The sequence below is a fragment of the Silene latifolia genome, chromosome 6 (genome assembly GCF_048544455.1).
Source record: "Silene latifolia isolate original U9 population chromosome 6, ASM4854445v1, whole genome shotgun sequence".
NCBI lineage: Eukaryota > Viridiplantae > Streptophyta > Magnoliopsida > Caryophyllales > Caryophyllaceae > Silene > Silene latifolia.
In genome coordinates this window covers 68,464,164-68,536,252 of record NC_133531.1, presented here as the reverse complement: position 1 = coordinate 68,536,252, position 72,089 = coordinate 68,464,164, and the positions used below count along the sequence as shown (strand labels likewise).

At 37.6% G+C, this 72,089-nt stretch overlaps 2 protein-coding genes and 3 non-coding genes across 5 annotated transcripts; all 5 read left to right on the top strand.

The window, feature by feature from the left end:
- Positions 1-57,971: 57,971 nt before the first annotated feature.
- LOC141589035 (small nucleolar RNA snoR14) lies at positions 57,972-58,051 on the top strand. The gene has a single exon (XR_012519993.1). It is a non-coding gene; the product is annotated as a small nucleolar RNA snoR14 (small nucleolar RNA).
- Positions 58,052-58,126: 75 nt separating this feature from the next.
- Positions 58,127-58,218, top strand: LOC141589024 (small nucleolar RNA Z101). Its single transcript, XR_012519983.1, has one exon. It is a non-coding gene; the product is annotated as a small nucleolar RNA Z101 (small nucleolar RNA).
- An 80-nt stretch (positions 58,219-58,298) lies between these two features.
- LOC141589223 (small nucleolar RNA R30/Z108) lies at positions 58,299-58,397 on the top strand. The gene has a single exon (XR_012520173.1). It is a non-coding gene; the product is annotated as a small nucleolar RNA R30/Z108 (small nucleolar RNA).
- A 4,139-nt stretch (positions 58,398-62,536) lies between these two features.
- Positions 62,537-64,188, top strand: LOC141588186 (uncharacterized). Its single transcript, XM_074409641.1, has 2 exons — positions 62,537-62,837; positions 63,020-64,188. Exons 1-2 carry the CDS (start codon positions 62,537-62,539, stop codon positions 64,186-64,188), a joined length of 1,470 nt encoding a protein of 489 aa, XP_074265742.1.
- A 76-nt stretch (positions 64,189-64,264) lies between these two features.
- Positions 64,265-65,287, top strand: LOC141588185 (uncharacterized). The gene has a single exon (XM_074409640.1). The coding sequence runs from the start codon at positions 64,265-64,267 to the stop codon at positions 65,285-65,287; it is 1,023 nt and encodes a 340-aa protein (XP_074265741.1).
- Positions 65,288-72,089: the final 6,802 nt, after the last annotated feature.

The following is a 72,089-nucleotide window of genomic DNA, read 5'->3' as shown; positions in this document are numbered from 1 at the left end:
GTCTGACTGTGTTGCTTTCCAGGTAGGGTTTTCCCTACTCAGTATTAGTCCCATAATGTGTTGTTGGTGTTTTGTGGTTGTTGAATATTATCATACTCGTATTGTGACGATTGCTGGATTTGGTTGTTGATAGTAGTTGTGATTGTTTGTATCTGTCTGTATTCTTCGGGACACATCCCTGGCTGAGTGGAGTCACTTGCGGGAGTGGCTTCACGCCCATTATTCGCCTTCTGTGGAACCCGCCACAGAAGGGATTTGCACATTAAGGAATTTGGGTTTATCGCTCGACGGAGATGAGCGGGGATTTGGTGGGTACGGTTGCGGTCCCCCACTGGCAGCGTGGAGTGACCTGTTGCGATGGGCATTCTGGCAGGGCTACACACTTTAGTGTGTAGTCAGGATTGTGGAGTTGGGATTGGAGTTCGGAGTATACATGTGATGATTTAGCTGTTTGTTTACTGTGTTGTTGGTTTATATAAATTGTGTGATTAGTACTGACCCCGTTTATTGTTTTAAAAAAACTGTGGTGATCCATTCGGGGATGATGAGCAGTTGTTGAGCAGGTATGAGTCGAGTTACATGGGATAACTGGGATGTGCCACCGTCTGATGATAGAGTCTTCCGCTGTAGCATGATAGTTTCTTAAACATTTCTTTTAGTTGTTGGTTTTGAGAACATGTAACCGTATTTTGATATTTGGTTTTGGATTGTAACCTTTCACTAAAGTTATACTATTTAAATGTTGTTTCGTTATTGTCTTATGATTATCATTGCCTTGGGCAACCAAGATGGTAGCATCTTTATACCTGAGTGGTCCTGGTAAGGCACTTGGAGTATGAGGGTGTTACAAAATGGTATCAGAGAGACGATCCTGAAACCTGTAACCAATGAATCTAATGAATATAGGGAGTCGATTAAAATGAACCCGGGGTAAAGGTTGTAGGAGCTAATGCAAAGATTGGGAGACGTCCTAAAGTCGCGAACTCGCCCTACAATTTTGAACCGGTCACATGGGGAGTATATGTCAAGGTCGCATGTGATGTTTGCTAGTTTGTATGTGGATGTGACGATATATGTTGTGAATTGTTGGATGTTGGGAGTAGAAGATTGAAATTGTGAATGAAAGGTTGGTGAAGTATATGAAAATGTTGTTTGAATAAGAAGCATGTTAGATGTTTATTTTGTGACATTTGATAACATGAAATAGTTGTTTTGTTAATCATGTGAAGAGTTGTGTAGAATTGCATGCTTAACTATATTATAATGCTGAGTTTATAAAGTTGTATAGTATGTTGGGATATGTGAGATAATATACGGGTAGTACATACGAGTCAGCATGACTCGATCGAGTAGTGGGTACTCGATCGAGTAGGTGAGGTACTCGGTCGAGTGGGTCTGACTCGATCGAGTGGGTATTTGACGTTTTTTATAACCAGAATCGTGTTTTTGGGCACTCGATCGAGTACATAGGGCACTCGATCGAGTAGGGGGTCACTCGATCGAGTAGGGGGTCACTCGATCGAGTAGTTGTGCTACTCGGTCGAGTATGTTAGAGATCAGAAGGTCTGTTTTGGGTCTGATGTCGGGGCACTCGATCGAGTATAGTGGGCACTCGATCGAGTAGCCTCTACTCGATCGAGTAGGTTTAGGCACTCGATCGAGTGTGTTCTGGGCATTCTGCTTTCGTGTTTTGAGGTTTTAGTGCGTATGTTTATATCTACCCTTTCTTATATAGTTTTAAGATGCCGCCCAAGAGAAACGCCTTGTATGCGAGAGCTGAGAGCATGAACATCGACGATGTAGTTAAGATGTTGGAGCACCAAGATGCTCTTACTGAGGCCCTAAAGAGAGTGGGAAAGGATAAGGAATTTGACCACTCCAAGATCAGCCTTTATATAGCGAGGTTTAACCCAAAAGAGTATAAGGGGACCGGGGAGCCTAATCTTCTTGACAACTGGCATCGTGAGATGGAGAACATACTAGACCTGGTACACTGTCCTGATGAGATGAGAGTGGAACAAGCTGCGTTCTACTTGAGGGAAGTAGCTGGTGAGTGGTGGGACAAGGTGAAGGTGAGTGCTAGGGAGATGTAGACAAAGCAGGGCTTACCTGCTTCACCTTGGGAAGAGTTTTGGAGGGCTATGAGGAAGGAGTTTGTACCTGAGCATGTGAGTAGTAAGATGAGGGAGGAGTTTGATGGGTTTAGGATGACATCTGACATGTCAGTGGCTGAGTACTACAAGCAGTTTAATGAGAAGTCTAGGTATGCTGAGGATATGGGTTTGAGTGAGGAGAACTTAGCGCTGAGGTTTGAGAGGGGGTTGACCCCTAAGATCATGGATAAGTTACCCGTGGGAGTCCTTACTGATGTTAAGGAAGCTTATGAGAGGGCTGGGAGAGCTGAGAGGTTGGTGGAGATGGCTCAGGAGAGAGCAGTTGATAAAAGAAAGGCTGAGAGTGATGGTGGTGGCCAATATAGTCACAAGAAAGGCAACCACAATCAGGCTAGAGCGTTTTCTTCTGGGTCAGGGTTCAGTGCTGGGGCTTCCTTTGGGAGTGGCCGTGTGAGTGGTAGTGGTAGTTGGGGGATAACCTACTATGGCTGTGGTGATGTAGGCCACAAGAGGCATGAGTGTACGAGTTTACCTGGAGCTTTTCAGGGATCGGCTCAGGGGAGCTATTCTCAGGGGCCGGCACAGAGTTATGCGAGTAATAGACCGTCTGGGTCATGGTCTAACCGGGGAAGTCAGAGCTATCAAGGTGGAGGTAACCGCAATGGCGGTAATTCCTATCAGAAACCTGCTACGAACAACAACAACAATCAGGGGTCGGGTGCTAAACCGACCACATCAGCCACTACTGTCCAGGGAGGTGGACAGAAGACCGATGGAAAGTCAAGTTTCATGATGGACAAGAAAGCAGCTGAGGATGATGCACATGTTATCACTGGTACTTTTCTTGTTAACGGTATTCATACCTTTGTTTTGTTTGATTTGGGGGCGTCTTAGTCGTTTGTATCTTCGAGTCATGTTAAACGGTTGGGTTTGAGGGTATATGAGTCTGTAAGTGAGAGTTTTTATACCTTCGGGTGAGTCTGTATCATGTGGGAGGTTGTATAGAGATGTGTCTATGATAGTTGGGCAAGTTGATATACCTGTAGACTTGCTAGAGTTTCCTTTTGACGGTTTTGAGATGATAGTCGGGATGGATTGGTTGGGAAAGTATAAAGCTAAGATAGACTGTCATCAAAAGAAAGTGTCTTTGAGAGGTCCTAAGGGTGTTAGTGTGTCTTATCGTGGGTTTGTGGTCAAACCCAAAGTTAAGTTGATTGCAGTTGTTACCTTGAAGTCCTATCTGAGGAAGGGATGCCCTTTGATCTTGTGCCATGTGAGATATGACCGGATAGAGAGTCCGACGATTGATCGGATACCGTGGTGGGAGAGTTTGCATATATTTTTCCGAGGAGAGATTCCGGGTTGCCACCGAAGAGGGAGATAGATTTCACGGTTGAGTTGAAACTTAGGGACGGGGCTAATCTCTAAGGCACCGTACCGGATGGGTCCTAAAGAGATGGAGGAGCTCAGGAAACAGTTAGATGATCTGATAGAGAAGGGATACATTAGACCTAGTGTATCGCCGTTGGGAGCACCAGTTCTTTTTGTGAAGAAGAAAGATGGGATTTTGAGGTTGTGCATAGACCACAGGGAGCTGAACCGAGTGACAGTGAAGAACAAGTATCCTTTGCCAAGGATAGATGACCTGTTTGATCAGTTGAGTGGTGCATCAGTCTTTTCCAAGATTGATTTGAGGTCGGGGTACCACCAGGTGAAGATTAGAGAGGTGGACATACCAAAGACAGCTTTCACGTCAAGGTATGGCCATTATGAGTATGTGGTCATGCCGTTTGGGTTATCTAATGCACCGGCCGTGTTTATGGATTTGATGAACAGAATCTTCAGACAGTTTTTGGACAAGTTTGTAGTGGTGTTTATCGATGACATCTTAGTCTACTCCAAGACTAAGGAGGAGCATGAGGAGAATCTGAGGATTGTGTTGCAGACTTTGAGGGAGCATGAGTTACATGCTAAGCTGTCCAAGTGTGAGTTCTGGTTGGAGAAAGTTGCTTTTCTGGGACATGTGATCTCTAAGGATGGGGTAGCTGTGGATCCGGCAAAGATTGAGGCAGTGACAAAGTGGGAAGCACCAAAGAACGCTGCTGAGATCAGGAGTTTCTTGGGTTTAGCTGGATACTACAGACGGTTCGTGAAAGATTTCTCCAAGATTGCTAGACCTATGACAGCGTTGATGAGGAAAGAGAACAGGTTTCGTTGGGATGAGAGTTGTGAGACGGCGTTCCAAACACTAAAGGAGCGTTTGAGCACAGGTCCTATCTTAGCATTGCCTGAAGGGATCGAGAACTTTGAGGTTTATACAGATGCCTCAAAGAACGGGTTGGGATGTGTGTTGATGCAGAACGGTAAGGTGATTGCCTATGCTTCTAGGCAATTGAAGCCGTATGAGGAGAACTACCCTACACATGATCTGGAGTTGGGTGCAGTGTGTTTGCTCTCAAGATATGGAGACATTACCTTTATGGGGCGACCTTTAAGGTATTTTCGGATCACAAGAGTCTCAAGTACATCTTCACTCAAAAGGAGTTGAACATGAGACAGAGGAGGTGGATGGAGCTGATTGGCGATTATGACATGGATATTATCTACCATGAAGGGAAAGCCAATGTTGTTGCAGATGCTTTGAGTAGGAAGAGTGTACATTCTTTGTGTACAACTCTATCTTTGATGAGGTTGAGATATGAGGTGGGGAGGTTTGGGATACATATGATGCAGAGCGGGTATGTCATGGGAGATTTGACAGTACAACCTGATATTTATGATGATATTCGAGGTAAACAGGCGTTGGATCCTAAGATGGTTGAGTGGAGAGCTGGAGTAGAGAAAGGGACAGTGTCTCGATTCTCTATTCATACAGATGGTAGTTTGAGGTTTGACGGTAGGTGGTGTGTCCAATCGCCACATGCTGGTGTCCTCTATGTCTTGCTTCTTCCAATCCGTCCATCACCGCCACAGCTTCAGCTACATGAACTTCCCAAGCTACCCCATAGAACACGACCTCCCTCACCCCGACAAACCACTCCCGTTCTCACCTCCTCTCCCTCCTTGACCCCTGCGTCCACATTGATTTTCACAAAGCCCCTCCTAGCCGGCTTCCACCCCCCTATCCACCTCCTTAATTGACGTACCCCCTCCTTCCACGCCCTTTACACTTCCCGTGGTCATCTCCCCTCCCACACCCTCAGCCAGCACATCAACCGACCTCTGCACAATTACTCTCGGGTCAACCGCTAGACCATCCAAGACCACCTTATTCCGATGTTCCCAAATTGCCCAACACCCAACCATCACCTTCCCATACTCCAACGCCCCTAACTCACTCCATACCGCCTTAATCCACTCCTTAATATCGAAGGATTACCTCCCCACCTCAGACGCTAACCCCATACCCTCCCACACACAATCCGCCACATTGCAATCCCGAAACATGTGAATACTTGACTCAACACAAGAGAGGCAAAAAGAACAGAAAGAAGACTCACCTCCTACTCGAGCGGAAATGTTTGCTTTCGTAGCTAGAGCTTCTCGACATAGTTGCCAGAAGAAGAGTTTTACGCGTGGCCACACCGGAGCTTTCCGGAGCTTGTTCCATAACGATTTCTCCCGCTCCCAACTCGACCCCTCCGCCAGATCATACGATACACCCAACATCATTTTATAAGCTGACCGGACCGTGTATATCCCTTCGCGCTCAAATCCCCAGTACCATGCATCCCTTGGTCGATTTGGACTAAGGTGAATGCTAAGAATTCGATCAATCTCAAAAGGTAGAAACAACTCATTAAGACGCACCTTATTCCACCCACCCTCATTAAGACGCACCTTATTCCACTCCCCCAACCATTTTAGTTACCTTGATGTATCCTTTGCATGAGCCGATAGCTGCTCAAGGGCCATTAGGGCTAACCGATTGACAGTGGCATGTGTACTTCGTGGATCCGTTCCGAGTATGTAGGCACATACAAGTGTTATTGCGGTTTGTATTCTTTCATCAACTGAACTTACTCTAGAGGAATGAATTCATCAAATTAACAGAGATCCTAAGATTTTTATCCTATAAATTCGAAAAGAAGAAATCGTCAAGATTGCAGCAACTCAAGAGTACAGGTACATCAGCTTCCATTGTCAAGTACATAACTTATTTAAACAAAAAATGTTGCTCTGCTCATAGCGGTGCTATTTAATCCTCTCCTCTGCTCATAGTGGTTCTTGAACTTGGCATTCTAGCCTAAGCTTTGAGCCATCTGCCTTTTCGCTCTCAAGTGATAAAATTTACTAGTTCAATGATCAAACGTTGCAAAGAATTGCAAAATTATACGAAACTCTATTGCAGGAAGATGGGGTATCTCAGAATTCATTGTGTTGGACCAAGGAGGTATAACTTCAAAAAGAAGCAAGCTTGAAGTTTGGACCAAGGAGGTACAACTTCAAAGACATTTGATCATAATATTCAAGATCAAGATCAAATAACAACCACAAGACTCAAGATGAGAGACTTGTGAAGAGACGATTCGTTTACTGAAGATCTTCCGAAGATTAGATAGTATAGGTCGTCATCCGGTAATGGTTTTACTTTGTTTGATTTAAAGGTTAGTAAAGTTATGACCTCATAGCCATAACTTTACTGCTAGACAAAAATGATGCGTTAATTTTTGGAAAATATATTTTTAATGTTTTATAAGAATAAGAGAGTGATTATATAATTGGAATTATTTAATTAGAATTTAAGTTGGATGTACTATTGGTTTGTAACACGATATTTATGTCATCATGCAACCTTGGGTTTCAACTAAATTCTATCTCGATTTGTTGTGAACAAGTGGAGGCCAAATTGGACTCCTGAGAGCCCAATTATGGGCAGGCCGAAATCCTAGAGGCCGAACCACCAAACCCTAGCCTCTTACTTGTTTGTCAAGTTATTTAGGGTTTCACACCTTCTAGAATATTCTAAACCCTAATCTAAAAACTATAAATACCTCTCTTCATTCAACAAGACAATCATGACAGAGGCACATTGTACACTGTATTCAGTACATCCAGGTGGTGACAAGCTGTATAAGGATTTAAAGAACACGTTTTGGTGGCCTGGGATGAAGAAAGAAACAGCTGAGTTTATGGCCCGTTGTTTGACATGCCAGAGAGTTAAAGAGGAACAGCGACGACCACAAGGTAAGATTCAGTCTTTAGAGGTACTGAGTGGAAGTGGGAATCCATTTCTATGGATTTTATCGTAAGTTTGCCAAAGAGTCAACAGGGTAACAACATGATATGGGTAATAGTGGATCGACTGACCAAGTCAGCTCACTTTGTGCCAATGAAAGATACATGGACTAAAGCACAATTGGCTATGGCTTATCGGAAGAATGTGCTAAAGTTACATGGAGTTCCTAAGGACATAGTATCTGACAGAGATGCGAGATTTATCTCAAGGTTTTGGAAAGAGTTGCAAGAATCTTTGGGAATAACTTTGAAGATGAGTACAACATTTCATCCTGCGACAGACGGTCAGACTGAGAGAACGATCAAGACTCTTGAGGATATGTTGCGAGCTTGTGTGATGGACTTTGGTGGTAGCTGGGAACAGAGGTTGGATTTGATAGAGTTTTCTTACAACAACAACTATCACACTAGTATTGGTATGGCACCGTTTGAGGCTTTATATGGGAGGAGATGTAGGAGTACGATTTGTTGGGACGACAGTGCTGAGGCAGTGGTTCTAGGACCAGAGATGGTGCATGAGATGGTTGAACAAATTAAGATGATCAGGGAACGGATGAGAGCAGCTCAGGATAGGCAAAAGAGTTATGCAGATCTACATCGCCGGGATATAGAGTTTCAGGTTGGGGACAAGGTTCTTCTGAAAGTGTCTCCTATGCGTGGGGTTATGAGATTTGGGAAGAAAGGCAAGCTGAGTCAGAAGTTCATCGGGCCTTATGAGATCTTAGAGCGGGTTGGAGAGGTTGCCTATCGTCTGGCTTTACCAGCTGCGTTAGAGAGACTGCATAATGTGTTTCATGTATCTCAGTTGCGGAAGTATATGAGTGACCCGTCACATGTGTTAGAGGCAGAGAGCTTAGAGCTAGATGAGTCTTTGTCATATCTTGAGGTGCCTAAGCAGATTCTTGACCGGAAGGTTAGGAAGACTAGGAGTGGTGAGACAGTTTTGCTTAAGATCCTTTGGTCTAACCACGAGTCTGAGGAAGCTACATGGGAGGCAGAGGAGGCCATGAGAGAGCGTTACCCTTTCCTTTTGATCAGGTATGTGTGGTTACGGGGACGTAACCTTGTTTCTTTTAGGGGGGTAGGAGAGGATCGCGAAGAGTTTTTAAGAGCTTTTTATATCTTTTTATGTTGTGTCGGTATGTTTGTTGTGGTTGAGTCGGGTTGAGTTTGGGTTAGTAACATGTGTTATGTTGAGTTTTGTTTTGGTTGTTGAGTCGGGAGTGTTGTAGTGTGTGTCTTTGTTTTGTTTTGGTTTGAACTTCGGGGACGAAGTTCTTTTAAGGAGGGAAGACTGTAATACTACGGTTTTATGAGTCTCAGGGTACTCTATCGAGTGGGCCTTACTCTGTCGAGTAAGGGTGTGTTGCGTTTTAAAAATAGTTTCTGACCTGTTGGGTACTCGATCGAGTAACCTTGATACTCGATCGAGTAGGGGGCACTCGATCGAGTATCTCAGCTACTCGATCGAGTAGCCGGTTTACGGGGGGATGATTTGTCGGGTTTTGTTAATAATGCGATTTGGTATATAATTACTTCCGTCACTTTCTTTAAACACTTTTATAAACCTAATCACTTTCAAAGAGAAAACAAACTACGTTCTTCGCATCAATCGCATTGTTGGCAAATCCCGGAGCTTGGAAGGTCGGAATTTGTGTTTCTTTATACCTTTGTAATCCTTGCGTCAAGAGTAAGATCTACGTACCGTTTTATAGTGTTTCGTTAAAGTTAGTTAAACCCTAATTTGGGGATTTGGGAGTTTTGTTGTATTTCGTGATTGGTAGTGATTATATGTTTGTATGTTAGGAGGAGGATTCGTAGAAGAAGCCTTTTGATATCAGTTGTGATATCGTCTAACTGTGTTGCTTTCCAGGTAGGGTTTTCCCTACTCAGTATTAGTCCCATAATGTGTTGTTGGTGTTTTGTGGTTGTTGAATATTATCATACTCGTATTGTGACGATTGTTGGATTTGGTTGTTGATAGTAGTTGTGATTGTTTGTATCTGTCTGTGTTCTTCGGGACGCATCCCTGGCTGAGTGGAGTCACTTGCGGGAGTGGCTTCACGCCCATTATTCGCCTTTTGTGGAACCCGCCACAGAAGGGATGTGCACATTAAGGAATTTGGGTTTATCGCTCGACGGAGATGAGCGGGGATTTGGTGGGTACGGCGGCGGTCCCCTACTGGCAGCGTGGATTGACCTGTTGCGATGGGCATTCTGGCAGGGCTACACACTTTAGTGTGTAGTCAGGATTGTGGAGTTGGGATTAAAGTTCGGAGTATACATGTGATGATTGAGCTGTTTGTTTACTGTGTTGTTGGTTTATATAAATCGTGTGATTAGTACTGACCCCGTTTATTGTTTTAAAAAAACTGTGGTGATCCATTCGGGGATGGTGAGCAGTTGTTGAGCAGGTATGAGTCGAGTTACATGGGATAACTGGGATGTGCCACCATCTGAAGATAGAGTCTTCCGTTGTAGCATGATAGTTTCTTAAACATTTCTTTTAGTTGTTGGTTTTGAGAACATGTAACCGTATTTTGATATTTGGTTTTGGATTGTAACCTTTCACTAAAGTTATACTATTTAAATGTTGTTTCGTTATTGTCTTATGATTATCATTGCCTCGGGCAACCGAGATGGTAACATCTTTATACCTGAGTGGTCCTGGTAAGGCACTTGGAGTATGGGGCTGTTACAAGAGAGGGGACGACCCTTCTTCTTGCCTAGGCAAGAAGGGGAATTCCGCGATCCTCCAGTGTTTCTAACACCATAGGGAGTCTACTCTTGCGAAAGCATTTAACGATTGAGGATAAAGGTACCCTAGCTTGACACAACTTGGAGGTGATTTATTGGTATCCTTCTAGGCTTAGTAGTTTGAAGAAACCGTATCTATGATGGAATGTGTACCCTTAGATCGCATCCCCTTTAGATAATTTCCGCCACTTAGATGAGGAAAGTGGCTATTCATTTTTGTAGATGCATCCATTACTTGTTTTGTGTGCTTAAATGCTTGGATGTATCGCCATTTTGGCAAGCTCCACCTTGCCTTCCAAGAAGGCATCCTACCTCATGGTTGTCTTGTTGTGAGTTGAAGGGGCGGAGTGAGATCCGCTAATTATCTCACATCGGCTATATTATTAAAATAGTTTGAATAAAGGTCCTAGTTTCGTCATCTCTTTACTCGGGATGAGCAAAGGTTCGGTTTGGGGATATTTGATGTGACTCATATTTGAGAATATTTAGTCCCCGAATTAGCCTCATTCCTATGCTTTTTAGTGCATAATTGGGTCATTTACTATCTTTAGTCTGTCGTTTTGCATATTCTTTGAGGTTTTGATCCCTTGGTAGGAAAGGAGTAAGAACCTTGCATTTTCATGGCAAAATGGAGCTAAATTGATTGAATCTAATGACCAAGCATCAAAGGGAAGACAATGTTAGAAGGCCTATGTAGATAATGAAGTAAATTGGGCAATGACGAAAAGATCCTTGCATCTCCAACAAGATCCTTGAGGATTGTTGAAGAAAGAAAAGAAGAAGAAGTGACTGCCCAGCAATCCGAGTGTCGCAGTGCTCGGGACGAGCGTCCTGCCTTCCCACAATCCGAGCGTCCCATGGCCAAGACGCTCGTCTTGGTGCCTGATGATCTGAGTGTCGCCTTCCCCAATCCGCTCGGATTCCTCTCTAGTGCAAGTCGTCCCTCAGCCAAGCCGTTCGGGACGAGCATATTTCTTGAAGACTACGAAAACGGATATGCGCATCTCCTTTGAGAGGAGCACTTCCTCAAATTTTCTTAAGGGTCTTAATCGTCATTTAAGCCCTTAGTAACCCTAATTTATGTACCTAATCCTTAGTATAAATACCCCATTGTACTAATTGGATTATGTTGTTCTTCTTATGCAATCTTAATCTCATTTTAATCTTGTAATCAACTTTTAATTTAACATTAATACAAATCTCATTTCTTAATCTTTCTTTAATTTCTCTATTGTTCATCATTTATTTTGGGTAATTGAAGATTATTTGGGGTTTATTTGGAGGATTGACAACCTTCCATCAATCATCAAGTACTTCTATTATTCTTTGCTTTATTATTTGGAATCATCTTTAGGTATAATTCTCTTAATCCCTTTTTAATTATTGTTAATCATCTTTATTTATTCATCATGCTTTGTCTTGCTAGTATGATTGACAACCTTGTTAGCATCTTAAACTTGATAAGGAGTGAGTAGTCATCTTAACTAGGGTTAATGAGGAATTAGGGGAAACCAACATGGGGATTGATTCATGCTTAATCTAATTGTAGATATCTCATTTCTGCACCTCCCGCAAGCCACCCGGTGATGATTGGGCCGCATGTTTGGTACACGGAACAATTTATGACAATTCGTAAGTTTATCGTCAAGTGATAGCTCAAATACTTGTGTCTACCCCTTGATCGTCATCTACGCGCCATTACGGTCGTTTTGACATTAATTAGAGTACATTTGGAGTCCGGGTCAAAAATCGTCTTCATTTTCTAATAACTTTTTAAAATGCCGAGTTAGAATATTCTTGAATGTTCTGGATATTTCTATTACATATTTTCAATCTTTTGGTAATTTATATCCCGAAATTATATTTTATATAATAAGGAAATTAAGATCGACCGCAATTCCATAATAGAAACGCGGAAAATCTTTCTTCTGCGGGAGAAAACCCTTGGGGAAAAGACGCAGCAGGTGTTGCGCCTCTTCCAATAGACGCAGTGGTTGCTGCGCCCCTTCCCCAGCTCCTTTCTGCATATTTTAAGATCTTTTCGAGATTTACTTCCAATTTTTACCGAAACCCTAATTCCTTCGTGTGATTAGTATAAATAGAGACCTTCGGTCCTCATATTTCTCACGCGAGTGTCCGCCCTTCTCTTCTCCCTTTGCATTCTAAGACCACGCTCTTACTTCTTGGCGTCTACGTGCTTGAACTTTCGACCACGTAAGCTCGGATCCTTCTGAGTACCAGCCTCGTTTTGCATGACCGACCAATTTGACCAACTCCACATCAATCAACTTAATCAACTTTGTTTAATATCTTCCTAGAGGGCACTTTCCTCGTACATTCGAGTTGAGCATCACTAAACGTTAACTTAGTTAATCTCGTTTCGTCAAACATGTAAGTCCGAGGGTGTAAATCCCATCTTTCATTATTGTACTTTATTTTTGTAATCATTATTTAAGGTTTACGTCGAAATTATATTCAAAACCGATTTATAAAACCTTTATTCAAACCCTCTTTTACGGATTAACGGGAGACAGATGTCGAGAATGAACGCAGCAACTGCTGCGCCTCGTCGAAGGGACGCAATACCTGCTGCGCCTCTTCCTGAGGCTGCCGCAGTTCCTGCTTTCCTTCTTCTTCCTTCGTCTTCTGTTTATTTCGTCTGTTTGTTTTTGCTTCGTCTTTGTTTGTTCTTATTTCATTGGCATGATAATTTTAACATATAATCATTAATAATTCGTCACCTTTTTAATTCCCGACTTAAATCCCAAATAATTAATATTTGCGGGTTTTCGTCATTAAATCAATCCGGGTTCTAGAAATTCAATTCATCAATATCAAGTCTCTGAAATTCATCTTTTGTATATTTTCGTTTGTTCGTTGTCATCAGTAGTTTAACATTGATAACCTAATTAATTTGTTTTAATTCGTTTATTTTTAATTAACCTTTTAATCTTACAATTAATTTGTTTTAATTAGTTTTATCCCGTCTTTTATTGTTTTTATGACCAATTTGCATGTAAATAATCTAAAAAACCACTTCTATCCGAGTCGAATATTATTAATCGAGCATTAAATTAACAATGAATATTAACGATATACAATTCCGCTTCACAACCCAGAAATTCACCTCGAAGAGACGCATGAGCACTGCGCCTCTTCCAAAGGACGCAACGACTACATTGCTTTGTTCCGGTTGATTTCGCCTCAACTTCCGTTGTTACTTTGACCTAATTCGTTAGCTTGCGTATTAATTAACTATTAATCGTATTATCACCACTAATCTGTTTATTTTCTAACCTAATTTATTTTCTCTTATTTTTCTCAAATTATCCGTTTTAAATGTATTTTCGACGTAAATCAATCAAACCATTGTAATTTATTGTAATTATTTCATTTGTTGTTTTTTATCGTATTCTTTATTTATTGTTTGTGTGCCTTCACATGCAATTAACCTAAATTTCTACCTCGACATTAATGCATGTTAAACTACGTGTTCACCGACTTAGTTAATTCTCACATGCTAGGATTAATCTAATGGATGTTGCATTGCATGCATATAACCGACAACGTATCAAATATAGACGATTAGCCTAATCATTAGTAGAGGCCGCTATTGAGGCGGGCGGGATTAGGTGTTTGATCAAAAGAGCTTCCTAATACGTACCCTCACCCCTTGCTCCAGATCTATGTGAACATCCGTGTTCATTGGCATCTATGAGAGTCATTCTAGACATAGAATGTTAAGGGTAACGAGTTCTTGGTGTTCATGTCACTACTTTGTGTCTTGACATGACACGAGGTATTCGAACGGTTTCCAATTTTCCACAATAAATTTGTGGCGACTCCACAAATGCAAACGCTTGTTTTCCCTAGCATCGCCGTGCCCCCCGTGTCCACAGTTTGGCGACTCTGCTGGGGATTAATACACTTACGTGTTTCCAAGGGTGAAACTTAAACAAGGTTAGGGAATAGTTTATATGAGACAGTTGTCGGTTTCCATAACTCGGTCTTCCTAGATCGTTTTATTCGGCCTTCCTAGGCCCAACCCAACCCATTCGACCAATTGTCCCGTCTAGACAGTCCAAATTCTTATATGGGCCTAAGGATGGATAGTGATTGATGTCAACCATACCATGATGCTTACTCCTGTAATCCTGTTTGTATCAAGGGCTTTCACTACTCGAGGAAATGGACTAGGAATCGATCTTACTCTTGTTTGGCACGAGCCTCTCCAAAAACCCCGGGTTTTATTGCTTGGTATTGCAACCCACCTTTTTAAGCCGAAGCCCTTCTAAATGCACTCAGCATACCGTTATAATGCCCATATGTATGTTTGTATACGTGATCGCCATTTCGTAAACAAAGCCATGACAAAATTTTGTAAAATAAAATCCTTTTCAAAATGTAAACATTTTCAAAATAGCGCAAAATGAGTCAAAACTCTGTCCAAATATCGAGTCAAACTTTGGGCCTAATACCCATTTTAAAACCTGTGCAAAAAAAAAAAACGAAAAAAAAAGTCCAAAAAAAAAAAACGAAAAAAGTAAAAAAAAAAAACGAAAAAAAAGCCCAAAAAATAAAAGAAAAAAGAAACCAACATTTATGTAAATTCAATTGGGCTAAGTTAGAGTCAAACCCCAAACCGACTATATCCTAGTCAGAACTTTGTCGAGTCATAAACCCGTCTTCCTTTACATTTTGGGTCTTTTTAAAATTCAAGTCAAGTCCTAAGGCGTCACACCGTCATTTTGGACCCCTTACCCCAATTCAGTTAGGATCTAAACATTTCCACACCTCGACTCACACACTCGAGGCTAACACATCGAGTCATTCCAATATCCGTTTCTTGAATTCTCCTAATGACACGTTCGGGACACACATGCCCGAACCTCGAGTCAAGTCTGTCTTAAACACACGTCTTAGAATCAACACGTGTCATCAATCCCGTCAATAAGGTCAATCATATAAGGATCACTTTGTCAAAGTTAACACTCGAGTCTAAAATTAAAGTCAAGCACCGTGAATTCAAACACGATAAGTCGCTCCCGACGTTTCACGAATTCACGAGTCAAATCTAGATTTGTCATCTTGTCCTTTCCTTTGTTTTTTGCCTTGGTATGCGTGATCCCTTGTCGAATCGAGTTGTAATGCGCGTCATTTCTGTCGAGTAGGAATCCAGCAAGTTCCGTTCGCCTTCTGTGGAACCCGCCACAGAAGGGATTTGCACATTAAGGAATTTGGGTTTATCGCTCGACGGAGATGAGCGGGGATTTGGTGGGTACGGTTGCGGTCCCCCACTGGCAGCGTGGAGTGACTTGTTGCGATGGGCATTCTGGCAGGGCTACACACTTTAGTGTGTAGTCAGGATTGTGGAGTTGGGATTGGAGTTTGGAGTATACATGTGATGATTAAGCTGTTTGTTTACTGTGTTGTTGGTTTATATAAATTGTGTGATTAGTACTGACCCCGTTTATTGTTTTAAAAAAACTGTGGTGATCCATTCGGGGATGATGAGCAGTTGTTGAGCAGGTATGAGTCGAGTTACATGGGATAACTGGGATGTGCCACCGTCTGATGATAGAGTCTTCCGCTGTAGCATGATAGTTTCTTAAACATTTCTTTTAGTTGTTGGTTTTGAGAACATGTAACCGTATTTTGATATTTGGTTTTGGATTGTAACCTTTCACTAAAGTTATTGTTGGGAAATGTGTCCTCAACAATAGTGCGATCACATGATTTAAATATCATTATTAAATCTCATTAAAATGAATACAATTGGGAAGTAATATTGTTACTGTCAACTGGTCAACATATATCGGTAATGATTGGCTGACTAGAGTTTGACATTACTGTCGTGTGACGGTGGTGATCAGTTGACCCCCTAGGTCATACCTAAAGGGCAATACTCTTAATTGATTATTTAATTAATCGTATAATGTTGCGAGTTAATTAAATTACTTGAAAATTGACGGACGATTTTGGAAGTAAAATTTACGTATCAAATTGAAATGTGATTAAATGAGATACGATCTGAGTAATTGAATTGTATCATTACTCGGATGAAATTATTGTTTAAAGAAACAATTGGATTTGAATGAATTATTATAAATACAATCTGTTGTGATTTATAAATTGGTAAAATATTTTGGCACAAGTAATTATGACATTACTAAGTCGATTTTTGTATGTGACGTATTTTTATTAATACGTTGAATTTTTAATATGTTAAAAATTACATAACAAATATATGTGACATATGACATGTAACATATAGACAATTGACAAAAATAATATGGACTCCATATTATGTGAAAGTGCCGAAATAATGTAGGAGGATTAGGCTTGAATTGTGTTTATATTATTAAATAGAAAACATAATGATTAAAAGCTAATAGTAGCCATGCAACCCTATTTATCTTGTGAAGACAAATATGGGCATGCATTGGCTCCCAAAAAGCCCCTCCCACCACCGGTTTTCCTAGGCCATTTAGAGGGTTTTCTCCTCTAAAAATTATTCATTCATTCACACATCATTTTTCTAGTGTAAGAAATAAATATTTACTCTCTACTTTCCATGCTAAATGAGAGAGATAAAATACTCCCAAAATTACTTCTCCTCTACACGGTTTTAGGAGCTTAAACCAAAATAATTTTGGTTCAATTTTCACTACATTAATATTATACTAGTACTTATAATATTAATTAGATTAAGTGTTAAGCCTTGGGTATTAAGCTTAGGGAGAGATCTTATACTTAGATCTTTGTTCTTCCATTTGGAAAGCTCAAGAACAAAAGAGAAGGAGATCTCTTTTGTGCCCATAAAACCGAAATACTACAATGTAAGGATATGATTTCTCCTTTATTTATAATATTGTTTGCATGCATAAGTTCCGTAATTAATTTTATGACAAATTATTTAGACATATAAGAATATGTTTTATGTATATGAATCTACATTTCTTTCAATCGGTATCATGAGCCTCGGTTGTTTGCATGCAAATTGGTTAAAAGTTTTTCCGAGTTATATGAATAACAAAATAAAACTTGTAAAATTTGTGTTATTATGATATATCACGAAATAATTACATGCATGTTAATATTTCTGGTCCTAAAGTGTTTTAGGATATTTTGGTTAATTTTTCGGATTTTTATTGTTCATATTTAATAATAATGACATTTAAATGTGATTTTATGATTAAAAATGTCATTTTTGGTCGAAAATTAGCTATACTTTGAATTTTCACTTGGTTTTTGGATATGTTGTTACACATATTATTTTGAGATAACCTGTAAATTTTCATAATTTTTGCACTTGTTATGCTCGAAAAATGAATTTTTCATCATTAAATTCGGATTTAAGAGAAAAATAGGTTAATATGAGTTAAATTTCGAATCTGGTCATAGAAAATTAATATGTTGTCACATGCAAGTTTACAAGATGTGTGTAAAATAATTGGCTATAAAGAAGTCTTTTAGCATGATTTATGAATTTTTGAAGAAAAATGGCATAAATAGTGACATTATTAGTTGAAAATTAATGGAACATAATCTATGACTTAGGAAAAACGTCTAATGTTGCATTTTATTATATTTTTCAGATCTAAAATTGAAAAGTTAATGAAAATAATTTTTCCATGTTTTTATGATTATTTTATTAAATATCGATAAACCGCAACATTGTTTTTCCGGAAAAATTTCGAAATTTTTAACCTAAAATTTTGAACATTATGAGTGTCATGGAATTTTTCCAGAATTTTCATGAATTTAAATTTCAAATTTTGAATTTATTTGAAATTTTTGGATTTATTTGAAGTTTAATAGCTTATTTTTGTAATTTTGGTCCATTTATGAACAATTTTTGTAAATAAAAGTTAATTATGGTCAAATTACTAGTGAAGACTATATTTTGAGTCCTAAAAGGTTAGGGTAATTAACTTATGCATAAATATGAGTTTGTGCATTTTTGTGATTATAAAATGTTAAAATCACGCAAATCCGTAAAAACCGAGTAATATACGATATTGGCAAATTAAAAGGCGATTTAGCATATAAATTGAGCATGTCCATACATATTATAATGCTGCATTTTTCTTTATGATTGTCATAATTTTAATTTATGTAATTTTGAATTATGTAATTTTACTTAGTATGGCCTTAGATTTTAATTGGTATTTCCCGAAATGTATGGGAATATCGATTCGGTTGTAATTTTTATTGTGATCTCGTATCACCGTTTTGTCATTTAATAGATTTATTTTATTCTAGTTACAAATGTATAATAGGAAATTATGTAATTTATTATGTAATTTTATTCATTCCGGAGTCACAAGACGGATTTCTTCAAGAATGGCGATACAAAAAGACGGTGTTACCTCGAGATGCGTGCCACAACCGAAGTTCAAGGGACCAAAGGAGTTGGTTTCCGAATATGTAATAGATTAATAGTTTTTCTATTTTAGGAAAGGCCATACTAGGATTTATTTATTTTTATGCTTGCATTTTATTTTATGTCACATGCATCGCTAAATCGCCATAACTAAACATGCATTGTTATTTTATCGAGTTTATCGACCATGTCAATTCAAATTATCGTAGTTCACCGCTTTAGTTCACTTAAAACGTGATAGATAATAAATTGACATGACCTCTCGCTAAAACAATTAATTGAGACATAGCCTTACCAAATAGTAGAAACCATGAAAACCTATTTCGCGAGGGAGTGCACTCGGCTATCCCGGGGTACAAACCTTGTTACGTAGGGGAAGTGGGTGATAAATGTTAATCCACCGAATTCATATTGATAAGGGATGTATCGGCTACCCCGTGCCCAAGTTGATGTGGGTTTGGATAATGGACACATTTATTCGAAATTTGGATTAAACTCAACAAAAGTTATTGATAAGGGATGTATGGGCTACCCCGTGCCCTTGTTGATGTGTTTTGGGCTATAGATAAACATTAGAGTAATTTTATCGACCAAGAGTTCTAAAAGTAGAATCGATTAAAAGGTTAATCCACCGAGTTATATTGATAAAGGTTGAATCGGCTACCCCGTGCCTAAGTCGATATGAATTCGGGTCTTGGAATCATTTATCATAGTTGGGTAGAGGTCACTATGTAAATGCTTTACTTGTTATTTACAAGTATTAATATAACGATAAATGTTTTGTTTTCACTATTCCGTTATTATATTGTTCTATTTCTTAACCACAATTCATATACGATATCATTTCGTTTTTGATTCAAATCTCCATTAAAACATCGTAACTAAAGACAAATATGAATTTGCTTCTAAAACCTCATGTAAACCATTGCTAAGGATCTCTTGTAAAGAGTATAGATTAAAGTTATTCATTATCAAACAGGTTTTTGATTCTTGACTAACACATCTACTTACAATGGATTATTTTTCATGTACTTAAATGAATTAAGTACCTTGAAGCGATAAATTGTTTTGGTAATTAGTTTTGTCAAGAATTCGTAATTGACCAAAATAACGCAACCACTTCAATGAAAGTTTTAAGACTAAAACGAACAAATGAAGAGTGATCTTCGTGAATTCAATTTTGCTTCTCAAAGCAAAGACTCATTGAAATAAGTGGGAGCATTCTCTTAAACTGTTAAGATGAGGACAAGGTTCAAGAAGTAAATGGAATTGATACAAGGTAATGTTAAAGGTAAAGTTGTTGAGAATGACGATACTAAACCTATCAATCCCGACCGATAAAGTTTCCATTGTCTTAAATGTTAGACACGAGAAAGGAAACTACCCCAAATTATTGAAGAATCAACAAGTTAGTTGTGGGACATCTAATGGGACCTTCTTCTTTAAATGTTTATTTGATTAAAAACAAATTTTGCTAGTACCACTTTGTCAATATTAGAAACCAGTGGAGGTTTTCATCATTATGTTTGATACATAAGATGATTAGAATATGACGACTAGCAACAATAATGTTGAGAGATAGAGTAATTTTGTACTCAATCTAGTTTTTGGATTTAAAGTTGTACTTAATTGTGACTATTAAGTGCATAAACTCTAAATAAGAATATAAACTTGTTAAGATACAAAAGAGGTTTTCACTTTTGTGACCCTATACACCACAATTTGATGTATGGCTAGCCCATTATCAAGGTGATTATATTCTAAACCAAACTAGAATAATATATCATGAAGATGATGCAAGACTCAAATTGGTAACCCAAGATTAAACCTTAAATTTTGGAATGATGAACGCAAAAAGTTATCGAGTACTCTTGAAACCATTAGATTGTTAATGGTATATGCGTATCTTGTATTCAAAGCAAGATGTCTCGTGCCTTTTGGATGAAAAGGAGACCGAGGTTGTAAATCATTGATCCATAATAGGTTAATCAATTTCTTTTACCAACGATTTAAGTTGATGCTAATATGTTCACTTAATAAGGTAAATAGAGAAATCTTTGAAGAATTTCAAAGAGTTCAAGGAATCACGATTTAGTCGTGATGGGATTATCAAAGTGAAGACTTTGATGTAAGCCAAAGAAAATGTGATATAGAATCACAAGTTAATCTCTCGTAGCACGCATTGTGGAAAAATGTGTGATTAGATAAGAAATCAAACGCTATTCGATATGGTTTGGATTTCAATCAAGTTACCTTGAGTGACTTGATCCATTTGGGGATTTTATCATTTTTGTCTAAATTATTTTTCCACTAAATCGAATCATATGAGATATGAAATGGTAAGGGTACCATGGTTGTAAGTTTTCACAAGAAACAAATGCTCTTTTTCCCTTGCAATTATCACGAGTACGACGGGTTTGCGGCTCGTGAAGCTGTCTTTCTAAAATACAAGTTTATTTCTAGAAGACAGAGTGGGAGAAATTATTCAAGAGCCACAAAGATGTTATGTCGCAAGAAACTGGACTTTCTTGCCTACATGAGACGTTTTGTGTAAGACGTTGTTTCTTTAAAACCTAGGAGGTTAAAATTCGTCACTTGTTAAAAATGATGAATTCATGCTACTTTTAAGAAAGTAAAGAGCTTATAACTTACAAAAGAAATTGGTTGATTCAAGTTGATTACTTCTGGAAAGTAATGAACATATGACTTACACGAGAGTATATAAGTCACAACTCAATACAAGGCTTAGAGCCATGAAAATCCGAAATCAAAAGGCTTGATTAGTGACAAAGGGTGTTGCACTAATAAAGAGATATTTCAAAGCAAGATTGGTTGCAAAGGGTTTTGCACTAATTGAAATGATTAAGTCTATTTGGATCTTCTTAAGGATTGTGTTTCATTATGAGGTTATGAAATACATAGCGAGTGAATCTAAAACCCACTTCTTCAATAGAAGAAATGTATTCAATACATGTCATGAGTTTATTAGATTCTTACAATCCTAAGATAATGTGAAACTTAAGAGAGGGTCTTAAGTAGGACATCAATGAGTTGGAATCAACATTTTGATCATGTGATAAAACATTTCTCGATAAGTCGAGAAGTTGTGTTTATACATGGAGTTTAGTGGGAGTTACAGAATTTTTAATTAGTCCGATATGTGGATGACATATTGATCATTGAGAATGATTTAAGACTTTTGGAGCATTATAATACATCTTTATTATCCGGATTTATGAAGATAAATCCACATGATATTAGCGTCAATAAGAAGTCTTATGTTGATAAGATTCATGACTAGTTCAATTAATTTGAACATATTTGATTGATTCCATTTGCTTCCGCTGCCAGATCAATTAAATGAGTATTGATGTATAACACTTCATACACTTTGAGTGTGATGAATTGTTTTCAAAATCGAATTTAAGTAATCTTTACCAAGTAAGCAATAAAGATTACCCTTAGTGCTTGCAGAAGCATTAAGGCTATGATGCAAAGTGTTTATGATGCAATATTGTGTAAGGGTATTACACAAGTGACAATTGACAATTGAGATTGCGCATGGTTTCCGACAAAACCATAATCAAAACACACTAGGATGGTTAAGATACCATTGTGGCAATGTTTATTAAGAAGTAGATTTTCTAGAATCGTTCTAGGCAATAAAGAACAATGAGAGATATTTATAACGGAAATTGAGTACACTTGCGATCATGAGATGTGCAAGGAGGATGAGTCCCGCACACTGTGAAAACAGTGGGAGCTATTCTTAGGCTAAAGGGCCTATGTCTTGATTGGATCTCGACACGTACTCAGAAAGTTTTGTGATGCAAATGTATGCATTACAAAGGAAAACGAGTATGTAGTAAGGTTGAGTAAGGTACAAGAAATTGATAAAACCTACTAACCAAAGCCTTCTCAAAGGCTGAACATGATGAGTCATGCCATTTCAACTGAATTGAAATGAACAACTACATACAAGATCAAATTAGATTATAGATTATGAAATAGTAATCAAGCATTGACTATTCATATGTGATAATCGCATTTGTCGTTCGAGTTTTATTTTAAAACTCTTTTATTATACTTTGTTACATCCAAACAGGTTGTAGAGACAATTGAACCCCGTTAAAGTGAACACGGATTAGCATAGTATTCGCCCATAGTCACTTGTATGAGGTGACGTCTCGAAGTGACTAGAGTGTGATGCGATTGATGGCAAGTTCAAATGTCATAGGGTCATGTGAGATGACTAGTCGATCACATAGGCGGATCAAGTTAGGAACTTTTTGTCGGGCCTAATGACCGCTTATAGAGTTCTCCTGCAAATTTATACACTGGTCGTGGCGAGAGCTGCTATAGTATTCAAATGAGTCGATTCTTTTGACTAAAGACTGTTCACCTAAGATGGCACAGTTTTCGATTAACTTTGATTTGTGTTACTACGACCTTCGTAAATGGGGTCAAATGGGCATATTTTGGGTTATGATGGCTGTGGCTAGTCGAAGGGAATGAGTGCGATAGGAATTGTCCATCCCCTTGTCAGGGTTAAAACAATATCTCAGGGCCACTCGAGGAGTAATGAACTGGAAATGCGTGGCCACGCTCGGAAAGTATCTATGATAGATAAGTCCGGTCAATCAGTTATTCTCCAGATCGAGGAAACCACTCTCGATATGATCACTTGCATGTACGACCTGAAAGACACCTTGCATTGAGTGGGAGATAGTAATAGGACAAGAGAATTGGTGACGCACACTTGTCGAGGACAAGTGGGAGATTGTTGGGAAATGTGTCCTCAACAATAGTGCGATCACATGATTTAAATATCATTATTAAATCTCATTAAAATGAATACAATTGGGAAGTAATATCATATCACAACTGTCAACATATATCGGTAATGATTGGTGACTAGAGTTTGACATTAACGTTTGTCGTGTGACGGTGGTGATCGATTGACCCCTAGGTCATACCTAAAGGGCAATACTCTTAATTGATTATTTAATTAATCGTATAATGTTGCGAGTTAATTAAATTACTTGAAAATTGACGGACGATTTTGGAAGTAAAATTTACGTATCAAATTGAAATGTGATTAAATGAGATACGATCTGAGTAATTGAATTGTATCATTACTCGGATGAAATTATTGTTTAAAGAAACAATTGGATTTGAATGAATTATTATAAATACAATCTGTTGTGATTTATAAATTGGTAAAATATTTTGGCACAAGTAATTATGACATTACTAAGTCGATTTTTGTATGTGACGTATTTTTATTAATACGTTGAATTTTTAATATGTTAAAAATTACATAACAAATATATGTGACATATGACATGTAACATATAGACAATTGACAAAAATAATATGGACTCCATATTATGTGAAAGTGCCGAAATAATGTAGGAGGATTAGGCTTGAATTGTGTTTATATTATTAAATAGAAAACATAATGATTAAAAGCTAATAGTAGCCATGCAACCCTATTTATCTTGTGAAGACAAATATGGGCATGCATTGGCTCCCAAAAAGCCCCTCCCACCACCGGTTTTCCTAGGCCATTTAGAGGGTTTTCTCCTCTAAAAATAATTCATTCATTCACACATCATTTTTCTAGTGTAAGAAATAAATATTTACTCTCTACTTTCCATGCTAAATGAGAGAGATAAAATACTCCCAAAATTACTTCTCCTCTACACGGTTTTAGGAGCTTAAACCAAAATAATTTTGGTTCAATTTTCACTACATTAATATTATACTAGTACTTATAATATTAATTAGATTAAGTGTTAAGCCTTGGGTATTAAGCTTAGGAAGAGATCTTATACTTAGATCTTTGTTCTTCCATTTGGAAAGCTCAAGAACAAAAGAGAAGGAGATCTCTTTTGTGCCCATAAAACCGAAATACTACAATGTAAGGATATGATTTCTCCTTTATTTATAATATTGTTTGCATGCATAAGTTCCGTAATTAATTTTATGACAAATTATTTAGACATATAAGAATATGTTTTATGTATATGAATCTACATTTCTTTCAGTTATACTATTTAAATGTTGTTTCGTTATTGTCTTATGATTATCATTGCCTTGGGCAACCAAGATGGTAGCATCTTTATACCTGAGTGGTCCTGGTAAGGCACTTGGAGTATGAGGGTGTTACAAAATGGTATCAGAGAGACGATCCTGAAACCTGTAACCAATGAATCTAATGAATATAGGGAGTCGATTAAAATGAACCCGGGGTAAAGGTTGTAGGAGCTAATGCAAAGATTGGGAGACGTCCTAAAGTCGCGAACTCGCCCTACAATTTTGAACCGGTCACATGGGGAGTATATGTCAAGGTCGCATGTGATGTTTGCTAGTTTGTATGTGGATGTGACGATATATGTTGTGAATTGTTGGATGTTGGGAGTAGAAGATTGAAATTGTGAATGAAAGGTTGGTGAAGTATATGAAAATGTTGTTTGAATAAGAAGCATGTTAGATGTTTATTTTGTGACATTTGATAACATGAAATAGTTGTTTTGTTAATCATGTGAAGAGTTGTGTAGAATTGCATGCTTAACTATATTATAATGCTGAGTTTATAAAGTTGTATAGTATGTTGGGATATGTGAGATAATATACGGGTAGTACATACGAGTCGATGACTCGATCGAGTAGTGGGTACTCGATCGAGTAGGTGAGGTACTCGGTCGAGTGGGTCTGACTCGATCGAGTGGGTATTTGACGTTTTTTATAACCAGAATCGTGTTTTTGGGCACTCGATCGAGTACATAGGGCACTCGATCGAGTAGGGGGTCACTCGATCGAGTAGTTGTGCTACTCGGTCGAGTATGTTAGAGATCAGAAGGTCTGTTTTGGGTCTGATGTCGGGGCACTCGATCGAGTATAGTGGGCACTCGATCGAGTAGCCTCTACTCGATCGAGTAGGTTTAGGCACTCGATCGAGTGTGTTAAAGCGATCTGCTTTCGTGTTTTGAGGTTTTAGTGCGTATGTTTATATCTACCCTTTCTTATATAGTTTTAAGATGCCGCCCAAGAGAAACGCCTTGTATGCGAGAGAGCGAGAGCATGAACATCGACGATGTAGTTAAGATGTTGGAGCACCAAGATGCTCTTACGGAGGCCCTAAAGAGAGTGGGAAAGGATAAGGAATTTGACCACTCCAAGATCAGCCTTTATATAGCGAGGTTTAACCCAAAAGAGTATAAGGGGACCGGGGAGCCTAATCTTCTTGATAACTGGCATCGTGAGATGGAGAACATACTAGACATGGTACACTGTCCTGATGAGATGAGAGTGGAACAAGCTGCGTTCTACTTGAGGGAAGTAGCTGGTGAGTGGTGGGACAAGGTGAAGGTGAGTGCTAGGGAGATGTAGACAAAGCAGGGCTTACCTACTTCACCTTGGGAAGAGTTTTGGAGGGCTATGAGGAAGGAGTTTGTACCTGAGCATGTGAGTAGTAAGCTGAGGGAGGAGTTTGATGGGTTTAGGATGACATCGACATGTCGGTGGCCGAGTACTACAAGCGATTTAATGAGAAGTCTAGGTATCTGAGGATATGGGTTTGAGTGAGGAGAACTTAGCGCTGAGGTTTGAGAGGGGGTTGACCCCTAAGATCATGGATAAGTTACCCGTGGGAGTCCTTACTGATGTTAAGGAAGCTTATGAGAGGGCTGGGAGAGCTGAGAGGTTGGTGGAGATGGCTCGGAGAGAGCGAGTTGATAAAAGAAAGGCTGAGAGTGATGGTGGTGGCCAATATAGTCACAAGAAAGGCAACCACAATCGAGGCTAGAGCGTTTTCTTACGGGTCGGGTTCGATCTGGGGCTTCCTTTGGGAGTGGCCGTGTGAGTGGTAGTGGTAGTTGGGGGATAACCTACTATGGCTGTGGTGATGTAGGCCACAAGAGGCATGAGTGTACGAGTTTACCCGGAGCTTTTCGGGGATCGGCTCGGGGAGCTATTCTCGGGGCCGCACGAGTTATGCGAGTAATAGACCGTCTGGTCATGGTCTAACCGGGAAGTCGAGCTATCAAGGTGGAGGTAACCGCAATGGCGGTAATTCCTATCGAAACCTGCTACGAACAACAACAACAATCGGGGGTCGGGTGCTAAACCGACCACATCGCCCTACTCTTGTCCGGGGAGGTGGACGAAAGACCATGGAAAGTCATTCATGATGGACAAGAAAGCAGCTGAGGATGATGCACATGTTATCACTGGTACTTTTCTTGTTAACGGTATTCATACCTTTGTTTTGTTTGATTTGGGGGCGTCTCAGTCGTTTGTATCTTCGAGTCATGTTAAACGGTTGGGTTTGAGGGTATATGAGTCTGTAAGTGAGAGTTTTTATACCTTCGGGTGAGTCTGTATCATGTGGGAGGTTGTATAGAGATGTGTCTATGATAGTTGGGCAAGTTGATATACCTATAGACTTGCTAGAGTTTCCTTTTGACGGTTTTGAGATGATAGTCGGGATGGATTGGTTGGGAAAGTATAAAGCTAAGATAGACTGTCATCAAAAGAAAGTGTCTTTGAGAGGTCCTAAGGGTGTTAGTGTGTCTTATCGTGGGTTTGTGGTCAAACCCAAAGTTAAGTTGATTGCAGTTGTTACCTTGAAGTCCTATCTGAGGAAGGGATGCCCTTTGATCTTGTGCCATGTGAGATATGACCGGATAGAGAGTCCGACAGTTGATCAGATACCAGTGGTGGGAGAGTTTGCATATATTTTTCCAGAGGAGATTCCGGGGTTGCCACCGAAGAGGGAGATAGATTTCACAGTTGAGTTGAAACCGGGGACGGGGCTAATCTCTAAGGCACCGTACCGGATGGGTCCTAAAGAGATGGAGGAGCTCAGGAAACAGTTAGATGATCTGATAGAGAAGGGATACATTAGACCTAGTGTATCGCCGTTGGGAGCACCAGTTCTTTTTGTGAAGAAGAAAGATGGGATTTTGAGGTTGTGCATAGACCACAGGGAGCTGAACCGAGTGACAGTGAAGAACAAGTATCCTTTGCCAAGGATAGATGACCTGTTTGATCAGTTGAGTGGTGCATCAGTCTTTTCCAATATTGATTTGAGGTCGGGGTACCACCAGGTGAAGATTAGAGAGGTGGACATACCAAAGACAGCTTTCACGTCAAGGTATGGCCATTATGAGTATGTGGTCATGCCGTTTGGATTATCTAATGCACCGGCCGTGTTTATGGATTTGATGAACAGAATCTTCAGACAGTTTTTGGACAAGTTTGTAGTGGTGTTTATCGATGACATCTTAGTCTACTCCAAGACTAAGGAGGAGCATGAGGAGAATCTGAGGATTGTGTTGCAGACTTTGAGGGAGCATGAGTTACATGCTAAGCTGTCCAAGTGTGAGTTCTGGTTGGAGAAAGTTGCTTTTCTGGGGCATGTGATCTCTAAGGATGGGGTAGCTGTGGATCCGGCAAAGATTGAGGCAGTGACAAAGTGGGAAGCACCAAAGAACGCTGCTGAGATCAGGAGTTTCTTGGGTTTAGCTGGATACTACAGACGGTTCGTGAAAGATTTCTCCAAGATTGCTAGACCTATGACAGCGTTGATGAGGAAAGAGAACAGGTTTCGTTGGGATGAGAGTTGTGAGACGGCGTTCCAAACACTAAAGGAGCGTTTGAGCACAGGTCCTATCTTAGCATTGCCTGAAGGGATCGAGAACTTTGAGGTTTATACAGATGCCTCAAAGAACGGGTTGGGATGTGTGTTGATGCAGAACGGTAAGGTGATTGCCTATGCTTCTAGGCAATTGAAGCCGTATGAGGAGAACTACCCTACACATGATCTGAAGTTGGGTGCAGTGTGTTTGATCTCAAGATATGGAGACATTACCTTTATGGGGCGACCTTTAAGGTATTTTCGGATCACAAGAGTCTCAAGTACATCTTCACTCAAAAGGAGTTGAACATGAGACAGAGGAGGTGGATGGAGCTGATTGGCGATTATGACATGGATATTATCTACCATGAAGGGAAAGCCAATGTTGTTGCAGATGCTTTGAGTAGGAAGAGTGTACATTCTTTGTGTACAACTCTATCTTTGATGAGGTTGAGATATGAGGTGGGGAGGTTTGGGATACATATGATGCAGAGCGGGTATGTCATGGGAGATTTGACAGTACAACCTGATATTTATGATGATATTCGAGGTAAACAGGCGTTGGATCCTAAGATGGTTGAGTGGAGAGCTGGAGTAGAGAAAGGGACAGTGTCTCGATTCTCTATTCATACAGATGGTAGTTTGAGGTTTGACGGTAGGTGGTGTGTCCAATCGCCACATGCTGGTGTCCTCTATGTCTTGCTTCTTCCAATCCGTCCATCACCGCCACAGCTTCAGCTACATGAACTTCCCAAGCTACCCCATAGAACACGACCTCCCTCACCCCGACAAACCACTCCCGTTCTCACCTCCTCTCCCTCCTTGACCCCTGCGTCCACATTGATTTTCACAAAGCCCCTCCTAGCCGGCTTCCACCCCCCTATCCACCTCCTTAATTGACGTACCCCCTCCTTCCACGCCCTTTACACTTCCCGTGGTCATCTCCCCTCCCACACCCTCGCCAAAGACATCAACCGACCTCTCTGCACAATTACTCTCGGGTCAACCGCTAGACCATCCAAGACCACCTTATTCCGATGTTCCCAAATTGCCCAACACCCAACCATCACCTTCCCATACTCCAACGCCCGTAACTCACTCCATACCGCCTTAATCCACTCCTTAATATCGAAGGATTACCTCCCCACCTCGGCGCTAACCCCATACCCTCCCACACACAATCCGCCACATTGCAATCCCGAAACATGTGAATACTTGACTCAACACAAGAGAGGCAAAAAGAACAGAAAGAAGACTCACCTCCTACTCGAGCGGAAATGTTTGCTTTCGTAGCTAGAGCTTCTCGACATAGTTGCCAGAAGAAGAGTTTTACGCGTGGCCACACCGGAGCTTTCCAGAGCTTGTTCCATAACGATTTCTCCCGCTCCCAACTCGACCCCTCCGCCAGATCATACGATACACCCAACATCATTTTATAAGCTGACCGGACCGTGTATATCCCTTCGCGCTCAAATCCCCAGTACCATGCATCCCTTGGTCGATTTGGACTAAGGTGAATGCTAAGAATTCGATCAATCTCAAAAGGTAGAAACAACTCATTAAGACGCACCTTATTCCACCCACCCTCATTAAGACGCACCTTATTCCACTCCCCCAACCATTTTAGTTACCTTGATGTATCCTTTGCATGAGCCGATAGCTGCTCAAGGGCCATTAGGGCTAACCGATTGACAGTGGCATGTGTACTTCGTGGATCCGTTCCGAGTATGTAGGCACATACAAGTGTTATTGCCAGATTTGTATTCTTTCATCAACTGAACTTACTCTAGAGGAATGAATTCATCAAATTAACAGAGATCCTAAGATTTTTATCCTATAAATTCGAAAAGAAGAAATCGTCAAGATTGCAGCAACTCAAGAGTACAGGTACACCAGCTTCCATTGTCAAGTACATAACTTATTTAAACAAAAAATGTTGCTCTGCTCATAGCGGTGCTATTTAATCCTCTCCTCTGCTCATAGTGGTTCTTGAACTTGGCATTCTAGCCTAAGCTTTGAGCCATCTGCCTTTTCGCTCTCAAGTGATAAAATTTACTAGTTCAATGATCAAACGTTGCAAAGAATTGCAAAATTATACGAAACTCTATTGCAGGAAGATGGGGTATCTCAGAATTCATTGTGTTGGACCAAGGAGGTATAACTTCAAAAAGAAGCAAGCTTGAAGTTTGGACCAAGGAGGTACAACTTCAAAGACATTTGATCATAATATTCAAGATCAAGATCAAATAACAACCACAAGACTCAAGATGAGAGACTTGTGAAGAGACGATTCGTTTACTGAAGATCTTCCGAAGATTAGATAGTATAGGTCGTCATCCGGTAATGGTTTTACTTTGTTTGATTTAAAGGTTAGTAAAGTTATGACCTCATAGCCATAACTTTACTGCTAGACAAAAATGATGCGTTAATTTTTGGAAAATATATTTTTAATGTTTTATAAGAATAAGAGAGTGATTATATAATTGGAATTATTTAATTAGAATTTAAGTTGGATGTACTATTGGTTTGTAACACGATATTTATGTCATCATGCAACCTTGGGTTTCAACTAAATTCTATCTCGATTTGTTGTGAACAAGTGGAGGCCAAATTAGACTCCTGAGAGCCCAATTATGGGCAGGCCGAAATCCTAGAGGCCGAACCACCAAACCCTAGCCTCTTACTTGTTTGTCAAGTTATTTAGGGTTTCACACCTTCTAGAATATTCTAAACCCTAATCTAAAAACTATAAATACCTCTCTTCATTCAACAAGACAATCATGACAGAGGCACATTGTACACTGTATTCAGTACATCCAGGTGGTGACAAGCTGTATAAGGATTTAAAGAACACGTTTTGGTGGCCTGGGATGAAGAAAGAAACAGCTGAGTTTATGGCCCGTTGTTTGACATGCCAGAGAGTTAAAGAGGAACAGCGACGACCACAAGGTAAGATTCAGTCTTTAGAGGTACTGAGTGGAAGTGGGAATCCATTTCTATGGATTTTATCGTAAGTTTGCCAAAGAGTCAACAGGGTAACAACATGATATGGGTAATAGTGGATCGACTGACCAAGTCAGCTCACTTTGTGCCAATGAAAGATACATGGACTAAAGCACAATTGGCTATGGCTTATCGGAAGAATGTGCTAAATTTACATGGAGTTCCTAAGGACATAGTATCTGACAGAGATGCGAGATTTATCTCAAGGTTTTGGAAAGAGTTGCAAGAATCTTTGGGAATAACTTTGAAGATGAGTACAACATTTCATCCTGCGACAGACGGTCAGACTGAGAGAACGATCAAGACTCTTGAGGATATGTTGCGAGCTTGTGTGATGGACTTTGGTGGTAGCTGGGAACAGAGGTTGGATTTGATAGAGTTTTCTTACAACAACAACTATCACACTAGTATTGGTATGGCACCGTTTGAGGCTTTATATGGGAGGAGATGTAGGAGTACGATTTGTTGGGACGACAGTGCTGAGGCAGTGGTTCTAGGACCAGAGATGGTGCATGAGATGGTTGAACAAATTAAGATGATCAGGGAACGGATGAGAGCAAATCGGGATAGGCAAAAGAGTTATGCAGATCTACATCGCCGGGATATAGAGTTTCAGGTTGGGGACAAGGTTCTTCTGAAAGTGTCTCCTATGCGTGGGGTTATGAGATTTGGGAAGAAAGGCAAGCTGAGTCAGAAGTTCATCGGGCCTTATGAGATCTTAGAGCGGGTTGGAGAGGTTGCCTATCGTCTGGCTTTACCACTGCGTTAGAGAGACTGCATAATGTGTTTCATGTATCTCAGTTGCGGAAGTATATGAGTGACCCGTCACATGTGTTAGAGGCAGAGAGCTTAGAGCTAGATGAGTCTTTGTCATATCTTGAGGTGCCTAAGCAGATTCTTGACCGGAAGGTTAGGAAGACTAGGAGTGGTGAGACAGTTTTGCTTAAGATCCTTTGGTCTAACCACGAGTCTGAGGAAGCTACATGGGAGGCAGAGGAGGCCATGAGAGAGCGTTACCCTTTCCTTTTGATCAGGTATGTGTGGTTACGGGGACGTAACCTTGTTTCTTTTAGGGGGGTAGGAGAGGATCGCGAAGAGTTTTTAAGAGCTTTTTATATCTTTTTATGTTGTGTCGGTATGTTTGTTGTGGTTGAGTCGGGTTGAGTTTGGGTTAGTAACATGTGTTATGTTGAGTTTTGTTTTGGTTGTTGAGTCGGGAGTGTTGTAGTGTGTGTCTTTGTTTTGTTTTGGTTTGAACTTCGGGGACGAAGTTCTTTTTAAGGAGGGAAGACTGTAATTCTACGGTTTTATAAGTTTCTGGGTACTCTATCGAGTGGGCCTTACACTGTCGAGTAAGGGTGTGTTGCGTTTTAAAAATAGTTTCTGACCTGTTGGGTACTCAATCGAGTAACCTTGATACTCGATCGAGTAGGGGGCACTCGATCGAGTATCTCAGCTACTCGATCGAGTAGCCGGTTTACGGGGGGATGATTTGTCGGGTTTTGTTAATAATGCGATTTGGTATATAATTACTTCCGTCACTTTCTTTAAACACTTTTATAAACCTAATCACTTTCAAAGAGAAAACAAACTACGTTCTTCGCATCAATCGCATTGTTGGCAAATCCCGGAGCTTGGAAGGTCGGAATTTGTGTTTCTTTATACCTTTGTAATCCTTGCGTCATGAGTAAGATCTACGTACCGTTTTATAGTGTTTCGTTAAAGTTAGTTAAACCCTAATTTGGGGATTTGGGAGTTTTGTTGTATTTCGTGATTGGTAGTGATTATATGTTTGTATGTTAGGAGGAGGATTCGTAGAAGAAGCCTTTTGATATCAGTTGTGATATCGTCTAACTGTGTTGCTTTCCAGGTAGGGTTTTCCCTACTCAGTATTAGTCCCATAATGTGTTGTTGGTGTTTTGTGGTTGTTGAATATTATCATACTCGTATTGTGACGATTGTTGGATTTGGTTGTTGATAGTAGTTGTGATTGTTTGTATCTCATCTGTGTTCTTCGGACGCATCCTGGGCCGAGTGGAGTCACTTGCGGGAGTGGCTTCACGCCCATTATTCGCCTTCATGGAACCCGCCACGAAGGGATGTGCACATTAAGGAATTTGGGTTTATCGCTCGACGGAGATGAGTGGGGATTTGGTGGGTACGGCTGCGGTCCCCTACTGGCAGCGTGGATTGACTTGTTGCGATGGGCATTCTGGCAGGGCTACACACTTTAGTGTGTAGTTAGGATTGTGGAGTTGGGATTGGAGTTCGGAGTATACATGTGATGATTGAGCTGTTTGTTTGTTTCTTGTGTTGTTGGTTTATATAAATTGTGTGATTAGTCTTGACCCGTTTATTGTTTTAAAAAAACTGGTGATCCATTCGGGGATGGTGAGCGTTGTTGAGCAGGTATGAGTCGAGTTACATGGGATAACTGGGATGTGCCACCATCTGAAGATAGAGTCTTCCGTTGTAGCATGATAGTTTCTTAAACATTTCTTTTAGTTGTTGGTTTTGAGAACATGTAACCGTATTTTGATATTTGGTTTTGGATTGTAACCTTTCACTAAAGTTATACTATTTAAATGTTGTTTTGTTATTGTCTTATGATTATCATTGCCTCGGGCAACCGAGATGGTAACATCTTTATACCTGAGTGGTCCTGGTAAGGCACTTGGAGTATGGGGCTGTTACAAGAGAGGGGACGACCCTTCTTCTTGCCTAGGCAAGAAGGGGAATTCCGCGATCCTCCAATGTTTCTAACACCATAGGGAGTCTACTCTTGCGAAAGCATTTAACGATTGAGGATAAAGGTACCCTAGCTTGACACAACTTGGAGGTGATTTATTGGTATCCTTCTAGGCTTAGTAGTTTGAAGAAACCGTATCTATGATGGAATGTGTACCCTTAGATCGCATCCCCTTTAGATAATTTCCGCCACTTAGATGAGGAAAGTGGCTATTCATTTTTGTAGATGCATCCATTACTTGTTTTGTGTGCTTAAATGCTTGGATGTATCGCCATTTTGGCAAGCTCCACCTTGCCTTCCAAGAAGGCATCCTACCTCATGGTTGTCTTGTTGTGAGTTGAAGGGGCGGAGTGAGATCCGCTAATTATCTCACATCGGCTATATTATTAAAATAGTTTGAATAAAGGTCCTAGTTTCGTCATCTCTTTACTCGGGATGAGCAAAGGTTCGGTTTGGGGATATTTGATGTGACTCATATTTGAGCATATTTAGTCCCCGAATTAGCCTCATTCCTATGCTTTTTAGTGCATAATTGGGTCATTTACTATCTTTAGTCTGTCGTTTTGCATATTCTTTGAGGTTTTGATCCCTTGGTAGGAAAGGAGTAAGAACCTTGCATTTTCATGGCAAAATGGAGCTAAATTGATTGAATCTAATGACCAAGCATCAAAGGGAAGACAATGTTAGAAGGCCTATGTAGATAATGAAGTAAATTGGGCAATGACGAAAAGATCCTTGCATCTCCAACAAGATCCTTGAGGATTGTTGAAGAAAGAAAAGAAGAAGAAGTGACTGCCCAGCAATCCGAGTGTCGCAGTGCTCGGGACGAGCGTCCTGCCTTCCCACAATCCGAGCGTCCCATGGCCAAGACGCTCGTCTTGGTGCCTGATGATCTGAGTGTCGCCTTCCCCAATCCGCTCGGATTCCTCTCTAGTGCAAGTCGTCCCTCAGCCAAGCCGTTCGGGACGAGCGTATTTCTTGAAGACTACGAAAACGGATATGCGCATCTCCTTTGAGAGGAGCACTTCCTCAAATTTTCTTAAGGGTCTTAATCGTCATTTAAGCCCTTAGTAACCCTAATTTATGTACCTAATCCTTAGTATAAATACCCCATTGTACTAATTGGATTATGTTGTTCTTCTTATGCAATCTTAATCTCATTTTAATCTTGTAATCAACTTTTAATTTAACATTAATACAAATCTCATTTCTTAATCTTTCCTTAATTTCTCTATTGTTCATCATTTATTTTGGGTAATTGAAGATTATTTGGGGTTTATTTGGAGGATTGACAACCTTCCATCAATCATCAAGTACTTCTATTATTCTTTGCTTTATTATTTGGAATCATCTTTAGGTATAATTCTCTTAATCCCTTTTTAATTATTGTTAATCATCTTTATTTATTCATCATGCTTTGTCTTGCTAGTATGATTGACAACCTTGTTAGCATCTTAAACTTGATAAGGAGTGAGTAGTCATCTTAACTAGGGTTAATGAGGAATTAGGGTAAACCAACATGGGGATTGATTCATGCTTAATCTAATTGTAGATATCTCATTTCTGCACCTCCCGCAAGCCACCCGGTGATGATTGGGCCGCATGTTTGGTACACGGAACAATTTATGACAATTCGTAAGTTTATCGTCAAGTGATAGCTCAAATACTTGTGTCTACCCCTTGATCGTCATCTACGCGCCATTACGGTCGTTTTGACATTAATTAGAGTACATTTGGAGTCCGGGTCAAAAATCGTCTTCATTTTCTAATAACTTTTTAAAATGCCGAGTTAGAATATTCTTGAATGTTCTGGATATTTCTATTACATATTTTCAATCTTTTAATCTTTTGGTAAATTATATCCCGAAATTATATTTTATATAATAAGGAAATTAAGATCGACCGCAATTCCATAATAGAAACGCGGAAAATCTTTCTTCTGCGGGAGAAAACCCTTGGGGAAAAGACGCAGCAGGTGTTGCGCCTCTTCCAATAGACGCAGTGGTTGCTGCGCCCCTTCCCCAGCTCCTTTCTGCATATTTTAAGATCTTTTCGAGATTTACTTCCAATTTTTACCGAAACCCTAATTCCTTCGTGTGATTAGTATAAATAGAGACCTTCGGTCCTCATATTTCTCACGCGAGTGTCCGCCCTTCTCTTCTCCCTTTGCATTCTAAGACCACGCTCTTACTTCTTGGCGTCTACGTGCTTGAACTTTCGACCACGTAAGCTCGGATCCTTCTGAGTACCAGCCTCGTTTTGCATGACCGACCAATTTGACCAACTCCACATCAATCAACTTAATCAACTTTGTTTAATATCCTCCTAGAGGGCACTTTCCTCGTACATTCGAGTCGAGCATCACTAAACGTTAACTTAGTTAATCTCGTTTCGTCAAACATGTAAGTCCGAGGGTGTAAATCCCATCTTTCATTATTGTACTTTATTTTTGTAATCATTATTTAAGGTTTACGTCGAAATTATATTCAAAACCGATTTATAAAACCTTTATTCAAACCCTCTTTTACGGATTAACGGGAGACAGATGTCGAGAATGAACGCAGCAACTGCTGCGCCTCGTCGAAGGGACGCAATACCTGCTGCGCCTCTTCCTGAGGCTGCCGCAGTTCCTGCTTTCCTTCTTCTTCCTTCGTCTTCTGTTTATTTCGTCTGTTTGTTTTTGCTTCGTCTTTGTTTGTTCTTATTTCATTGGCATGATAATTTTAACATATAATCATTAATAATTCGTCACCTTTTTAATTCCCGACTTAAATCCCAAATAATTAATATTTGCGGGTTTTCGTCATTAAATCAATCCGGGTTCTAGAAATTCAATTCATCAATATCAAGTCTCTGAAATTCATCTTTTGTATATTTTCGTTTGTTCGTTGTCATCAGTAGTTTAACATTGATAACCTAATTAATTTGTTTTAATTCGTTTATTTTTAATTAACCTTTTAATCTTACAATTAATTTGTTTTAATTAGTTTTATCCCGTCTTTTATTGTTTTTATGACCAATTTGCATGTAAATAATCTGTTAAACCACTTATATCCGAGTCGAATATTATTAATCGAGCATTAAATTAACAATGAATATTAACGATATACAATTCCGGCTTCACAGCCAGAATTCACCTCAGGAAGAGACGCAGTGAGCACTGCGCCTCTTCCAAAGGACGCAGCTCTGTTGCGCCTGTTCCGGGTTGATTTCTGCCTCTGAACTTCCGTTGTTGCTTTGACCTAATTCGTTAGCTTGCGTATTAATTAACTATTAATCGTATTATCACCACTAATCTGTTTATTTTCTAACCTAATTTATTTTCTCTTATTTTTCTCAAATTATCCGTTTTAAATGTATTTTCGACGTAAATCAATCAAACCATTGTAATTTATTGTAATTATTTCATTTGTTGTTTTTTATCGTATTCTTTATTTATTGTTTGTGTGCCTTCACATGCAATTAACCTAAATTTCTACCTCGACATTAATGCATGTTAAACTACGTGTTCACCGACTTAGTTAATTCTCACATGCTAGGATTAATCTAATGGATGTTGCATTGCATGCATATAACCGACAACGTATCAAATATAGACGATTAGCCAAATCATTAGTAGAGGCCGCTATCGAGGCGGGCGGGATTAGGTGTTTGATCAAAAGAGCTTCCTAATACGTACCCTCACCCCTTGCTCCAGATCTATGTGAACATCCGTGTTCATTGGCATCTATGAGAGTCATTCTAGACATAGAATGTTAAGGGTAACGAGTTCTTGGTGTTCATGTCACTACTTTGTGTCTTGACATGACACGAGGTATTCGAACGGTTTCCAATTTTCCACAATAAATTTGTGGCGACTCCACAAATGCAAACGCTTGTTTTCCCTAGCATCGCCGTGCCCCCCCCCCCCCCCGTGTCCACAGTTTGGCGACTCTGCTGGGGATTAATACACTTACGTGTTTCCAAGGGTGAAACTTAAACAAGGTTAGGGAATAGTTTATATGAGACAGTTGTCGGTTTCCATAACTCGGTCTTCCTAGATCGTTTTATTCGGCCTTCCTAGGCCCAACCCAACCCATTCGACCAATTGTCCCGTCTAGACAGTCCAAATTCTTATATGGGCCTAAGGATGGATAGTGATTGACGTCAACCATACCATGATGCTTACTCCGTAATCTGTTTTGTATCAAGGGCTTTCACTACTCGAGGAAATGGACTAGGAATCGATCTTACTCTTGTTTGGCACGAGCCTCTCCAAAAACCCCGGGTTTTATTGCTTGGTATGGCAACCCACCTTTTTAAGCCGAAGCCCTTCTAAATGCACTCAGCATACCGTTATAATGCCCATATGTATGTTTGTATACGTGATCGCCATTTCGTAAACAAAGCCATGACAAAATTTTGTAAAATAAAATCCTTTTCAAAATGTAAACATTTTCAAAATAGCGCAAAATGAGTCAAAACTCTGTCCAAATATCGAGTCAAACTTCGGGCCTAATACCCATTTTAAAACCTGTGCAAAAAAAAAAAAACGAAAAAAAAAGTCCAAAAAAAAAAACGAAAAAAGTAAAAAAAAAAACGAAAAAAAAGTCCAAAAAATAAAAGAAAAAAGAAACCAACATTTATGTAAATTCAATTGGGCTAAGTTAGAGTCAAACCCCAAACCGACTATATCCTAGTCAGAACTTTGTCGAGTCATAAACCCGTCTTCCTTTACATTTTGGGTCTTTTTAAAATTCAAGTCAAGTCCTAAGGCGTCACACCGTCATTTTGGACCCCTTACCCCAATTCAGTTAGGATCTAAACATTTCCACACCTCGACTCACACACTCGAGGCTAACACATCGAGTCATTCCAATATCCGTTTCTTGAATTCTCCTAATGACACGTTCGGGACACACATGCCCGAACCTCGAGTCAAGTCTGTCTTAAACACACGTCTTAGAATCAACACGTGTCATCAATCCCGTCAATAAGGTCAATCATATAAGGATCACTTTGTCAAAGTTAACACTCGAGTCTAAAATTAAAGTCAAGCACCGTGAATTCAAACACGATAAGTCGCTCCCGACGTTTCACGAATTCACGAGTCAAATCTAGATTTGTCATCTTGTCCTTTCCTTTGTTTTTTGCCTTTGTATGCGTGATCCCATGTCGAATCGAGTTGTAATGCGCGTCATTTCTGTCGAGTAGGAATCCAGCAAGTTCCGTCAATCAGCAAGGTCACGAAGCAGCTCAAGCCACAATCACCGTGTCTCTCCAAGACATTTATACCATGGCCTTCGAGTTCAAGCTACAGTGGAAAATTTGAGCATTCGCGTCCTCACCCTTGAGAATAGGATGGCGGAAAGGAACACGCCACCTAGAGAAGCCTCTAGTATGATCGAAGGGGGCAAGCTTCCGGTGTCACTTTCTATTGAGCAATTCGAGAAAATCAACCCTCTTGGGTCTAATATCACTAAACATGACCATGAAGAATCATTCCTAGACTGTTCTCACCTCCTCGATCCTCATGATAGCGAAGAGATCAATGTCCTTGAAGACGGCGATATCCAAAGTGGAATGCTCATGCTTTCCATTGCCTTCAACAACAAATTTTCCAAAATAGAGGGAGTTATTGATAGCCTAAACTCTCGGCTTTCCAACATAGAAAACCAGTTCGCCGAAATGGGTAAGAAGCTTGATGCCCAACCTCTCAAAATGAAAAGTGTCCAGACAAACCCTCAACCTGACAAACCTAAAGAGAAAGCAAAAAGTAAGCAATCTATTCCTAGTTCTTCTCATCCAGGAACCAAAATCAACAAAGCCAACCTCATGGAGCCTTCGTCAAAGAAACCTAACAACTCTTCAAGATCATTCACAAAGGCTTCCGAGAAGAAGGATACGCCTCCTAGGAAATTTACCAACATTGGTATTACATACAACGATGCCCTTCAGAGACTCATGGAGCGACGAATGTTGAAGCCAATCGGTCCTACACCAGATCCAGAAAAGAAGTCTAAGTTCTGGGATGAGAATATCTACTGCAAGTACCATAGAGGCAAAGGACATGATACAGAGAAATGTTTCAATTTAAAACATGTCATTCAGGATATGATCGAAAGCGGGAAGTTGTCCCTCTCAACTTTTAACCCACACGACAAGTTAGGCAATCCTCATGGATATGCCACCTATCAGGAAACTTTTCTTAACCATTATCCTTCTAATATTCCCAATGATGAGGACGTGGTGCTCAAATGGATGAATGCTCAAAGCCAGATGCCGAAGCCAGTTGCTGGAAGAGTAAATGTTCAAGCATGGGCCGATGATTACGAGTCCGGATCTAAGACCGAGTCAAAGTCCGAGTCCGAGAAAGAATCTTAGGCATTCTTTCCCATAATTGGTCTAGTATCTTTCTTCGTGTCCATGTCCATTTCTAGTGATAACCTGGGGGCTGTCCCACGAGTCATATGTCTTTTTGAGTCTATGTTAAAAACATTTATTATTCATTTCAATAAAAGTACACTCTTCAATTCATATATTCTATCCTATCTCCTCCTTTACCATTTCATGTGACAACAAGAATTAATTTGAGACATTTTAAAATGAACAACACATGGCAAGTCGATGTGAGTGAACTTAAATGATGTTCCGTTCAAAGTTATAGAGGACCTGAAACTCCGTGTTCTTTCTTTACCTATTCCATGTCTGGCAATAGAAACCTCACTATAACCCTAATTTAGGACGAGCCTATCTCAAGAGATTCTAGGACGAATCCAGGCCATCTCCCTTGTTAGAGATCCATGACGGAAGGCAAGCCCATTCCCTACAATAAACAACCTGTTTACTAAAAAGACCAACCCGTTTTACACCAAAGGCGCTAGTCTGACCCAAATCCATGGTAGCAAGCAAATCCAAGAAGACAGCCATCAAGAGAAATGGCGAAAGATCAATAAGACAAAAGAGTCAAAAGAAGAAGGCTCAATCAATCAGTCAATGTCGATATCCAAAGTCAAAGTTATCTTCAAAAAAAAACCTAAGCCAAGAATCTGAGCAAAAGTTGAGATATATTCCAGACCAAGATCTGAGTCTAAATCAAGAACAAGGCTGAAATCAAGCGTCAGAAGAGAATTCAAATATCAAATGCCAAGTCAACATCCAAACCTGAAGTAGAAAATGCCGATGGTCTGCTAGCACCCTCATTTAGCCTTTCATACATCACACACTCTAAGTCCTTCTCGAGACCGTTATAAGGAGATAGTTAGGAATTTTGAGAATCCTCTGAAGCTTGTCAAGTATACCCATCCTTTAGGGCCAAGACATGGAAACTTGATCTCACGTCATTTTAACCTACCTTTATGTGCTCAGGCTACATCAAGCCAAGAGACTCCATTTCCAAGCCATATTACAAGCCATAATCCCATCAAGCCATAACTCCACAAAACAAAGCTCCAGAGATTTGTTCATCAAAGCCTTTTATTTCCGAGCTCTACATTCCAAATATCCAATCCAGTTTCACCTTGAACCAGACACGGAGTCTTCAAATACTTTGCTACCTAGAACGGGACATACTCATATCATTCTTAGGGTCCACTAAGTGTGCTTACATGACAAGGAAATTTTTACAAAATTAGTTATACCTCTTTGGTCTATGATCAGAGGGAGTTATGTCAAATCAATTATTCGAGTCACCAAAGGAATATTACCCTTGTGACCCCTGCACTTTAAGGTCCTGACAACATAAGCTTAGGCACACACCTGAACTACGATCTGGTTTGATTTCACCATTTCAGGTGGATACGTAGGCAATCCTTTCTTACACAATAAGGATATAACCACAACACCCAAATAAAATTAACCAAACCTCAGAACTACGATCTGGTTTGATTTCACTTCACGTGAATACATAGACAGTCCTCATGGACACAACCATCCCAACTTTTAACCTCAATTATCAACCATCCCAATTTTCAACCTTCCAACCTCAATTAACATCCCTTCCACAACCAACACCTCTTTACTGGGGGGCTCCTTTTTGTCGCCCAGTCTCCTTTTTTACCAAATTCCAGAGTCATCTTCTCATCCTAGGGGCTTCTTTTCCGAGATGCCACCCTTCTTTTATTCTCCTCTCTAATTTGAGTCTAGCTAGTGCTCGGTCCAGGCGATGATGAGGTCTTAGATCGATTCTCGAAGTTATTATGCCACAAGAGGAGTCTCTTTTATAGCAAACGATGTCAAAAGATGTCCAAGTAGACAACTGATCCATGGCTCATGCCTTGCCTTTATATGCCTTCATCATTCTCTCAATTATTCTACCTTTTGAACTGATACGCGTTATCACCCACACTTGGCTAGGGGTTGCGCATACGTAGGCAAAGTCTGTCAAGGTCATCCCCTTTGTCGCGTCAAATCTAAGTCAGTGTTGCGTCAGTCTATCGTCTTGTATCCTAGTGAGTCGATGTCGTGTCAACTCCTATGTCTAAAGCCCATTGAATATGCATAATGACTTACAAACGACAAATTTCTTTGAGCAAGTTTTAAATAACTTTTATAAAGAAACAAATTTTGCAAAACCTATGTGTTTCCTCATGTTTTTGTGCTATTTTTTCTATTATATTGCGTTCTTTTGTGGCCACTAACCATGCAGGTAAGTATCAGAAGCAGTGCTCGCTCCAACTGGGGGCTTCGCTCAAGTCCGAGTAGACTGTGAACTGTCGCAGTACTTTATCAAGACTTCGCTTGCAACAACGAGCGAATATCCCCTGACAAGTGTTTTGACACACCTCAATTATGTTCCCCCAGCGAGAGTTCAAGACAGCCAATTGTCCCTCTCAACACGTGGAGTTCAACATCAATCTCAAGTTTTACCGAAGTTTGTTTGAAGACCGACCCAAGCAGATTTTTCCCAGCGAGAGTTCAAGACAGCCAATTGTCCCTCTCAACACGTGGAGTTCAACATCAATCTCAAGTTTTACCGAAGTTTGTTTGAAGACCAACCCAAGCAGAGTTTTTTCCCAGCGAGAGTTCAAGACAGCCAATTGTCCCTCTCAACACGTGAAGTTCAACATCAATCTCAAGTTTTACTGAAGTTTGTTTGAAGACTGACCCAAGCAGATTTCTCCCAGGGAGAGTTTAAGACAGCCAATTGTCCCTCTCAACACGTGGAGTTCAACATCAATCTCAAGTTTTACCGAAGTTTGTTTGAAGATTGACCCAAGCAGATTTCCCCCAGCAGTTTTTATCAACGTACTGCTGCCCTTCAATATTACGTTTTGTTTCCCCTTGGAGTCCGACAGGGTAAGGAGTCTCAAGGAATCTCAGGTATGGTCTCTTCTTATGACTGGCGAGCCTCCTCACGTAGTCTAATGGACTTTAAACGACCCTCCCCGATAGTCGACAGACTCTAAAATGTTCCCGACGACAGGTCCTTGGCTCAGACCCCTTGAGCCGCCTCGCATCGCCATAGTCGTCAGGTTGTAATCTTCGATTGACCTGATGGCTATACTTTGACTTTTGCCTTGTCAAAGCCTTAGTCAAAGTGCGGGCTCTGTACATACCTCATTTATGCACCTCCCGCAAGCCACCCGGTGATGTTTGGGCCGCATGTTTGGTACACGGAATGATTTATGACAATTCATAAGTTTATCGTCAAGTGATAGATCAAATACTTATGTCTACCCCTTGGTCGTCATCTATGCGCCATTACGGTCGTTTTGACAGTAATTAGACTACATTTGGAGTTCGGGTCAAAAACCGTCTTCATTTTCTAATAACCGTTTAAAATGCCGAATCAGAATATTCTAGAATGTTCCGGATATTTCTATTCCATATTTTCAATCTTTTAATCTTTTGGTAAATTATATCCCGAAATTATATTTTATATAATAAGGAAATTAAGATCAACCGCAATTCCATAATAGAAACGCGGAAAATCTTTCTTTCGCAGGAGGAAACCCTTGGGGAAAAGATGCAACAGGTGTTGCGCCTCTTCCAAGAGACGCAGTGGTTGCTGCGCCCCTTCCCCAGCTCTTTTCTGCATATTTTAAGATCTTTTCGAGATTTACTTCCAAAGTTTTACCGAAACCCTCATTCCTTCGTGTGATTAATATAAATAGAGACCTTCAGTCCTCATATTTCTCACGCGAGTGTCCGCCCTTCTCTTCTCCCTTTGCATTCTAAGACCACGCTCTTGATTTTTGGCGTCTACGTGCCTGAACTTTCGACGACGTAAGCTCGGATCCTTCTGAGTACCAGCCTCGTTTTGCATGACCGACCAATTTCACCAACTCCACATCAATCAACTTAATCAACTTTGTTTAATTTCCTCCTAGAGGGCACTTTCGTCGTACATTCGAGTCGAGCATCACTAAACGTTAACTTAGTTAATCTCGTTTCGTCAAACATGTAAGTCTGAGGGTATAAATCCCATCTTTCATTCTTGTACTTTATTTTTGTAATCATTATTGTAAGGTTTACGTCGAAAATATATTCAAAACCGATTTATAAAACTTTTATTCAAACCCTCTTTTACGGATTAACGGGAGACAGATGTCGAGAAGGAACGCAGCAACTGCTGCGCCTTTACGAAGGGACGCAGTACCTGCTACGGCTCTTCCTGAGGCTACCGCAGTTCCTGCTTTCCTTCTTCTTCCTTCGTCTTCTGTTTATTTCGTCTGTTTGTTTTTGCTTCATCTTTGTTTGTTCTTATTTCATTGACATGATAATTTTAACATATAATCATTAATAATTCGTCACCTTTTTAATTCCCGACTTAAATCCCAAATAATTAATATTTGCCGGTTTTCGTCATTAAATCAATCCGGGTTCTAGAGATTTGATTCATCAATATCATGTCTCTGAAATTCATCTTTTGTATATTTTCGTTTATTCGTTGTCATCAGTAGTTTAACATTGATAACCTAATTAATTTGTTTTAATTCGTTTATTTTTAATTAACCTTTTAATCTTACAATTAATTTGTTTTAATTAGTTTTATCCCGTCTTTTATTGTTTTTATGACCAATTTGCATGTAAATAATCCGTTAAACCACTTCTATCCGATTCGAATATTATTAATCGAGCATTAAATTAACAATGAATATTAACGATATACAATTCCGGCTTCACAGCCAGAATTCACCTCAGGAAGAGACGCAGTGAGCACTGCGCCTCTTCCAAAGGACGCAGCTCTGTTGCGCCTGTTCCGGGTTGATTTCTACCTCTGAACTTCCGTTGTTGCTTTGACCTAATTCGTTAGCTTGCGTATTAATTAACTATTAATCGTATTATCACCACTAATCTGTTTATTTTCTAACCTAATTTATTTTCTCTTGTTTTTCTCAAATTATCCGTTTTAAATGTATTTTCGACGTAAATCAATCAAACCATTGTAATTTATTGTAATTATTTCATTTGTTGTTTTTTATCGTATTCTTTATTTATTGTTTGTGTGCCTTCACATGCAGTTAAGCTAAATTTCTACCTCGATATTAATGCATGTTAAACTACGTGTTCACCGACTTAGTTAATTCTCACATGCTAGGATTAATCTAATGGATGTTGCATTGCATGCATATAACCGAAAACATATCAAATATAGACGATGAGCCTAATCATTAGTAGAGGCCACTATCGAGGCGGGCGGGATTAGGTGTTCGATCAAAAGAGCTTCCTAATACGTACCCTCACCCCTTACTCCAGATCTCTGTGAACATCCGTGTTCATTGGCATCCACGAGAGTCATTCTAGACATAGAATGCTAAGGGTAACGAGTTCTTGGTGTTCATGTCACTACTTTGTGTCTTGACATGACACGAGGCATTCGAACGGTTTCCAATTTTCCACAATAAATTGGTGGCAACTCCACAAATGCAAACGCTTGTTTTCCCAAGCGCTCCCATGGGCCCCCCGTGTCCACACTAATATGCTTTCATAATTAATTTGCTTGCTTGTTGTGATTTCAACTTATGCACATGTTATGTTTGATGAAATGCGAGCCTATGTATCCTTGCATTTTTTACCCATCACTTATGTTTTCAATGAGACTTGTAGACATAAACCAACTCGAGTCTCATTAGACCATGCATATAGTTGGATAGGGAGGATTAAGTCGACTTTTAGGTGTTGTACAATCTAATCGATTCGGCTCCGGGACCCAAACCTTCCTAGGGATTGTAAGATATACACTAACTCGATCCCATCACGACAATAATTGCTTGCATCTAGTAGAAAACATGTTTGTATGATCAAATCCCATGAATTTCCTATGAACCCATGACACCCTAGTGCTTTTAATCAATTTTTTACATCTCATTTTAATCATCTTGCTTGTTTATTTACATTGTTATTTAGCTTAGTTGATCTTCTACCTCAACCCAAATTGTGACACCCTTAGACACAACCATTTGCAACCGAAAATCCTACATCAATACCCGTCCCTTGGGATCCGACCTTTACTTACCTCTTTACTAATAGTAGAGTAGATTGTGAAGTTATAAATATTTTTTTGGTCAAGGTAACTTTTGACGACGAGTAACAAAACCGACGAACCACAGAGCCTTCGTTGCTCCCGACGCACATACGTGTACCCTAAATTTAAACTTGAACTTGACCTTAATATAATGAATGAGAGATGGGTAGAACTAAGAACCTAAGTTGGTAGTCTCTTTGTGTATGTTATTTGTTAGGTGCTAACTTGATTGATTTATTTCGTCTCTTGAGAAGATGGTGCGACCAACCGAGGTGGAGAATACTATCATGGAAGCTCTTACTAAAATTCTCCGGAATCAACAAGATGCCAATGCTCAAGTCAATCATCGTCCTAAGTTCCGTGGCAAGAGATCCTTTGTGCCCTCATCTTCGTCATCTGCGAACAAGAAGAAGAAGCCCTTTCCAAGAGTACAAGGACCGAGTGGACAAGTGCAAGGTGGACAAGCTCCCCCGTCGGAAGACAACCCTGAGGAGACCCGCAAGTGCTTCAAGTGTAGGCAAGCTTATCACCCCGGAATTGGATGCTATGATATGCCCTTGAAGTGTTACCTTTGTAAGAAGCTCGGACATCTTATCAAGGATTGCCCCGAGAAGAAGATTCCTCCTCCTCCTCCTCGTGATCCGAAAGCTGAGCCAAGGAGAGCCGTTCGTGTCGAGAATCAAGTCGGAGCCGCCGTTCCTCCCGACACCGTTACGGGTGTGTTTTCTATCCTTAATCAACCTTGCATTACTTTTATCCCGTGATGCTCATCCTTCTTCTAAACTCCTTTTGATTTAGCTTCGGAATTTCTCTTATATCATTCATTCCATTTTACCCTTGGAATTCTTTTGTAATTCTTCCTCTCAACTCATCTTTGTACCTTTCCCTTTTCCTTGACCATAAGCTTTATTTTTCATGCATCTCCTATTCTTTTGGTTGTGCTTTCCCTTTTGATTCTAATATAGAGGCTTATAAAAATTCTATCTCTAACATCTTTGTTGACCTCCTCACCAAAAAAAAAAACATCTTTGTTGACCTTACATCGACTCTTACCTCTAGGAAGTTCATCATAGCTCTTTTGTTGGATAAGTTTAAATTCTTTTAGCGTGCTTTGTATTTTTGATGTCTAAATTGTTTTTCAAATTGTAAAATTTCTAAAACATTTCAAACTACCATTTTGGTTCGTTGTTAAAAATTTATGTTAGTATTACAAAACTTTACCTATTTGTAAAGATTTGAAAAATGAAAATTTGATTCAATACTCTTTTTGTTCTTTGAGTATAACTACTTTTTATTAATTTTTAATTGCTAAACCCGAGTTACTTTTAATTTTGCTCAATTTCTAACTAACCTTGATTTATTTATGATTTCTCTGTCAAGTTTGAAGTTACATTTTCAAGAATCTAACTCTTTTTTTTTTTTGAATTTAAAAGTGGAACTTTTATTGTTATTTTGGTTTTTGCAAAAGAAAATTTGAGTACATTATCGTTTTCAATTGGTTTTAACGGTGATAGGATGTTAGAACTCGTTGTTAGAGACGTTTAATAATTGTTCTACGCTTGTCGGCGAACGATTTTGTTTTAAACTTGTCTTTTAATTGGAAAGTTAGCGCTCTTGGGTGCACGACAAGAGCAATTTCATTTCATGAAGGAGACTTATACCTTTGAAAACTGTTCATAAATATTATTGAAAGTATTTTGATTTTGGATTTCTACAAGATTTAATATTTGACCTTATCTTCGATTTGGAGTGTGATGTTCTTGAACGCGCAACGAGAACACTTCCGTTCCTTTGACGAGAATCTGGTGCTGTTGGAAAATCTTACTTGAAACTTTTGAAAGAATTTTAATTTTTACGATAAGTAACCTTTTAATATTTTAGTTACCAATTTCAAAAAGTCCGGCTTTATTTTTATAACCTTTCATTTCTACTTTCAAGTTTCGAGGACGAAACTTTTTAAAAGAAGGGGGTGATTGTAACACCCGCGAATTTTTCATTTTGACCTTTATACTTTATTTAACCGTTCGATTACATTATTTTATATTTTAAAATTATTTGATTTAATTAATCTCGTTTTAAACATAAATTTTATAAAAGTTACATTTTCACAAACTTGTTTATATAAAATAAATATTTTTAGTCGGATTATATTAATAGCGACAGTAATAATAATAAAGCTCCGTCTTAAATTATAGTAGGTTTAAGGCGAATTTCCGTCTAACAATAGACCGTCACATTTTCATATGTGAGACTATTTTTAATCTTGACCAATCAAAATTCGACAACACTCATACCACCTACTCACTCACACCCCACATTTATATTATTATTATTATTATTATTATTATTATTATTATTATTATTATTATTATTATTATTATTATTATTATTATTATTATTATTACTATTATTATTATTATTATTATTATTATTATTATTATTATTATTATTATTATTATTATTATTATTATTATTATTATTATTATTATTATATACTCACCCTCACTTACTACAACCCGTCCCCACCCCTGCATTTCCCCTTATCCTTCCTTTTCCGTGCTTACCTCCAACAACAACAAAACCAACAAGCTGCTAACACCTTCCTCCTTCCGTCACTTCTAAAACCCAGATTTCGACCCCGTTTCTCAACCTTTTTCCAAAAATTTTACACCATTCTCATCCTTACCTCCTCCTTCATCTTTCAAGGTATTAAAGTCTCTGTTTTGTAATGGTTTCGATTTTCGTCGTCTTATAAAAGTTTCAATTTTTGCCTCAATCTCTTCGTGTTCTTGCTCCTTGTTAAAGGTTTCGAAGACCCGGTGGAAGATTCAAGCTTTAGGGACCGTTTATTCGAAAAATAAGAGGCGTTTAAGGTAACGGTGATAGGTTACTCGACAAAATGTCGGGAATCCGTCCTTCCTACTCGTTTTTACCTTCATTTATCGTAAAGTTTAAGTCTTTGTGCGTTCCTCATGAATGGGGTTGTTTTTGTGTTTATAATGGTCATTTTATACGGCTGTTTTGGTTGCCTTGGACCCGTCTCAAACTGGATTCGGGTATGAGGGGAAATATCGAGTTCAACGCGTGTTTTATGTTCATGTACTGCTGCAGTTGATGTTTATGTCCTTCCCTGAACTTTCTTGGTCGGCATTTGCGTAGATTATTTGTTCCTTGTGCTTGCTTATTTCCGTCTTAAACTTGGCAAAAAGAGCTGCTGGAACTCTGTTTTGGTACCGTGTATGGACTGTTTTTACACGTTATTCTCGAGTCTTATTAGAGCAAGTTTAATGGTGGTTGTTCATGTTTTATTTGCGCTTATTTCCGTCTTAATTTTGAGTTGAATGGACCATTTTGGGTATTTTGGACTCGGTTTTGGAGCCGTGAGTGGACGGACGTGGTGATGGGTTTAGTTGAAGGTGATGTTGCAATGTAGAGGGCGTGGTGTTCTCGGCTTATTTCTATAGTAAAAATGGTGTGAATATCCGTCCTTAGGACTATTTTGTGCAAGTACAGAGGTGGGGGAATGAACGAAATGTGCTCTCCTCGTATTGCTTCCTCTGCTTGTTTCATTTTGTGTGTTATATGTTGGTTTTGGGCTCACTAATCTTAACTTCGAGGGCTCAACTCTTTATATCTGTTGGACTCAATTCTTCTAACATGTGGACCCGAATTCTCATGATATTTGGACCCGAAATCTTATAATTTTTAGACTCGGATAAAAGTATGTATTTGGGCTTACCATATTTACTTGGTAGGACTTTTGTGATTAAATTGTTTGGGCCTTACATATGCTTATGTTTGGTTGTGTCTTAATTTTCGAGATTGATTTATTTAAATTCTGTCTCGTATTTTATATGATGTAACTCGTTAAATATCGTTCTTCTATATATTTATTATGTTGGGCTCAGGTGGTTTCACTTGTTTGGTTTCTTTGGTTTTATTTATTGGGCTAGTTATGTTAAATTAGTTGGATTTGTGTAGTTTACTTGATTGGACTTGGTATGCTTCACTTGTTGGATTTCACATTATATTCCGCAATTTCACATAACGTAAATTATTCATTATCGCTTGTTATATTTTATTTATTTAATTTAACGGGCATGTTAAATTATGAAGTGGAATATTAATTAATATAATACAAGTATAAAATATTTATTATAGATAGTTACTTGTAGTGAGTCGTGCTCTAGATAATGTCTAGTATTATTCGGTTGTGTGAGTCTTGGTCCTATCGGATACTAGGGGTGAGCTATAAGCCCTCTAGTTGCGGTATGATCATTGGGATTGATGTTCCCATCCGTACTTATGGTGAGATGCAAGCCATAAGTATGAATGTGACATTAATAATCCCGTCCCTGAGTCTTGGTCCTATCGGATACTAGGGGTGAGCTATAAGCCCTCTAGTTGCGATATGATCGTCGGGATTGATGTTCCCATCCATACTTATATGGTGAGATGCAAGCCATAAGTATGAATGTGACATTAATAATCCCGTCCCATGTGCTTGTTTGTGGTATTTGACCATGTTTTAAAGGTAACCGTTGAGCCAGATACTTATTTGTTGTGCCTCGGACATGTTTTAAAAGTAACCTCTGAGTCGGGCACTTGTTTGTTATATTTGGACATGTTTTAAAGGTAACCGCTGAGCCAGATACTTGTTTGTTGTTCCTCGGACATGTTTTAAAGGTAACCTCTGAGTCGGGTACTTGTTTGTAGTATTTGGACATGTTTTAAAGGTAACCGCTGAGTCGGGTACTTGTTTGTAGTATTTGGACATGTTTTAAAGGTCACCTCTGAGTCGGGCACTTGTTTGTAGTATTTGGACATGTTTTAAAGGTAACCTCTGAGTCGGGCACTTGTTTGTAGTATTTGGACATGTTTTAAAGGTAACCGCTGAGCCAAGGTACTTAAGGATTTGTGTCTCGGACATGCTTTAAAGGTAGCTTCTGAGCCGGATGCTTTGCTTTATATGTGATGTTAGTAGTCCCATTTCGTGTATTGCATGTTATTTGGCTTTCAAAGTTCATGGCTAAGGTTTCCATTCACATGTATTATGATGTTAATCTTGTTTATTCGTGACATATGATACTCTATCATGTTTATAGTTGTATTATCATTTATGAAATTTTGGTTGGATTGTCTCATATGTATGTATCATATTCCTTATCTATGATCGACTACGCATGTTTTGAATGTGAGTCTCATGTCTCATGTCTCAGTTCTTGCATCAAATAGTTATGTTTATGATGTTTTAATGTGTTTCTGTTTATCTGTGTTTCGACATTTTGTGGCTGGGAGAACCTTGAGTTACTCCCTACTGACTGTGGCGTTCATGTTTACATGAATGACAGGTTGTGAAGATGCTTACGTGCGGAAGACGTGTGGGCTAACGAGAACTAAAACTTGGACTAGTAGTTGGTTTATTAGGATTGCTTAGACTCACCTTTTATAATTTTGTCATTCGAGGGATATATTTTCCCTCACCTTTGACTATCGCGTTTGTATAATTAAAGCTTTATTTCCGCATTCTTTATTTGTGTTTTATATTTTTTATGAACCCGCGCTTTAAAATTTAAAAGTTTCAAAAAAATTTCCTAAAATTTCGCATTTTATTATTGTTCTTTTCTTACCGTTATTGCGGGGGTTCACAGTAGTGACGAATCAAAATTCCGACACATTCTGTGGGGTTGTGACAGACAAACAATTGTGACGGACTATCAGTCACATACCGTCACATATTAAAGGCGCGTTAATAAAATCAAGGGCGCCCGTCACATAGCCCTTTAATCTGAGAAAAAATCGCGAGATGCTCATTTGGCCCAAATCAATTTCTAATTGAAAACCTAAAACCTCAATAGAGATCTCCTCATTTACCCACCACCTACAACCACCACCACCATCGACCTGCCACCACCACACCTGCCACTGCCGACCTGCTACCACTTCGTCACATTTCTCTTTTCCTTTTTCTCCTTTCCTCTTTTCCTTTTGTTCTTCCTTCCTTGTTTCCTGTTTTCCTTTTGTGCCGCCTCCGACCACCACTACGGCCGTGACGTTCGTCCACCTCCGTCGCTACTACCGTCTCCTTTTCTTCTTTTCATTTTCACTTTTAGTTAATTAGGTAACCTCCTCTTACTAGTTACCTTTTTAAATTACTAATTTTAGTTTAAATTATGCTAATGACTCTAGGATAGTAACCATTATTGTTGTTGATGTGGTTATTATTGATGTTGTTAAAGTTCATGTTAAAGTTGATGTTGTGTGATTAGCTATTACTGTTGTTGATGTTGTTAATGTTAATATAAAATGTAAGTTAAAAATTGGTTTAAAATGTAAGTTAGAAATGATTATAAAACTAATGTCAAATGTTGGAAATTGGTTAAAAATGTAAGTTAGAAATTGTTATCTTAGTTAGAAATTAGTAGTAAATTAGTAAAATATATAAGTTAGAAATTGGTTTAAAATGTAAGTTAGAAATGATTATAAAACTAATGTCAAATGTTGGAAATTGGTTTAAAATGTAATTTAAAATTGTTATGTTAGTTAGAAATTAGTAGAATATAAATTGTAAGTTAAAAATTGGTTTAAAATGTAAGTAAGAAATGATTATAAAACTAATGTCAAATGTTATGTTATGTTATGTTATTAATTGACTTAATTTAGTAGCCATTGTTATTGTTGTTGATGTTCAAATTATTGTTGGTGTTGATGTTGACCTAGTACCCGTTCGAGAATTACTCATTAGGAGCAATTTTTGAATAGTCCCCGTTTTAGGGCTGTCTTTGTACGTTTCAAGTCACTTAGGCTGTAAACATGTACTTGTGATTTATTAATGAGGAAAGAGTTTGGCGATGATTCCTTTAATGTTCTCCGAATACATATATTTTTTTTTTTTATTAGGTAAGAAAACTAGGTTGATCCTCTAGTGTAGGACCAACATATCTCATCCTTTCGAATGAGAGAGGTAAGTTGAAGCCACCGGCTTTCAAACCACCTCGAAAGAGTTGGACAAGAATTTTCAACAGAAGCCATGAAGTCAGCAACCTTGTTGGCTTCACGAAAGCAATGTTTAATTATCACTTCATCGAAAAAATGAAGGTCTAATTTCACATCCTTGATAATACTAGAAATTTCTCACGGAATTTGCCAAGTACCTCGAATCGAGTTAATAACACATAAATTATCACCCTCCACAATTAACTTTGAGATTCCTAAGTATTTAGCTGCTAAAATACCTTCTTTTAAAGCAAGTGCTTCCGCAACAAGGATACTATTGGATCCGCACTTTTTTGCTCCCAATAAAACGACTTTACCATTGCGATCTCTTATAGAATATCCTAAAGCAGCTTTATTACCTTCTATTCTCGATCCGTCAAAATTTAGCTTAAGGAAATCGTTTGTAGGTTTTCCCCACCAAATCTCTTCCTTACTAGAATTGTTTCTAGCTGACTCTTCTACCTCGGGATTGTTGAGATCCTTAAATCTAGTCACATTCCATGTCTTAGTGCTATTATTACATAAAGTAATAAGTTTGCTGATACTTAGATTAACATTATTAAAGATAATATCATTTCTATGGAACCATGCATTCCACCAAATAAAAATAATCTTTATAAAGTCATCTTTTGGAATTAAATCCTTGAGATAATTAAGTTTCGTTAGAAAACTTTGACTTATAATAGTATTATAATTTGACAAAAACTCGTTGAAACTAATAATGTTTAGGTCTTGGATGACAGACCCAATCAATGGACATTCGTAAAAGAAATGATCTTTGTTTTCAATAGGATTGTTGCACATAACACAATGAGGTGGGTCATCAATATGACTTTTGAGAAGTCTACTTTTCGTTGGAAGGCCGTCAACACAGGCTTTCCAAAGAAAAAATTTCAATTTAGGAGGAATATTCAATTTCCAAATCCACTGAAATTCACATTTGTCAAGATCTTGATCGAACAAACCTTGCGCTAACCAAGTTGCTATTTTGGTAGAGAAATATCCATCTACGGACAACCCCCAAATGAGGGTATCTGGAATATCATTATGTGGCACTGGAATGTTAGTAATCTGATTAACAATATCGTTATTCACTAAACTGGATAATTTACAAACATCCCATTGCTTGTCTGAGGTTATGAAATCTTTAACCAAAAGATTAAGATCACGGTTACTATCATCATCAACCATACTACTTGTAATTGGGTGTGAAAAAACCCAATTATCAGACCAAAACTTAATATTGCTACCATTACCTACCTGCCATCTCAGCCCTTTTCTAAATAGAGTCCGAAGACTCATAAGTTTACGCCATTGCCAAGAAGAGGCTGAATTAGGCTTATGATCAAAGAGTGAACAATTTCTCAAGTATTTTTTAGATACCACTTTGACCCATATACTTTCCTTATCCATAAGAATTTTCCATAAAAGTTTCATTTGAAGAGCTTTATTAGCTGCTTCAGAAGATTTAATTCCTAAACCACCAACCGACTTTGGTAAACAAACTTTATGCCAACCAACCAAATTAGGAGAACGCTGGGAAGGATTCTTATTCCAAAGAAAGTCTCTATTAATTTTATCTAGTCTATTATGGATCGATGAAGGGAGGAGGAAGCTTTGCATCTGAAAAGTTCCCTTCGAGGCTAAATTAGCATTGACAAGAACAAGTCTACCTGCTTGGGATAAAGAATTCGCTTTCCATATGTGGAGTAATTATTTATTCTACATTGTGTATTTGGAGAACTGGGGGGAATTGCTGCCAATTTATTTCCTCATTAATAAATAACAAGTGTGTGTTTGCTAGTGACTTGAAACATACATTGACGGGTTTAGGTTGGAACGATAAGGACCCAATTCGAAGATGAAGTACTTGTTGACAATAGTTATATATTTGTGTGATAATGTTTACTGTGTAATCTTGGTTGTTATTATTCTTGGGAGAGAGTGAAGAAAAGGGCAGAAGAGAATCCCGAATTTGCTAAAACTTCTCAAACAAATAAGGCAAATAGAAGGTCGGGATCGAAAGATGGGAAATCATTAGCAACCCACACTCTCGACAGGAAGAATGCAGTTTTGGATTTTAAAGAAATGGTAAGTGCATTTGAGTTCACAAATTTATAAAATCTCTTATTGCATTTCATAATTTATTCTTAGTGCATTTCATAACTTAGTTTTCTCATAACAAAGCATTAACGATTGTCAATCTTAAAACTATTTTATGTTATGCTTTTTTCAGGATCCTGAAACCACACCATACCAGCTCATGGAGAAGTCCAAGAAAGACAAGCACGACAACTGGATTAACCCTCAAGCAGCAGAGACCGACGTAAGTTTTTTTAACGATTTAGTTAGAAAAAATGATTTGTATGGCCACTTGTCATGTCAATAGAGGCTCAGTTAGCCTTCTTATGTTATTTTATAGATTAGTAAGGTTTTATTCGATTTAGTTTCTAACCAACACTTTTTCCTTATTTATTACTTTTTCAGGCTAGGTACCATCAACTAATGAACCAGCCAATGCCCCGAGGAGTGAAACCAGATCCGTACGAGTCGTACTATAATGCCGCTGGAGGATTTGATCGGAAAATGCGCATGTTCGGTACTAGGTCAGTGGTACCGGAGTTGTACACACCTCCCCTAATAGGATCGCCCGTCACCCAGTTTCTTCTTACTCACCTAGTTTGATTTCTCGAGTCACAATTGAAAATAATCAATTGCGAGAGAAAATAGGTAGGATGGATATGAAACTGATGACCCAGAAGCACACAGGAGATAGCATGGAGGCATTCTTAGCTGAGAAGTTTGGATGGACTCCCCCCGACCCTATGTGCTTAGGTGGCCCAACTCTAGGTTGTAGAGATGACTTCACGGATGACGGTTGTAACACCCCAAGAATTTGAGAGGGAATTTGTCCCACATCGGGAAATTGAGTGGTTTATGAGATATTTATAAGGGCTTCCGCCCATCACTTAGTAACAAGGTCTTGTGCTTTTGTGCTTAAGTGAGGACAAGTAATAGGCTGAAAGGTACACATCTCATCTTATTGGGGGTATGTTACGACCGTGGTAGGTCGGGTTGTTATGAATGGACTCAGAGCAACCCTGCGACCGTGTGGTGAGCCTGTGTTCAGGAGTACCTGAGTCACCCACCTAGCAGGGGAGGATTCTGGGCTTGGCTGTGGCCAACCTCCGGGCACAATAGGGACGCTGTGTTATTTAAGTGGGGGAGTTTTTAACACCCCAAGAGATTGAGAGGGAAATTGTCCCACATCGGGAAATTGAGTGGCTTACGAGATATTTATAAGGGCTTCCGCCCACCACTTAGTAACAACGCCTTATGCTTTTGGGCTTAAGTGAGGACAAGTAATGGGCTCAAAGGTACACATCCCATCTTATTGGGGTTGTGTTACGACTGTGGTGGGTCGGGTTGTTATAACGGTCATCCATTTGACGGCCATCACGTCACCCTTATTAGGTAAATTAGTTTCTTAAGTAGAAAACAAAACTTAAAAGTTGGTAAATTAGAATGTTATATTAGATTTTATGAAGTTTCTTATATCTTATAAAAAAATAGGATGGTTGTCTGACACACAGTTTCACCTGCTTCTATCCCTCACTGACGTCATATTTTACAAAAAAAGCCACCCAGTACAACTTTTTCTTCTGTCCTTCTTATCCTATGTCTTTATCACCTACTAATATTTCTCAATTCTTAAGTTTTGTTTCTTTGTTCTTGATTTTATCGCTGCTATAATCACCCTCACAAATCTCACCTTTGATTTCTTAGATCAATCAAATAATTTTCCCCAAATCAATTTCCAGAAATTGAAAAAAAAAATCAAATTAGGGTTACACCCGAACCCCATTAACCACACCGCCGCCATCTCCACCATCTTAGTCGTAAATCATTTTTTGTTGCAGGATGTTTCATCTTCGAATGGATGAAGCTGAGTATATGGCCGACGAATATGATATGGAAGACATCGATGACGATATGCAAGAAACTTTTCGAGATAGAGACGGCTGATCGGATTCGGATAATGAAGAATATGATTTCATGGTTCGTTGTTTTAATTGTTGTAGTTTTTAGTCTATATTAGTGTTTTTCTTTTGATTTCAATTGTAATTTTGCTCATCCAAAATTCTTATAAGATATAAGAAATATCATCTGATGAAATATTGCATCTAAATTTCTTATAAGTAAATCGTCAAACACCGACTGATTCCTCTTCAGTATTCTCCCAATTCATGTAATTTTTATTTCCGTCTTCCTCTCTTCCTTATATGTTGTAATGCTGTGTAACTTTATGTTTATTGAAATTCGGACACGGTATTAGCATATCGAATCAGGTTGTTTATTACAGTATTCTCAATTCATAAGTTTTGTTTCTTTGTTCTTGATTTTATCGCTGCTATAATCACCCTCACAAATCTCACCTTTGATTTCTTAGATCAATCAAATAATTTTCCCCAAATCAATTTCCAGAAATTGAAAAAAAAACTCAAATTAGGGTTACACCAGAAACCCATTAACCACCTTGTCTATTTTTTTCTTGCATATATTTCATTGGTTAATTTGAAGTTTTTAAATTTCATTTTTTTGGGTTTTTCTACTTTATCAGATTTAAATTAATTAGGACGAAATGGCGATAAAATTCAAGCTCAATTCACTGAATTTTATTTGATGAGTCTACGAATTCTCGACAGATTCTGATCGTCAATTTACTATTTTTTTTTCAAAATTATAATAAATTTATTCTTTTTTTTGTTGATTTTTTTATTTACGTAATAAATTTGGGCATATGATGAAATTCAATCTTTCAAATGGGTAATTTGCGTATGAACTTTTCATTGATGTTATCACCTTGGAGAACTGATGCCCTTTTCATATTTTCTCGACACTAATTCTCATATGAGACGGTCTCACATTAATTTATCGTCAGACGGTCTCACACATTATAATAAAGGGATTGTAATGAGGATAACAAGCTCCCTCTTCTGAGTAAAGTTGAGGACAATCGCTGGCTGAATCGAACCAATATAATTACTGCCACTACTGAACTATCCCTTATTATCTATCATTAAAAATTCTTGTGTAAGACGATTTTATATAAAACTATAAACAAAATGCACTAAACTGTTTATCTTAGCCGAATGTTTCACAAGTTGGAGGACAATTGGTAGGAAAATGGAGCACCCCATGCATAATGGCAATTGCATATTGTGACAGGGAAACTATACATCTTTAGATTGTGACGGATTGTGTTCGTCTTCAATGAGAATTTTTTTTGTTACATATAGAAAATATTTAATGGATAAGATATAAGGTAATATCTTAGGAATAGAAATAAAATCTACTTAATATTAAGTGAAATTGTTTATTTCTATCCGTCTGATTTTCGCAATTTTTTTGTAATAGAGCAGTTTTGGTTTCTGTTGTCTACTGCCACTTGTGTTGTGGCACTCTGAAATGCAAAAAATTAAAGGATATGTATGCATTAATAACTTCTGACATACTATGCAAGTGAAAAGAAAGTGAAAAAGGTGAAAATAGAGTGAAAATTGTAATTTGGCTACACATGTGCACACATGCATATCTTGTTTTGTTACTATCTTCATTTTAGCTGTAGTTTGATAGACATACCTATGCATGTTAAGCTAAGCGTAGGACATCTGTTTGGTTTTTATTAATTTTTTTTTTCTCTGAAGATAAAGGAACCAGATTTTTTCTTCCAACCTATAACCCAAGTACCTAACATTCACTTCGTCTTATAACTACAACAAATATCTTTACAATATTTCTCTTCTCTCTAAATTTTATGTCTCTGTTATATCTGAAAAGTATTTCCAAAATCTGTAATTTTTTTTGTGGTTTAGTATATACTGTTAGGGTTAGGAAGAGGTACAGGTTACCGCGACGTTGTCTGTCTATAATTTCGGGTTAGTATATGCATGTAATTGTATTTAAATATAGCTTTCCTTTCCACTTAAATTGTATTTAGATAATGTATATAGTGTATAATTAAAAAAAAACTATAGCGTATAACTTCATTTATATGTTCACATTTTTTTTTTGTACTGGACGTGAATAACAACTACAACTTTTACAGGTAATAATTGGTAAACGATCAACCTACAAAAAGAAGAAATACATTGTAACTTTTTAAGGGAATTTGAAGGTTAGTATGACAAAGATTGTTTTTTACATTATTTAGTAATATTTTTTGTTTAATGGGATTACCATATTAATTAGATGTAACTGTATTCTAACTTTCTGTTGTTACCATGTTAAATTACTCACCTAGGTGCCAACGTTTCTGTGTAAGCGGTATATTTTCCTGAAGCGTCGTCCTTTTTTTTTGTTGAAGCTATGAGATATATATATATATATATATATATATATATATATATATATATATATATATATATATACACACCTTAATGTTTATGCATTTAAATGTAAAAAAAAAAAATAAACTGGAATAATAAAATTATAAGGCTACAGATATTATTGGTATTCAATATTTAGTATAAAAGTTATACGTCCTCCATTTTATAGGTTAATGCAAATTGTTCATATTTTTGCCGTCAAACAATTCCAAAATCTCTACAAAATTATTCAGATATGTGTGTAATTACAATTACGAATTTATATTATTTATTTATCATTTAAACGTAATAGATTTATCTTATTAGTTCGACTTTGCCTTTTACTTATACTGGTTATGTAGATTGTTTTTTTTTTAATTTCTATTTACGATTTACGACCGTTTAAATTTACTTAGTTTAAAAACACAAATAAAAAAAATTGAACATGATAACTATGCGTAATTTTATTATTTAAGGGTTTTTTTTAAAAAAAAAAAATTTCGATTCTTAATAAATCTGTTAAATTATGTATTAAACAACAAATTCTTTTTTTTTTCTATTTTTAAAATAAAAGATTGCCCTATTGCTTCGGATATAAGAATTACGATTTTTTTTTTTTGAAAAGTAGGTTATATTTATAATTGACACTAACTTTGCACTGTATCGTAGCGACATTTCTACGTAATACTTTTTTTTTTATCCCCCTGCATATCAGTACGTTTTCTAGCCGTTATGCGCTTTTATTTATACTTTAATATTTATACCAAAAAAATTCCAAAGAAACTGATGTTGTCATCCAGCAACTACTAACTCTATAAATAAATTTGCCATTTTATGTTATCTATAAAAGCTCTACATTGGTAGTCGTAGTTTAAAAAAAAAATTGTCCTACCTTAGACAGAAAACGAATATTTTTTTCCTTCAGGAATATAAATATTTTTTTTGCTCATTTACATGAAGTTTTAGATTTACTTTGTTTCACGCATTCTTACATTTTATTACTTATTTTCAATGGCAAAAAAAATGAAAATATAACAATGGACGCTTCATTTTAAATATGTATACCTTTACAAAATGAATATAAATTTAAATACATTAGTTTGTTTGTAAATTTTTTTATAATTTTTTTTTGGCAATGTCAGTGTCATTTTTTTAAAATTGTAAGTAAATAAAACACAAAATTATTTTCTTCCCCTAATTTATTAAACGCATACACTTACACTTTGACGCTTACTTAAATTTAACTTTTTCGATACAGTAGTAATAAGAAATATTTAAAAGTTCACATATTATATATCGTTTTGCACAATTGTTTTTTTATTTTTTTACATAAATTCAGAATTTCTTTCATAGAACAACTTTCTTAAATATAATAGAATTTTATATACTTGATCTAATGATGAATATTGCGTTCACAATGCCAATATAAGCGAAAGTAGATATTTTTTATAAAATTCTGTAATCCTTCATCTAATGATGAATATTGACTTAGTAATGCCTATATAAGAGAAAGTAAATATTTTTTTTAAAATTCTGTAATATATCCTTCATAAATGCATTTTTTTTTTAAATCCGGTAACACCCTACTTCAGTAATTCATTTTCCTATTATGTTACAATTTCAATAGAGAAAAAAAAGGACAAAAAATATAGAAGTTATACATAATTTGTTTACGTATGCTTCCATAATATTTTTTTTTTTTAAAAAGTGAAATTTTTTACTTTGTCTGCTATTTTTTGCACTCTTTTTACATTCATATAACTTATTTACCTAACATTATACGTTTTACGTCTTAAATCTTTTTTCAACAATTTCGTTCTATTTCACATTTTTTAAATATTATTAAATTTTATCTATCTAACTAACTAACATGTTATGTTTGTAGAATTGTATAGCCTAATAAACTCGACTCAAATTTGACTTAAAATTACTCTGTATAAACTTTAAAAAAAAAGGATACAGAAAAAAACTTAATAATGTACAACTTCATTTGTAATGATTGATGCATTAGTATTGTTTCAGTAATCACAGATTTCCGGTCTTCTTTATTATTATATTTCCTTTTTCTTTAAATTTTAGTTCTTATGTTTGTTTTTTTTACATATTTTAGTTGATATATTACCTGGAGTATTTCTTTTCTCCTCAAAAGCTATACAACATGAATCTATTGAAGCACATCCCTTCATGCTCCCGTACAAATCATCTCCCAAAAAAAAGTCGGTCGCTTTCTTCAGCTACTCCTCCAAAGGGTAAAAAAATTTACCTGTATATATATATAGTTTCTTCGTTTCTGCCAATATTTTAAGTATTTTTCAGACAAATTACACATTGCACATCTAATTTTATTTAAATGTTGTAAACACATTTAAAGGTTTTCCAAATCCCCCGGATCATCCAGGCGTTCTTCCTTTGCCTTCATTATATACACACTGCGGCGCTAAACTTTTCAAAAATGAATCAAAAAACTTTTGTTGCTGCCAAGGAGATATATGTCTTGCTCAGAATTTGATGCCAACTTACCTCAGGCATGTTGTTCCTATCAAACGATGCAGCATCACAAAATTTCAGAAAATATATTATGTTATACAATAGTTCTGTCACTTTTACATCCTTTGGAGTTAAAAAAGACCGTAAACTCGCGCAGAGAAATCGCGGGATCTATACATTTAGAGTCCAAGGTCAAGTATATCATTTCATTTAATGATATCCTACCAAATGAAAAACGGCCTAGATATATACAGTTGTATTGCTTAGATACATACCAAGAATTATGGCAAAGACTCCAGATTTCTGCAGATATTAAGCAGAATGTTATACGTATTTTGATGAGAATTATGGCTCTTAATCCCTACACACAATTTTTTAGATCAGTAAGGGACGTTGGTTTAGACGAAGAGGGTAGAATTGTAATAAAATTAGATCCGATGCAAGATCAAAGAACTCACAACGCCCCTACGGCATCGCAAGTTGCTGCCATTTGGATTGACGATGAAGATTCGTCAGAACCTCCTCGACATGACATTGTCATATATGCAACTTCTGGAACAAGCCATAGAATATTATACTACTACGGTTGTTATGATCCTTTACAGTATCCCCTTTTATTTCCTTTCGGAGAAACAGGGTGGCATAGACGTACCTATTGAGTTAGTAGCAACCCCAGACGTCGTCCTAATCCCCCAACTTTTCCAATAAATGAAGTCCTTGTACAAACTGCAGAAGATTTACTTGATAACGAAGAACAAGGTTTGTGCTTTCATATCTATTTTCTGTGTTTTTACATTAATGCTGAGGCTACAGCGTATTTTTACTTGCAGTTGCAGGTACTTCTGAATCGGAGAAAAAAGTATCATGTAGAGAGTACTACTGCTATCGCTTACAAATTCGTCCAACAAACTCTTCGATATTATTAAGAAGTGGGCGACTTCTCCAACAGTATATAGTAGATATGTATATCAAAATCGAGACAAATCGACTAGATTACATAAGGAATAATCAAAATGTGATTCGCGCTGATTTGTACCAAGGTGTTATTGACAGCTACGCTGCTGGTCAAACACGTGGTGGTAACATTGGTACATGTTTTATACTGCCCGCGAGCTTCATCGGCTGTGATCGTGACTTCCGGCGTCGTTATCTTTGTTCAATGACGGTTGTACAATGTTATGGAAAGCCGGATATATTCCTAACCATTACGTGCAACCCGCGTTGGCCCGAAATTGAACGAGAATTATCACCTTTTGAGGAATCACATAATAGACCTGATCTTCTCTCTCGAATTTTCCGTTCAAAGCTTATTGAGTTAAAGAAAGACATTTGTGTGCGTAAGATATTTGGTAATGATGCGGGTTATGTTTATGTTGTGGAATTTCAAAAAAGAGGTCTATCTCATGCACATTTCCTAATCATTTTGGATTCTGATAGTAAAATACGTACACCTGATCAATATGATGAATTCGTTTTAAGCTTTAACCGCTCGATCTTTGTTGAAAATCCTCACCTATTTTCTGCGGTCGTTCGTCACATGATGCATGGTCTATGTGGCGAAGACAACCCTACAAATTCGTGCATGAAAAATGGTCATTGTAAAAACCATTATCCTCGTGAGTTTGCGGATACAACTACCTGCGGTCGCAATTCATATCCCATGTATCGGCGACGGGGTACAGGTGTTCGTGTAACTGTTCATGGATCTCAACTTAACAATCGATGGGTTGTTCCTTACAATCCGTATTTGTTAGCAAAGTACGATTTCCATCTAAACGTAGAGATATGTTCAACAATTAAAGCAGTAAAGTATATGTACAAGTACGTATACAAGGGACACGATCGTGTATCATTTGCTGTAACTGATCCTAGAGAACAGTTATCATTTGATGAGATCACAGCCTACCAGTCTGCTCGATGGATATCACCACCAGAAGCAGCATGGAGAATTTTTGGATTCCACATGAATGAGATACATCCTAACGTTGTTCCTTTATAAGTACACTTACCAAACATGCAAACTGTGAGTTTTCATCCTTGGGAACATTTTGGACGACGATGCTCGTAAAAGAACAATGTTAACAGCCTTTTTTGAGCAAAACCAAAATGATAATTTTTCTCAGACGTTGTTATATAATCAGCTTCCAGAATTTTATGTTTGTCATCATCGAAGGAAGGACAAATTTTGGAGTCACCGAGAAAAAGGATTTGTCTTAGGCCGCTTGGTTTATGTAAATCTTTCTGAAGGAGAGCGATATTACTTACGTCTTCTACTCTCAAACATTCGTGGGCCTAGGTCTTTTGAAGACCTCCGTTCAGTAAATGGTGTGCTTTGTGGTTCTTTTAGAGAGTCTGCGTATAAGCATGGTTTGCTTGAAACGGACAACTTTATTGAACATTGCTTAGAGGAGGTTGTTAGATATCAGATGCCATCAGCGTTTCGCATATTATTTGCAACTTTGCTCATTTACTATGAGCCCAAAAATCCTAGATTGATGTGGGATAAATACTATGATTCGCTATCAGAGGACTACGCATACAATTTTCCTACTCAACAACATAAGTTATTACAGCTTACTCTTGCAAATATTGGTTGCATACTTGAATCAATGGGCAAGAGTTTCAATACCTTTGATTTTGGCAATCTCAAACTCGATAATGATTATTTATGCCATTTAAAAACGAAAGAAATTGAGGAAGAGCTTAATATTCTAGTAAGTTCTGAAGACATACAAGCTGTAAACATGTTAAACGATGAACAACAGTATGCTTATGAAATAATTTATAGACGCGTTATAGAAAATGCAAGAGGTTGTTTTTTCTTAGATGGACCAGGAGGCACAGAAAAAACTTTTTTGTACGCAACACTCCTTGCAAATCTCAGAATTAAAGGAATTATTTGTGTTGCTGTTGCGAGTTATAGTATTGCAGCTGCTAATCTCGTAGGTGGTAGAACTGCAAACTTTCGATTCAAGATTCCTCTTGATATAGAACAAAACCAGCGTTCTCAAATCTCTAAACAAAGTTTTTTGGCAAAACTCATCCGTGCATGTAAGTTAATCATTTGGGATGAAGCCCCCATGGCCAAACGACAATGAATTAAATACTTTGAAAGCACGCTGCGTGACGTTTGTTCAAACAACCTGTTGTTTGGTGGTAAAATAGTGGTATTTGGAGGAGATTTCCGCCAAGTTTTACCTGTTATACCTAAAAGTACATTACACGAGGCGCTGAATTCAAGTTTTGTTATGTCTTCATTGTGGCCAAAACTTGAAAAATTACATTTAACTGTAAATATATGAGCTATGCGTGATCCTGCTTTTAGCGACTTCGTTCGACGCGTCGGTGATGGTTCTCCTCCTTACGAAAATGGAAAATATATCAAATTACCAAGACCGATTGTTATATCTGAAACAGAAGAAAATGTGCTAATTGACCGGCTCATTGCTGCAGTTTATCCTGATATACATCTTATTACTGCAAATCCATCGTTGATGACTGGAAGAGCTATACTAACTCCAAAAAATGATGATACACGAGCAATAAATTCCATATTAGTTTCTCGACAATAGGGCGAAGCATTTACCTACAAAAGCTTCGATGGGGCCGCAGATGTTGCAACGGAACAGTATCCGACAGAATTTCTTAATACACTACAGCCTAGCAGTCTTCCACCACATGAATTGGTCCTTAAAAGAAACAGGCATGTTATTTTGTTGAGAAACTTAGATCCTACTTCAGGCCTCTGTAATGGATACAACTTATTTGCAGAGCCTTTGCTAGAAATGATATAGATGCTGAAATTGTTGTGGGACATCACAAGGGACAAAGAGTGTTCATACCGAGAATTTCACTACAACCATCTCCTACCGATAAGTTTCCTTTTAACTTCATAAGAAAACAATTTCCTATTAAATTAAGTTTTGCGATGACTATTAATAAATCACAGGGACAGACACTTAATAGAGTAGGCATATATCTACCTCGTCTTGTTTTCTCGCACGGTCAACTATATGTAGCACTTTTCAGAGCAACACAAAGCTCAGACATCACGGTTGCCGTCCTGCCGCATTGTACTTTAACTGATAGTTGGAGACGTACTAGAAATATTGTATGTTATGAAGTACTTAATAATGCAAGATTAGGCTAAATACGTATGTCAACATTATTATTTGTTGTTTGTAATATAATGTTAATATATATGTAAATATTATTGGTTAATACTTTTTTTTTAACATTTATCCATTGTTACGTAAATTATTATTTCACTACACGATATTCTTAATAAATATTAGAAAAATCTTATTGTTATCACCAAGTTATTTTTAATTTCAATAGTACAAATTAACATCACTTCTACATACATAAATAAAACTTATCGTATTATTAAGTCTACAAAAAAAATTGGTGCTAAAAACATATATCTAAAATATTTAATTATTAGGATTTTTTTTAAATGTGCCCAATAGACATACGATAACAGTTATCGAAATCTAAAATAATTGTCCTAATTAATCTATTGTCATTTTTACAATACTTCCTCACCCAATCATATGTCCAGAAAAATAAGGAATGGAGTAATGTTTATGTTCTCATTAACTGCTTGCTAGATTTTTTCTGTAAAAAATTGTAAGATATAATTCATATGTTACTTTAATAGTCATACTTTGCAGAATACAATGAGTCCCCGAAGAATACATCTTGCCTCAGTAAAAGATCGTACGAAGAACTTTAATATTGTTGTAAAACTTGAGGCCCTACTTGCATCAAGGAAATCATATCGTGGAGATGAGACACTTCATACTGTTTACCGATAGAGAGGTATCACAATACTAAAAAAGTACATTTACGAAAAAAAATATTTATAAATACTTATTTTCTATCTATAATTGTGAAATAGGGAACAGAAATGCCCGATGTAATATTTCAGGAAAATATTGGTGACTTTAAAGATATTTTACACGAAGGCCACGAATATGAAATTAAAAATCCTTTTGTCAAAATGATTCTTGAACAATTTAAATTCGGCAATCAAAATTACCAAATTAAATTAAGAGGAGGTTTGCATATAATTGACCTAGGTCTTACAGAAACTAGAAGAACGTATTGGGGACCAGTGAATTCTGCAAATGAAAATCTCGAACGCAATGATAGAATTGGTATATATTTCTACACTTACCTTAATTAAATACATTTTCCATTTTATAAGCAATTCGTTTATCAATTATTTATTTCCTTTGTCAAGATTTATTAGGTATTGCAATTTATGTTCGACCCCTGAGACAAGCTTCAAGTACATTAACCGGCAACGAATACGAAGCAAGAGATATTATAATCGTTGATCAACTGTAAGAAAAAATTTCAAAAAACTGTGTTTTTTTTCCTTTTTTTAAAATGTAATTTATAGATAAATATATATTTGAATAAACTATTTATGCTGCATGAGACCAGTCGTGTTAACTGCGTGGCGTAACCTTGCTCTTGAGCCTGTTGAAAAAGTTACACGCACAATAGAATCACTACCCATTATTCATATTACTCGTGTTAAGGCTTCCAGATATAGAGGTATATATACATAATATGTAGTAAAATAGATTTTAGAAAAACATATGATAACCTTTTATATACGCAGGTGGATCTTGGGGTACGACTAAATTTTCTGCTCTAAGATTAAACAGCACTGACGCAGCCGCAGAGGACTTAAGTATCTGGTAGTTTTTTTTTTAAAATACATTTGTAGTTTGGATTTAAAATAACGAAAATGTACCGTAAATATAGGGCAACAAACAACATAGAAGCGATTCAACATGTTTGTCGTAATTTTCAAGCAAACGTTTTCAGAGAAAGTTCAACACAGCCGAGTGCGTCAGAAGAAAGCTTAGAAACGCTTGTGCCTATTAGCTCCCTTGCAAATCAAGAGGTAATCCTTTATGTAAATATATTCAACTATATAATTTGTCACATTTTGTCTTTACCATATGTTTAATTTTTTTTAACAATAAATTTGTAGGCAAACAAAACTATACTGGTGAAAGGAAAGATAACATCTATCACAAATCCCGATAATTTTATATACAACTCCTGCAATACGTGTAGAACTTCTACTACAGTCGAAAGCGGTGAGCACTTCAGATGTGAAGCTTGGCGGACACCACACGAAGGCATTTCTAAGTCGACGTAAGTGAAAACTCAGTAAATAACTTAATTACAATGATACTCTACATTTATATAGGAAATCTAACCATTTTTATCTTGATTTATAATAGATGTACTCTACGAATCATTTTCACCGACGACACAGGCGACACCGCATAACTTTGTATGATTCATTAGCCGAAGTTATTCTAAAGAGAACTGTCGACCAACTAGCAGCTTTATCGATGGAGGTTTTTTGCCTTTTCTTATTTCTTCATTTACCTAAAATATGAAAACAAATTACTATTTTTTTTCAGTCTAACATTATTCTACTATTATCTTATCATTTTAGGATCGACGTTCAATAATTGATGAAACTCTTACTAGAACAAAGGACCAAGACTTCATTATAAAGATGGTTTCATATAAGAAATCTGGTACAGTCGGACTGTGCGTTTCAGTCCCCAACAAATTACGGAAGCAAATGTATAATTCAAAAAAATTAGTTGTAAACATTTTATGGTTTCTTTTTCTCAAAGGCAGACTGTTTCCTTTCGGTTTGTAAAATAAAAAACGTAATTTTATTTTTAAATCCACTGTATTATAAATAATTTCCCTTTTTTTTCCTGTTAAAAAAATAACTATGTAAATAAATAACTTTTTAAATAAGATGTTATTTCTTTTCCTTCACTTTTTGTTTTTCAACAGATTTTACCAACTGTACTTAATATTTTTTAAATGAAGGGTATCTAATATGCAAAATATGCTTCAACAGTGTTTTCGTTTTACAGATTTGACGAATGAGTCATAATAGTATATATTTGATCCGAGTCGTAATTCGGTAACTGTTGACAGAATTTTTTTTCCTCGGATCTTAGGGTTATTTGTAACCACTACAGGACACTACTATCAATATACTTGCTCTATTACCTACATGTTGTATTAACATGTATGAAATGAAATATTGTTTCTTGTAGAAAATTATTAAAGTAACACATTTTGTTAAAAATCTCTCAACCGTAGAGATATAAAAACATAAAAGAGAAAACATAAGTTGGTTAAACACAATTAACGCACGAATATAGCACCATAAAAGAATTAATATTTCCCAATCACAATAACATTCTTGTATATCATATCGATTAACTCTGGGGGGGTTTTGTCGTTGAAATAAAGAAAAAAAATACTTAAACAGAATTTTTAAAAATACTAATATTTTAACATAATATATATAACGATTACCTCTAATTTTTAAAAAAATGCATTTTAATATTATATTATATTTTATAAAAAATAAACTCGAATACGTTACACATGCTTAACTATTATCAACACCAATAAAAAAATTACAGAAAAAATAGTACATCAATACTTATTAGGTAAAAACCATTTTCTGACTGCTACATCACTCGTGTTTACATCATCTTCTCCGAAAAATCTATACAACTCTTTGTGCCGTTGACGGCCATTTTGATACCACACATGATTTCTACGGTTTCCCTGATCCCATGTATAAGGTTTGTTTTCATTTCTCATTTTTCGATCATGAATTCTACATAATGTGTGTGTGTGTGTGTAATTACTTGCATTAGAAGACTTGAAGAGTTAGAACTTAGAAGGGTAGAAATACGAGTAGCGGAGATATGATTTGCATTTAGAGGGGCGAGAAATTTGAGAGGGGTGAACAAGTAATATCATAAGCGGAATTTGAAAAAGTGTCGAAAATTTAACTAAAAATTCCGTTGTTTTCATTTGGGACGAGTGCCCCTACTAGCCCCTTTCGCTCCACCACTGATAGAACATAAACATGTTTTCACTTTTGAATAGTTAGGCCTGTTCTTGTGCACTTAATTTTGTTAAATTGAACTGATCTGAACTAAATGAGTATAAAATTGTGTTGGATTTAGCTAGCATATACGTGATTTTAGGGTTTGATTATTTTTTAACCGTCTTAGGATAAACGAGCATAAAACACGTAAGGGAATGATGATCAACCCCCAATTTAGTTTGAATTTTGCTGTTTGATTTTTTTACACAATACTTAATAATATTGGCTCACACAGCTCAAGTACCCGGCTCGTGGGGCCACAGAATTGGCAAAGCGAGCGCAAGAGCTCCTCCAGGGCTCAGGGATCGGCGACAGAGTGCACATGGACAAGGAACGTGGACTAGACCAAGGTACATGGGTGCCATTAATGCTCATGTACCCTGAGGTTGATATCCCTATTTGTATTCTCTCTATTCAAATGTATATGGATTGCAAACACCATTTTAATGTAGGACGAGCACTCACCCCTCTTATGGAAGACAATGTCCTTATTGTGGGTACCGGGAGTGCCACTAACAACTTGTTAGAACTTTGCTTAGGCAACCATGATGGAGCTGTTCCATCGTGGGCCCTCGAGTTCGATGGTTGGCTTGAAGATCGTCTCACCACCGAAAGGTTATTTCAGGTCCTTTTGGTTACAATATAGTTCAGATTCCATCTTGATTATTAAGGTTTTTGATTCAAATTAGTTTTAGTGGTGTGTTCATCGAGTTAGTCTTATGTAAGACGTTTTTATATATACTAATATAGTTGTAGAAGAAATCCAGACAAAACCCTATTAATGGGTAAAAGTGGTTATTAAAAAATCTCATTTTACGATAAATTTGGGTAAAACACAAGTATTTGCGGTGTTCATCGCACTGTCACGTCCCACGTAAACGATGGTCAAGGCTAATATATCTACTCACCGACTACATTGATATCATTTTAATTTAATAGGTTCCAAGATGTGAATGAATTCCAAAAGAAAGGACCTCATGCGGAAAGACCGCACCCTTTCCCAGATCACCTATACCCATTGCACGTTGCACTTGGGGCCGCTGGAGAAAATGCCAAGGCGGAGCTTATACATCGTAGTGGGACTTGAGCACCTTATTGTATGCCTCCTACAAGTTCACTAGTGATACCTGTTAGAAAACTATATCTCGTTGTACTCAACATATTCATATATGTTTTAATTAATTTAGTCATAAAATTAAATTGGATCTTATGCATGCAAACATGAATAAAGATAAAGAAGAAATCGTCATTCTTACAATAGAAATTTTGGATTATTGGGCACAAATGAGTTCTCCTACTCACTTGTTCTTGAGCTCTCCTAAAATTGGATGAACAAAGGATTCAAGTTTAGAATCCCTCCCAAGGAATAATACCCAAGATAACCGCTTAAATATTAATATTATTAATACTAGAATAATATTAATCTAAATAAAATTGACCCGAAATATTGTATTTGGTCTCTTATGTTTCGGTTAAGAGAAGGGAGAAGAAGGAAGAATAATCTCTCTAAACACTCTTTATTTTTAGATGTTAGAATGAATGAATATCACTAGTATGCATGTAGTGAATATTAGGGAAAAATGAGCAAAAGACCCTTGGCCTTTTCACAAGGAAACCCGGGTAGGAGGGGTGGGTAATGTCCAATGCATGAGCTTCAAATCTTCCCAAGAATTATAGGCATGTAAGGCTATGCATTAGGTCTTATGATTATGCCTTCCACTAAACATAATTAACACAAAAATAAGCCTAATACTCCCTCCTTATTTCGGCACATATAGTGTAAAATGGGAAATCCATTTTACACATTATTTTGTCAATTTGTCACATGTAACATGTTCCATGACATTATGAATATAAAATGTATTTTTAACAATTAAAAAATCAACATATTAATAAAATATGTCACTTATAAAGTTAACCTAATAATTCATAATTAC

Coding starts and splice junctions, on each gene's coding strand:
- LOC141588186 (XM_074409641.1), top strand. CDS start 62,537: ATGGCTCTTAATCCCTACACACAATTTTTTAGATCAGTAAGGGACGTT. Junction 62,838..63,019: donor AGAAACAGGGTGGCATAGAC/GTACCTATTGAG, acceptor TTTTACTTGCAG/TTGCAGGTACTTCTGAATCG.
- LOC141588185 (XM_074409640.1), top strand. CDS start 64,265: ATGTTAACAGCCTTTTTTGAGCAAAACCAAAATGATAATTTTTCTCAG.